The sequence below is a fragment of the Peromyscus leucopus genome, chromosome X, assembly GCF_004664715.2.
Source record: "Peromyscus leucopus breed LL Stock chromosome X, UCI_PerLeu_2.1, whole genome shotgun sequence".
Lineage (NCBI taxonomy): Eukaryota > Metazoa > Chordata > Mammalia > Rodentia > Cricetidae > Peromyscus > Peromyscus leucopus.
The window spans coordinates 114,201,534-114,271,533 of NC_051083.1; the positions used below are offsets into that span (position 1 = coordinate 114,201,534).

At 41.2% G+C, this 70,000-nt stretch overlaps 1 protein-coding gene across 1 annotated transcript; it reads right to left on the bottom strand.

Annotated features, from left to right (window-relative positions):
• Window positions 1-14,403: 14,403 nt before the first annotated feature.
• LOC114710163 (fibrous sheath-interacting protein 2-like) lies at window positions 14,404-19,929 on the bottom strand. The gene is made up of 8 exons (XM_037198804.1): window positions 19,663-19,929; window positions 19,141-19,266; window positions 18,335-18,496; window positions 17,802-17,891; window positions 17,332-17,474; window positions 16,302-16,443; window positions 15,570-15,680; window positions 14,404-15,103 (listed from the first exon to the last, which is right to left on the bottom strand). The coding sequence occupies exons 1-8, from the start codon at window positions 19,759-19,761 to the stop codon at window positions 14,858-14,860; spliced, it is 1,119 nt and encodes a 372-aa protein (XP_037054699.1). The 5' UTR covers window positions 19,762-19,929; the 3' UTR covers window positions 14,404-14,857.
• Window positions 19,930-70,000: the final 50,071 nt, after the last annotated feature.

The window sequence follows — 70,000 nt, forward strand, 5'->3', positions numbered from 1 at the left end:
ATCCCTCTTTAGCCACCAGAGCCTGGGGTCACAGATAGGAGACTACATGCCCATTTTAAAACTTATGTTCTTATCGGCACTTCCTTTTAAACTAGTTTTCTCTTTTATGAAATAATTTGTTTTAGGCATTCATCTTGAAACCTTTCAGACAGGTTCTCACTTTGTAACCCAGGTGACATCAAACTTGCTTTCTGTCTATTTACCTCTGAATAATTTTCCCATTTCCCTTTCTTTCCATTTGCTACTTTTTACTGTGTTTTTATGAAAAACTAATGATTTTCCTGATTCCTTTTCCCCACTTATTCTCACTTCCTTCTTGTCCTGTTGTCACTGATTAATCCTGCATTTTTTGTGATATCTGCATAATCCTCTTTCATTTTGGTTTCTGTATTTCCATGCTATCTAGAGTTTCACTTTATTATTACTCTGCCTTTCCAAGCTCATTTCTCATTCTCATTTTTAATTTTGCACTTCTTACACTTATCACTTTAAACGACTCATCCTCCCTTTCTCCTCCTTCCTTTCCTTTATTGCTTCTCTCTTGTCATTCATTTCCCCTTCATTTCATTCTTTTATCTTACCTGCTTCCCTCCTTTCTTCTTCCACCCCATCCTTCACATTTCTCTGATTTATTTCATTCATCAATTTTTGAAGCTCTTTTCAAATGTTTTCTTTCATTTACCTGTATCCTTTTTTGAATCCCTTCTCTATATGTGCCGCCTAAGACTTTGAATAGACCTGTGTTTTTAGTTCAGATTTCTCCCTTTGTTTCCCCACTTGCCTGTTTATCTTTGGCATACAGTTTTCCTTTTTCTTGACTCTTTCTTGTATCAGCACAATTATATGAAAGAGATGAAAGATTTAAAAAAAAAACTCCCACATTAAGCCTCTAATTTGGACAGATGTAGATCCTTACAAGTGACCAAAAAAGTATAAAATGGTACCAAGGCTACTGACCAAATGATAAGCACTTGTGAACTATGCCAGAAAATAATCCCCAGACACTTGGACTCACTTTCCCAGAACATCAATAGACAAGACCCTATCCTGGGAAAGACTGACAGATTCTGCTCATTTGCCCAAATGCTGGGGCATTGAATCCCTCTTAGTATGGGTGAAGACCTCTGAAAACAAGACAGAAAGGATGGTCAGGTGCTCAGAAGTTTAATTCATAAAATTACCCAAAGATTTGGGCTGCTACAAAGTATTCTAGGTAACAACGGACCTGCCTTCAAGGGCTCAAGGATTCAAGGAGTGTCAGCTGCCCTGAGAAATACATTTAATCTCTATTGTGTTTGGAGGCCAATCATCAAAAAAAAAAAATTAAAACAAAGGAATGAGCTTTTTAACAAAATTTAACGAAACTGACTCAGGAAGTTAGCCTCTCCTGGACCTTTCTCCTCCTCTTGCCTCTGGTCCAGATCACAAACTATCCTTATGGTCTGGTGTCAGTTCCTATAAAGCAGTGGTTCTCAACCTTCCTAATGCTGGGACCCTCTAATACAGTTCCTTATGCTGTGCTGACCCCAACCATACAATATTTTCCTTGCTACTTCATAGCTATAATTTTGCTACTATTTTGAATCATAATGAAAATATTTGATATGCAGGAGATCTGATATGCGACCCCAAAGGGGTCATGACCAACAGGTTGAGAACCACTGCCCTTCCTTGGAACCATCCACAAAGTCTTGATGTACCCTTAGAGTTTCTTCATGTCTACTAGTTTCCCTAGACTTGAACTCCAGTTAAATATTTACTATCTCCTCCAAGGTCTACAATCTACTTGGCCTCCACCATTCAGGCATTAAAGATCGAGTAAAGCATTAACTCAGTAGCTTATGTGGTCCTTTAAACTTAGAGGACCTTAGACTTTCTCACTTCTGAGTATACTCAGTGTTGTGAGATCCACCAGGCTTCAGATGGTTTTGTCCACATAACCTGAATTGGGTCTTCTGCCTTGTATCATAGGTCATTAGAAAGACCTGTAAATAGGGAGCCTGGCTGCTGTCAATCTTCCATATCCTTTCTCAGCCTGAAGTAACACTGTCTTTGCCATAATTCTCCTCCCCCCACACCAATGGCAGCTAGGGCCACCTGTTCTGAGGGGGATTGAAGCAGGACACAGACAGACTGTTATGAAATTAGCCCCAGGAAGACCCTGACTCCAACTACCTCAAGCGAATTTCCTGACCCAATCCCAGGTGTCCCATGAGAAGTCTTACAAGTGCTTGATGAATCAAAATTCCTCTGAATGATGACATTTAGATAATTATTTTAGCTCATGATGGAGCTCTGGTGCCAAGAAAGGAATTTATCATCTAGTGTATCAGTGGACAAGTTACCTTTTAACTCCTTACCCAAAAATTTCCAATTTTCCTTTTTGCTCCATGACCATTTAAAAGCACAAAGCCCTTGCTCTTAATGGTGTCCTCTCTTGGAACTCTTCATGCTTTAGGGTTTCTCTTTTAATAAATGACACTGGTTGAAGCACTCAATTTAAGTCCGAGGGCTTCATTATTCACTGTCCAGAGGAAAGGATCCTAGGGCCCCAGCAACTTGTAACTAGAAGCACCACAGATTGCTGCCTGCAGCCTCGGCTCTTACATCTTTCCTTCCTCTTCTATCTGGTTTTGCCTCTAAAATCATCTTCCCTTTGGCTCATTCTGTTTTATATACTATTTTACTAGACTCTTTTATGTTTTTCCTTTTCTTTCTTATCACCATTTACCTACCCACTTACCTTCCTGCTAATCTACCTACCTACCTACCTACCTATCATCTATCCATCTATCTATCTATCTATCTATCTATCTATCTATCTATCTATCTATCTCCATCCATCCATCCATCCATCATCTATCGTCAATGATCATTTTTCTGGGTTCTTTTTTTTCTTGACTCCTGCTTGTAAAATGTGTCCCCTACCATAAAATTGCACTTGTGTTACTCCCTACATCTCAGTCTTACATTCTCTCTCCAACTCTTCACTGATTCATCCTTTGTAAGCTTTCTTTTTCTTTTTTCATTGATTCTTTTCAATTCTCTTCATATTGCTTAGGTTTGAATACATACTTTTCTTTCTTTTCCTTTTTCTGCATCTTCTATCTTGTCTTTACTACTGACTTTAGAAAACCAGTACTATGGATCATGCAGGACAAAAAAGACAATTGACTAGAGACGGAAAGCATATCTTGAAGCCATAACCTTTCTATAAATATCAGTTATTTTACTGAACCAATCACTGCCCCATGCCTTCCTTTTCTCCCTGTCTCATGCCAGTATTTCCTTTTCCTGGCTTTTCCTCTTAAAGTTCTAGCAACTGTATGTCTATCAAAGCAATTACTCACCTTCACAAATGTCAAACATCTTTCTTTAAGGTGTTTTATAGGCTTTTAAAAAGTAGCTTTCTCCTCGTTATCAACACTGTATGAGCCCTTTGAAAACTCTTCTAACCTAATCTTCCGAAGCCCCTCCCTTCCTCTATTCTCCTTTCCTATGTCTCCTTAACTCTCATTTCCTTTTTTTATTGTATATATATATGTACATATATATATATATAAATTTTTCGCCTTCTTTGCAGGCTGCTTTCCCTTGCTGCCTCCTTCCCTGACTTTCCAGACCTCCTGTACATCTATCCTCTCTTTTTTCTGTTTTATCTTCCATTTTCTTTTCCTATTTTTCTGACTTGGTTTGTATTCATTTTCTAATTTCCTAATCTCTACATTCCCTCTCCCTTTTATAGTTCTGGGAATGGAAAGGAGGGCCTGAGCCCACATCCTTTGCCCTGAGGTTCGCCTTTACAGTCTGTCCTTTTATCTGCATCTACTGCGACAAGGCTTGCCACCCCTCTCTGTCTTACCTTGCCCTACTGATGTCTCTGCTTCCCTCATTCTCTCCCTACTGGCCAAATTCTTGCTGACCAGACTCGAGTTAGGCATGTAACTTCTCTGCTAGGCCAGCAGTGCACTTCCATAGAAAACCCAGCATGAAGGAAACCCTTGCAGCATCAATTCAGACACCACTTTCCCAGTGCTCAGCATGCTCCCTTGTTCTCTACCATACCCGGGAGATAGCCTACCACCCCGTCCGTCTCAGCAAAAGTTACTAGGTTCCTTTAACTCGATCCTCTCCACCTTTGCCCCTCTCCTCTGAAATTCCTCCTGAATTTTGCATCTCCGAAGCTCCACCTTACTCCTTGACTAAGTTTCCCTGGCCTGTGGTCTCTCGGGAGTCTGGCTCTCTTTCTGCAGTTGTCCTGAGAACACTGTTTTAACTGCTGACTTTCTCTTCCTTTCCTACTTCCCTGTCTTTCCTGGCTTCTGGTTTTCTTTTCTTTTACTACTTCTGTGCAAATGTCCTTTTAAACATACTAATTTCTCCTTTTACAGTCGTATCTATTTGAACCTGCCTGTTCTTGTTCTGTATTTTACGGCCTTCTCCAACAATCGATCTTGCCTTTCTGTACTGGCTCCTCTTTTTCACCACTCTTCTCTCATTTCCACATCACTTTTGGTTTCCTCTTTTGATGTTTGAGACAAAGTCTTACTTTGTAGCCCAGCTTGGCCTGGCACTCACTATGTAGCCCAGGCTAACCATGAATTCATACTCAGCTTGCCTCTACCTCCCAAGTCCTGGGATTACAGGTCTGTGCCATGTCTTGTTCCACTGACTACCTTTGAAGGTCCTTTTCTTATTCTTTGGCTTCCCCTCCCCTCTTTTTTCCTGTCTTTGTTATTTCTTCTTTTCACTTTTCTTCACCTTCTGTCCTTCCTCCTTCTTTTCCCTTGATCTTCATTCCTTTCCTTTCTTACTCCTTATTCTATTCACCTTTACCTGTCTTTTTTCCTGCCTTTCATTTTTCTCACTCTGTCTTTTTACTGGCTCCACATACTAATTTTTTTCTTCCATCTCTTTCTTTTAACTTTCTTTCTAAGTATTGATTTTAAAAATCATTTTCATTATTTTTTTATGTGTATGGGTATTTTTCCAAATGTGTATCTGTGTGCCACATGTATGTGGTGCCCTGGGGCCAGATAAATGCTTCCTATCCCTGATCTGTAATTACAGAGGTGAGTTACCCTGTGGGTCCTGGGAATTAAACCTGGGTCCTCTGCAAGAGCAAACAGTTCTCTTAACTACTGAGCTGTTTCCCCATTCCCTGGCTTCGTCCTTTTAAGATGTTTCCTGTTATCTTTTACTGTGTTTATATTTGGATTGGATTTTGAATCTCTTTTACTGTTGCAAATCTGTATCACCTACTTGCTCCTTTTCACTTTTCTTTCACGATCAGATTCCCAAATTGTAAACATGTTATGTTTTCCTTCTCATTTTTATACTTTCCCTTTCCCACCCTGCCTTTTCTTTTCGTGCTTCTCTGATGACTTTCTCACTCATCCTCATAATCCCCTCTTTTTCCCTTCTTCCAATGCCCTCATTGTTTCCTGTCACTCCCCCTCCATGTCTCCCTCTGTCTTCCTCTATTTACAAGCTCCTGTTATTTTATTCAATGCGTGTTGTGTGTGTGTGCATGTGAGTGTGTGTGTTGTGGTGTGTGTGTGGGTGTGTGAGATGAGTGGATGTGAGTAGATTTGTGTTTGAGAGAGAGAGAGAGAGAAGAGAGAGAGAGAGAGAGAAGAGAGCACGTGCTCGTGTGGTGCCTGCCTCAGTAGGTGTGCACCTCATGTGTGCAGGTTCCTGCATAGACCAGAAGAGGGTGCTGGATCCTGGAACTGGAGTAACAGGAGTCTGTGGGTCACCTGATGTTGGTGTCGGCACCAAGCTTGGTGCTAGGCAAGAACGGCAAATGTTCTTAACCACGAACACCTCTCTGGCTCCTCAGGCTCCTATTTGCTAAGCCTTTGCTCTCCTTCCTCAGGTTTATTGTCTTAATCTACTAGCTGCGTTTTAGAATCCAGTCTATGCTGACTCACTTTTCTAGTGAATCACCTGTGTATTTTAACCCTTTTTACATTTCGGATCCCCCTGTTGTGCCCGATTTCCTTGTTCTCTTGAGGTTTTCTTTCGAGCTTGCCTTTTCTTTTTGCCTACTTATCTACCTAGCATTATCTCTAGTTCAAGTCTTTTAGTGCCTTTTCAAAATGACTCCTACCCATATTGGACTTGATCTCACTAGTTCCACACCACGCTAACTGACTTTGTCTCCAGTAGTTCACCTTTTATCCCTACAAGTTTTCCATGCAGGTTTTGTTTTAGGGTTTTAATATGCCTTTACTTTTGTTCATATTTATTTTTAAATCTCCCTTTTTGCTCCTCTTTCTTCTGCCCGTCCCCTTTCTAGCCTCTTCTTCGTCTCCTCCTTTTTCCCTTTCTCCTTCCATCGCCTTTCATGAGCTCACATTTTATTGGCTCCCCTCTTCAATTTTTTCTTTTCTTGCCTCGTTTCTGATTCTCTTTTCCTGCCATGTTGTTTTATGTTTTCTTTCAGGTTTATTTTTCTAAATTTCAGACATATGAATCTGTCTACCTATCATGTTTTCAAAAAACTAATAACCCTCCCCCTACAAGGCCTGAATTACTCTTTGGGCCCCTCCTTTTCAAGCAGCTCTCCCATGATTCCCTCTTCTTTTTTAATCGTCCTCCCTTTCTTCCCCTGCTTGTCTTTGACTTTCACTCCGTTTTTTCCATTTTCTTTGCTGTCTTTCTTCCCTATGCTCGCTAGCTTCCCTTCCTTCTGTACTTTCTTCCTCATTCACTTCCCCGCCTTCTTCTCCATTTCTTCCTTTCTTCCTCCCTGTTTCTACTATGCTTTTTCTTCACCTTATTCTCTCTTCTCCCTCCTCCTACCTCTAAGCCCCCTCCTCATCTTTCCCTCCCTCCCTCCTCCACCTCCTCCTCCCAATCTTTTCCTCCCCTCCACTCCTCCCACCTCTCCTCCCAATCTTTTCCCTCCCTCCTCCCAACACTCCTCCCAACTCTTCCCTTCTTCCTCCCACCCTCCTCCCATCTCTTCCCTCCCTGCTATCACTGATACTCCCTCTGCCCATCTTTATTTTTTCCTGCTCCGATCCTTCCCCCTCCCTCCTTCCTCTTTCCTCTCTTCCTATTGTTCTTATCATTCCCGCTCCCTCATTTATCTTTCTTTTCTTCTTGTTGTTCTCATCTGTCCCCTCCTTTCTTCTCTTCCTCTTGATCTCATCTTTCTCCCTCCTTTGTCTTTCTTCTCTTCCTATTGTTCTCATCCTTTGCCCTCCTACCTTCCTCTTTCTACTTTTCCTCTTGTTCTCATCCTTCCTCTCCTTCCTCTTTCCTCTCTTCCTCTGGTTCTCATCTTTCTCCCCCATCCTCTTTCTTCTCTTCCTCTTGTTCTCATTTATCAACCTCCTTCCTATTTCTTTTCTTCCACTTCTCATCTTTCTTCCTCCTCTTTCCTTTCTTTTCTTCCTCTTGTTCTCAACCTTCCCTTCCTTCCTTTCTCCTTTTCCTCTTGTTCTCATTCTTCCCCTCCTTCCTTTATTCTCTTCCTCTTGTTCTCAAACCTTCCCCATCCTCCTTCCTCCTTTTTCTCTACCTGTTGTTCTCATCCTTTCCCTCTTCCTCTTTCTCCTCTTCTTCTTGTTGTCATCTTTCTCCTCCTTCCTTTCTTCTCTTCCTCTTGTTCTCATCCTTCACCCTTTTTTCCTTCCTCTTTCTTCTCTTCTTTTTCCCATCGTTCTCCTCCTCCCTTTTTCTTCTCTTCCCTCTGTTCTTGTCTTTCAATCTCCTCCCTCTTTCTTCTCTTCCTCTTGGTCTCATCTTTCCCCCTTCCTCCTTCCTCTGTCTTCTCTTCCTCTTGTTCTCATTTATCACCCTCCTTCCTATTTCTTTTCTTCCACTTCTCATCTTTCTTCCTCCCTCTTTCCTTTCTTTTCTTCCTCTTGTTCTCAACCTTCCCCTTCCTTCCTTTCTCCTTTTCCTCTTGTTCTCATCCTTCCCCCTCTTTCCTTTATTCTCTTCCTCTTGTTCTCATCCTTCACACTCCTTCCTCTTTCTCCTCTTCCTCTTGTTCTCAACCTAACCCATCCCTCCTTCCTCCTTTTTCTCTACCTGTTGTTCTCATCCTTCCCCCTCCTTCCTCTGTCTTCTCTTCTTCTTGTTGTCATCTTTCGCCTCATTCCTTTCTTCTCTTCCTCTTGTTCTCATCCTTCACCCCTTTTCCTTCCTCTTTCTTCTCTTCTTTTCCCATCGTTCTCCTCCTCCCTTTTTCTTCTCTTCCCTCTGTTCTCGTCTTTCAAACTCCTCCCTCTTTCTTCTCTTCCTCTTGGTCTCATCTTTCCCCCTCCCTCCTTCCTCTGTCTTCTCTTCATCTTGTTCTCATCTTTCCCCTCTTCCTTCTTTCTTCTCTTCCTCTTGTTCTCATCCCTCCAACTCCTTCCTTTTTCTTTCCCTTGTTCTCATCCTTCCTTCTTTTCCTCTTTCTTTTCTTTCACTTCTTCTCATGTTTCCCCATCCTTCCTCTTTCTTCTCTTCCTTTTGTTCTCATCCTTCACCTCTCCCCTTCCTCCTTTTTCTCTGCCTCTTGTTCTCATCTTTTCCCCTCCCTTCTTTCTTCCCTTCCTCATGTTCTCAACTTTTTTCATCCTTCCTTTCTTCTCCTCCTCTTGTTCTCATCTTTCCCCCTTCCTCTTTCTTCTCTTTCTCTTGTTCTTATCTTTGCCCTCCTTCCTCTTTCTTATCTTCTTCTGTTCTAATACTTCCCTCTCATCAAGTTTCATCTCTTCCGCTAGTTCTCATCTTTCCCTCTCCCTCCTTCCTCTTTCTTTACTTCCTCTTGTTCCCATCCTTCCCCCTCCTCTTTCTTCTCTTACTCTTGTTCTCATCTCTCTCCTTCCTCTTTCTCCTCTTCCTCTTGTTTTCATCTTTTGCCTGCTTCCTCTTTCTTCTCTTCCTCTTGTTCTCATCCTTCACACTCCTTCCTTTTTCTTCTCTACCTCTTGATCTCATATTTCCCCCTCCTTCCTTCCTTTCTTCTCTTCCTCTTGTTCTCATCCTTCACACTCCTTTCTTTTTCTTCTCTACCTCTTGATCTCATATTTCCCCCTTCCTCCTTCCTCTTTCTTCTCTTCCTATTGTTTGCATCATTCCCCCTCCTTCCCTTCTTCTCCTCCTCTAGTTCTCATGCTTCCCTCTCCCTCCTTCCTCTTTCTTATCTTCCTCTCTCTCATCCTTCACCCTCCTTTCTTCCTCTTTCTTCTCTTCCTCTTGTTTTCATCTTTCACCTATTTCCTCTTTCTTCTCTTCCTCATTATCTCTCCTCTCCCTCTTTCCACTCTTCCTCCTGTTCCCATCCTTCTCCCCTCCCACATTCCTCTTCTTTCTCTTCCTCTTGTTCTCATCTTCCCCCACCTTCCTCTTTCTTTTCTTCCTCTGTTCTCATTTTTCCCCTTCCTCCCTCTTTCTTCTCTTCCTCTTGTGCTCATCCCTTCTGTTTCTTCTTCTTTTCCTCTTCTTCTCATCCTTCCTTCTCCTTCCTCTTCTTCTCATGGTTCCCCCTCCTTTCTCATTCTCTTCTTCCTATTTTTCTCATTGTTCCCCGTCTCCATCCTCTTTCTCTTCCTCTTATTCTCATCTTTTGCCCTCCCTCCTGCTTTCTTCTCTTCCTCATGTTTTAAACCTTCTCCCTCCTTAATATTCCTTCCTTCCTTCCTCTTGTTCTCATCTTTCTCTTCTTCTTCTTTCCCCTCTTCCTCTTGATCTAATCCTTCCCAATCTTCTTTCCTCTTTTTTCTCATCCTCTTGTTCTCATCCTTCTCCCTCCTTCCTCTTTCTATTCCTCCTCTTGTTCTCTTCTCCTCCCTCCTTTCTCCTCTTCTTCTTGTTCTTATCTTTCCTCTGTCCTCCATCTTCTCTTCCCCCTGTTCTCATCTTTCCCCTGCTCTTCTCATTCTTCACTTCCTATTGTTCTCATACTTCCCATCCTTTCTCATTCTTCTGTTCCTGTGTTCTCATCATTCCCCCTCCTTCCTCTTCTCTTCCTCTTGGTCTCATCCTACCCCTCCTTCTTCTTTCTTCTCTTCCTCTTGTTATACTTCTCCCTCCTTCCTCTTAATTCTCCTCCACTTGTTCTCATCTTTCCCCCTTCCTCTTTCTTCTCTTCCTCTTGTTCTCATCCTACCCTCTTCCTTTCTCCTCTTCCTCTTATTCTTACTTTCCCCCTACTTCCTTTTTCTTCTCTTCCTCATGTTCTCCTCTCCCCCCCTCTTTGTCTCATCTTTCCCCTCCTTCCTCTTTCTTATCTGACTCTTGTTCTCATCCTCCTCCCTCCTTCCTCTTTCTTCTCTTCCCTTCTTCCTCCCACCCCTCCTCCCACCTCTTCCCTCCCTGCTATCACCTCTACTCCCTCTTCCCATATTTATTTTTTGCTGCTCCGATCCTTTTTGCTCCCACCATCCTCTTTCCTCTCTTCCTATTGTTCTTATCGTTCCCGCTCCCTCATTCATCTTTCTTCTCTTCTCTTGTTCTCATCTTTCTCCTCTTTTTCTTCCTCCTGTTCTCATCTGTCCCCCTCCTTCCTCTTTCTTCTCTTCCTCTTGATCTCATCTTTCTCTGTCTTTCTTCTCTTCCTATTGTTCTCATCCTTCCCCCTCCTACCTTCCTCTTCCTTCTTTTCCTCTTGTTCTCATCCTTCCCTCTCCTTCCTCTTTCCTCTCTTCCTATTGTTCTTATCATTCCCACTCCCGCATTCATCTTTCTTCTCTTCATCTTGTTCTTATTTATCACCCTCCTTCCTATTTCTTCTCTTCCACTTCTCATCTTTCTTACTCCCTCTTTCCTTTCTTCTCTTCTTCTTGCTCTCGACCTTCACCTTCCTTCTTCTTTCTTCTCTTCCTCTGGTTGTCATCTTTCCCCTCCCCTTCCTCTTTCTCCTTTTCCTCCTATTCTCATCAATACCCTCCTTCCTCTTTCTTCTTTTCCTCTTGTTCTCATTCTTCCCCTCCTTCTGCTTTCTCTTCTCCCTCTTGTTATCCTTCCCCTCCTTTCTCTTTTCTTCCTCTTTTCTCATCCTTTACACTCCTTCCTCTTTCTCTTCTTCCTTTTGTTCTCATCCTTCCCCATCCCTCCTTCCTTTTTTCTCTACGTCATTCTCATCCTTCCCCTCCTTCCTCTTCCTTTTCTTCATGTTCTCATCATTCCCCTTCTTCCTTTCTTTTCTTTCTGTTGTTCTCATTTCCCCCTCCTTCTACTTTCTCCTCTTCCTCTTATTCTCATCCTTCCCCTCCTTCTACTTTCTCCTCTTCCTCTTATTCTCATCCTTCCCCTCCGGCCTCTTTCTCCGCTTACTCTTGTTCTCATCTTTCCCTCTCCTTCCTTTCTTCTCTTCCTCATGTTCTCCTCTTTCCCCCTCCCTCCTTCATCTTTCTTCTCTTCCTCTTGTTCTCATCATTCCCTCTCCTTCCTCTTTCTCCTTTTCTTCTAGTTGTCATCTTTCTCCTCCTTCCTCTTTCCTCTCTTCCTCTTGTTCTCATCTTTCACCCTCTTTCTTCTCTTCTTCTTCTTCCCATCTCTCTCTTCCTCCCTCTTTCTTCTCTTACTCTTGGTCTCATCTTTCCCCCTCCCTCTTCCCTCTTTCTTCTCTTCCTCTTGTTCTCATCCCTCCAACTTCTTCCCCTTTTCTTTTTCTTGTTCTCATCCTTCATTCTCCTCCTTTCTTTTCTTTCTCTTCTTCTCATGTTTCCCCATCCTTCCTCTTTCTTCTCTTCCTTTTGTTCTCATCCTTCACCTCTCCCCTTCCTCCTTTTTCTCTACCTCGTTTTCATCTTTCCCCCTCCCACCTTCTTCTTTCTTCCCTTCCTCATTTTCTCAACTTTTTTTCATCCTTCCTTTCTTCTCCTCCTCTTGTTCCATCTTTTCCCCTTCCTCTTTCTTCTCTTTCTCTTGTTCTTATCTTTACCCTCCTTCCTCCTTCTTCCCTTCCTCTTGTTCTCATACTTCTCCCTCCTTCCTCTTATCTTCCTCTGTTCTAATCCTTGCCTGTCCATCCTCTTTCTTCTCTTCCTCTTGTTCTCATCCTTCACCTCTCTCCTTCCTCTTTTTTCTCTACCTCTTGTTCTCATCTTTCCCTTTCCCTACTCCTTCTTTCTTCCCTTCCTCATGTTCTCAACTTTTTTCATCCTTCTTTTCTTCTCTTCTTCTTGATCTTCTTGTTCTTATCTTTCCCCTCCTTGTACTTTCTTCTCTTCCTCTTGGTCTCATCCTTTCCTCTCCTTCCTCATTCATCTCTTCCTGTGTTCTCATCCTTCCAACTCCTTCCTCTTTCTTATGTTCCTCTTCTTCTCATCCTTGCCCCTCCTTCCTCATTCTACTCTTCCTCTTGTTCTCGTCCTTTCCCCTAATTTCTTTCTTTTCCTCCACTTGTTCTCATCATTACTTCTCCTTCCTCTTCCTCCTCTTCTTGTTCACATCCTTCACCCTCCTTCTTCATTCTTCCCTATATCTTGGTCTGATCCTTCCCCGTCCTTCCTCTTTCTTCTTTTCCACTTGTTCTCATCCTTCCCCTCCATCCTTCCTCTTTCCTCTTTTCCTCTTGTTCTCATCCTTCCCCCTCTATCCTTCCTCTTACTTCTTTTCCTTTTGTTATCATCTGTCCCTCTCTTTCCTTTTTCTTCTTTCGTCTTGTTCTAATTTTCTCCTCCTCCCTGTTTGTCCTTTTTGTCTTGTTCTCATCCTTCACCCTCCTTCCTCATTCTTCTCTTGCTTTTGGTCTTGCCTTTCCCCTCCCTAATTCCTGTTTCTCCTCCTCCTCTTGTTCTCATCTTTCCCTCTTGTCTTCTTTCTTCTCTTCCTCTTGTTCTCATCTTTCTGACTCCCTCCTTCCTCTTCCTTCTCTTCCTCCTGTTCTCATTCTTCCCCCTACTTCCCTCCTCTTTCTTCTCTTCCCCTTTTTGTCATCCTTCCCCCTCCTTCCTCTTTCTTCTCTTCCTCTTGATCTCATCTTTCCCCCTTCTTCCTCTTCTCTTCCTCTTATTCTCATCCTTCCCTCTCCTTCCTCTTTCTCCTCTTCTTCTTGTTCTTACATTTCCCCTACTTCCTTTTTCTTCTCTTCCTCATGTTCTCCTCTTTCCCCCTCCCTCCTTCCTCTTTCTCCTCTTCCTCTTGTTGTTATCCTTCCTCATCCCTCCTTCCCCTTTTTTTCTCATCCTCTTGTTCTCATCCTTCTCCCTCCTTTTTCTTTCTTTTCTTCCTCTTGTTCTCATATTTCCCCTTCTTCTTCTTTCTCCACTTCCTCTTGTTTTTATATTTCCTCTCTGTCCTCCTTCTTCTCTTCCTCTTGTTTTCATCTTTCCCCTGCTTTTCATATTCTTCACTTCCTGTTGTTCTCATCCTTCCCCATCCTCCTCATTCTTCTGTTCCTGTGTTCTCATCATTCCCCCTCCTTCCTCTTCTCTTCCTCTTGTTCTCATCCTTCCCTCTCCTTCCTCTTTCTCCTCTTCTTCTTGTTCTTACATTTCCCCTACTTCCTTTTTCTTCTCTTCTTCATGTTCTCTTTCCCCCTCCCTCCTTCCTCTTTCCACTCTTCCTCTTATTCCCATCCTTACCCCTCCCGCATTTCTTTTTTCTCTTCTTCTTGTTCTCATCTTCCCCCTCCTTGTTCTTTCTTTTCTTCCTCTTGGCCTCATCTTTCCTCACCTTCATCTATCTTCTCTTCCTCTTGTTCTCAACCTTCCCCTTCATTCCTCTCTTGTCTCTTCCTCTTGTTCTCATCTTTCCCACCCTCTTCCACATTTTCCTTTCTTTTAATTCTCCCCCTTCTTTTCTTTCTTCCTCTCTCCTTCCTTCTTTTTTTCCACTCTCGTCCCTGTTATGTACCTCCATTGTTCCTTCTTTTTCTTGTTTTATCTTCATTCCTTCTTTTCTCCTTCCCTTCCTCCTCCTTTTTTTCCCTCTCTTTCCTTTTCTGTTTCCTTCCCTCCAACCTCCTTCCCATCTTTCTTCCTCCTCCTTCCAGTCTCATTTTCTCTTTCTTCCTCTTTCAAACAACATCTTCATAATTTATTTACTTTAAGTCTCTCTACAGGAAGGATCACAAGTATGGTGTCTCCTCTCCTTACTTCATTTTAAAGAATACTGTCTCCTTTCATCCAAGCCTCTTTCCTCTTTGTACCTTACAATCCCCTCTTTCCCTCCTTACCTTTTACTTACTTTTAGAAAAGCTCTCCACTTCTTTAACTTTGTAGGGCTGAAGTCTCTTAGATATCTCTGCACACCTTTGCAAGTTCATTGGACTTCCTTCTTTAGTAATCCCTTTCAAATCCCTCTCTCATCATCACAATCTTCCTTTTTATTCCTTTCCTACTGACTCTCCCTTCCTTGTTTACCTTTCCCCCTTGTCCACCCTCCCATCTCTTCTCTATTTTGTCTTCATCTCTCTCTCCTCCCACAAACGCATTCATGCTGGAGTCTACTGGTTGCTCCTGGTCTTTCTTTACTCTCTCCTTGTCTTCATTGGTTCTCGTTATATCTTTGCCTACTAGGTGCTTTATCTTGTCCAAGTTTTTTTGCTCTTTTTTCCCCTATTACTTGCTTTGTACATTTTAATATTCTCTTGATATTTGTATATTATCCTTTTCTTGATGTAATTTCTGTAATTTATTTCTGCTCTTACTGGCTTGTTAAACTTTTCTTTTTAATGTTTTCTTACTGCCTGCTCAACTTACTTCTCTCATTTGCTTCTGGGTTTCTTACCTGAGTGTACATGCTATCTTCTCTTCCTGGCTGTTTGTTAAACTATGTATTTACTTGTTAGCTATATGTATTGTGAATATATGTTTGTTAACTGGATCTGTAACTGGAAAGTGCATCACAGAGTACCTGACACAGGTACTGAGGGCTCCTAGTACTTACTTTTGCAGGGGACATTTTAAAAAACTGTGTGAGCATAAGGTGGTTTGATGTGGACACTAATAGTCAATACATTGTTGCTCAGCTTCCACTCATCTACTATGTCTTTTATTTTCTCTCTCCTATCTCTCTCACCTGTTTCAGGTTGTCTTTTGCTTTCAGGGACGGTGGCTTCCCGCTTTTTCTTTACACTTTCTTCTTTACTATCTTTTTCTTGCAGTTTTTGTAAATGGTAGGCCATTCTTTTTTGAAGCATTACTTGTTTCTGCAAAATATTAAAAATACATTACATAGGTTTCAAATTCAAATAGAAACCTGACAGTAAAAATACAACATAGATTATTTCAAATGTGATGATGTTCCTGAGGTAGACCTTTGTTCCTGTCTGGAGATACCCAAATTTACAATGAATTTGAAGAGAGGTACTAAGAGGCAAGTTTCCTTTTATGTGCATGTGTGCATGTGTGCGTGCTCTCTTACAATCTGGAGATTTAAGCTAGGGTCTTGTACATGCTAGGCAATTCCTTTACTGTTAAGGAAAACATATTTTAGTAACAACTCAATCTAATTTAACTTTCTGGAGACTCTTCCTTAAAATATAGATTGGGGCTAGAATCAATACCGATTGGGGCTCCATCAATAACTATCTCCTGAAAAATTCATACTTTAAAATATAAAATTGCGGCAAAAGCCTTTCTTAAGACAGCCCAAGTCCAGCAAAAGCTGACTACCTTTTGGTTAATTTCCTCTCTGATTTTTCGCCGATGTTCGTCAGCTTTTGCTTCTCGCTTAACTTCTTCTCCAATCTTTGATAGAAGTGTCATCTCCTTGGATTGCCATTCCTATGGGACATGCCATTACAGTTCTCAGCATATGTCTACTTCATTTTAAAACTATTTTCTTTTTCCCCAACCAATATGCAAATTAGGTCAAATCAATGGCCTAACACATTTTGGGTCAATAATAAAGCAAATCTTGCACTGACTTGTGAACGTGCTTATCTATCTGCCATTCCCTGGGACTGTCCTGCTGGATATGATGAAGTGGAACAGGAAAGAAATTATTTTGTTATTACAACCATGAAGCCAGCACAAATGTGACTCTGAAGATGAATCTCAAAAGATACTGGCAAAAGGGTGTTGACTTCTAACTCAGGGAAGACATCACATGTACTTGGCTGCTCTTAAAGGTATTCTGACAGAGAAACTAAACAAATAGCCATGCCAGAAATCATGTGGAGGTCAAAGGACAACTCTACGGACTGAGCTCTCTACTTACAACTTCATATATGTTCTGGGACTTGAACTTAGGTCACCAGGCTTGCAGCGGAAGTGCCTTTCCCAGTGAATCCTTCTAGCCTGGTTTCTTTTCTAAACTCAACTTCAAAGGATAGAGTGAATCTGTTCAAGTAGTTTACAGAAAAAAAGAACCATGCAAGTTTCCCATTTAAAATTACTCCTCACCTCTTCAATCTCTTTGTGTTGATTCAGTTTTGTTTGAACATTATGCCAATGTAGTCTGTCTTCTTCTTCTAACTGCAGTGTGTTTCGTCTTCCCAAGGTGTCTTCAATTTTGTCTAGTTCTTTATTAATCATACGCAGATGTCTAAGTAGAAGTGAAACAAAGGAATGTAAGTCTTTCAGCATACCTGCCACTCTGGAACTCTGCAATATCAACATGCATTCTGGTATACTCTGAGATGAATGGATGGATTATAGGAACCACATCATGAGTAGTAACTAGCTTTCAATTAAGATAAATTTTTTGAAAAAGAAAAAGTGTACAATTTTTTTCCCTTTAGCTTCTAAGGCTGCAGCTTGATTTCTGCATGGTATGTGTGATTAGTAGCTGAAGGAAAATACCCAGTTGTTAGAGGAATGGCATGTTTACTTTAGCATCAGATAAAGTTGCAGCAATTTGATCATTGTGACTTTAAAATAATTTACTTAAACTCATGTTTGATATGTGTTAAAGATACTCTCTCTCCCTCTGGCACCACAGACCTGGCTTTCACTAGATCAGTGATTTATATTTTGCATTTCTTCAATAACAGTTTGACTTGCCTCTTGGGCTCCTGGCAGCTCCAGTTTCTCAGGTAGAAACTGAACTTCCTAGCCTTAGGAACAAGGTTCCCATTCCCTGCACCTCTTGATGTCATTTTTATAGTTTAATTTTTTAAATTGTGTGTTGGTGTTTTGTCCATAAGTAAGTCTGTGCACCACGTGCATGCAGGGCCTGTGGAGGGCATCAGATCCCTTAAAACTGGAGTTATCGACAGTTGTGAGCCACCATGAGGGTACTGGGATTCAGACTCTAGTCCACTGGAGGAGCAGGCCCCCTTGATTACCTCTTTAGTTCCCCATGTTGAAAATGCTGAGGGCCTTCAATGTGTCTAGTACCTTTCTGACTCCATCTTCAATTCTTTCTATTTTTTTGCAGTTTTGGGGGTCTCTAGTGTGCCCATTTTGAAATATGCTCGAACCCTGACTCTACCTTCTTTTTATTATATGGTCTTGATGCGGGGAAGTCTTCTTCCCTTCTCGTAACAACCACTGCTGAAATGAGGCAGCAGCGGCAGCTTCGTCACAAGCTCGTCTCTCTTCGTTCAGCTTATTCACCTGGCTTTCTATAATTTTCTGTAAGAAAACAATTATTGGACGTCAGATGCTTGACAGAAATAACCCTTTCCTTTGATATATTTTCTTTAAATTTAATCTTAAGTAAATGTTCTGAGTATTACAAACTGTTAATTCTGCTAACCAGCTTTTAGGCTTTGCATGGCCTCATCCCACAAATAAACTTTTTATATGTAGAAATCAAATGGGATCTCTATCTTTTACAGATTCTTTATAGGGGCATTATTCCTGGAATATTTTAAGGAAATATTGTGCAAAGAGTGTAGCTTTTCACAAATCTTTTCATGGGTCCCATGAAAATAAAACAAACTCAAATATTTAACTTACTTGTTCCCTGACATAATTTCTCTCAAAGTCAATTTTTAAAGTGGTAAGATATTGTCTGTATTTGTTCAACTCTTTTAAGGAACATATGACCTAAAATTCAAAATGAAAAACATTATAAAGTTTGAAAATTACAACATGTTTATAGAAGTGAAGAAGAACATTCATTTTAGTGACAGTTGTGGGATACAGTGTAAGAATGCAGTTTTGGTGACATTTGGGTAGTCAGGATCTTTAGACAGTTGATGACCCACCAGAGATTTTTCTAAATAGTTCACTAACATAGCTCCAACTTAAAGTTCCTTCTCGAGACATGAAAATAAATGTGTCAGTGCATTCACATACCAAAAACTGCAATTATCTTTTCCCATCACTGAAAAATTGTCAACTAGAAAGCAGCTTTTACAAGAAAAAACTAGGCATTTTACTGGCTTCTTTCTGCGATATCTGCTAGTGTTCTACTAGAAGTTGGCAATGGTATTAAAGCATCTAGCAAGTGCCTAGAGTTTGCTGGACAGAAGCAGGCCTCCACGCACTTTGTTATTGCTGGTGATGTATCCTCCCTGTCTTAGTTTCTTGAGCATGTCTTTTCGTCTGAAGTATGCTTTAAGATGTGGATCGTGAAGACTTTGGTAGGTGGTTTCCATGAGTCTACAGTAAGGATCACTAAGATTAAAACCAAAAGATGGCCGATAAAGCTGCAAAAAGAAACATATTTGAAATTATTGCAAATGCAAAATTCATGAAAATACACTTTTAAACATCAGTTTATTGAAATAATTAGAATGTTCACTGGAAATAAAATACACAAGCAGAAACAGAAGTGAAAGAATGTAATGGGTTGATCTGGGTAAATATAATGCCCTTCAATGAACTTCCCTCTCTTCTCCCCTCTAATTTTTACTTTAGAAGTGGCACGTGGAATACTATTTATGAACTCTGTGCTTGATATACCTATAGCCTCTACCTTAGTCCAGTTCCTGTATACATAGGTCAGGATAGACTGTCAACAAAGAGACGAGAGTACATGCAAAGTTTCAGGAGCCAGATGAACCAAGGCACAGAAGTAGAAATCAGCATGTTGTATATGTGTATGCCAGAAAGATCACAACCTGTCAAGCTGAGGCTGTGGTTGAAGAAAAGTCTGGATGGAGTGATTGCAGCTCTTTCTGGGGCTTTCCATCATTAAAGTGAGTTTAAAGACTTTAAAACATTGCAGCTCACTTAATTGCATTTGTGTGAAACTGAAGGTGATATACAAAGTGCAATCATAAAATGTTTCAAATTTAACAGCTAAAAAGGGCAAAGAAAACCACTTAAACACCATTAAAACATAGTTTACCTTTTCACTTATATTTGTGGTATAGAATATGTTAGTACTTCCTGGGATAATAGGTAGTTTCGCCCCCAGGGGTAAGTCCAACAGGCTAGATGGTCCAATCTTCGGAACAACAGGTTTCTGTCTCTTCTGTGGGAAAGAAATGCAAATGTTTGTCTTTTCTACTAGGAAGTGTTCATTTAGTTTACATCAGTTGTCACACCTGAACCAGATAGCACAACCCAGGTTGTTAGGCACCTGGGTGGAAGGATCCGCCTGGCTGCAAAGCAAGAAGACCTTACCTCCCCACTTCCTAAGCCAGCACCCTACTTCTGGGTCCTGCCCAGGTTAGTATAAGTCAGTGGCACCTTGAGTCACCCGTTGCCCTGGTCAGAAGGTGGGAGGTTCCATTGTGAAAAATTCTGTCCTGTACCTGCCCCTCAGCCAGAGTCTTTCCCCATGATTCTACCTGCTGGCCTGAAACCTGCCCTGACCAAGAAAGAAGGGCAATGAATAAATGGACACTATGGAGGGCCCACCACTCACGGTACTACAAGTGTCTTTGTCAGTTTTGAGGTTGCCAGAAGCCGCTTTGGAGGCGGCAGCCTCAGCAGCCTTCAAACAGTTGTTCAGGTACAAGTCCATGGCTACCCGTCAGCCCCCAAGGGCTGGGGGCTGAGGGAGTGGACTGTCTTCTGGTCTCCCTTCCTGCGACTGTCTTCTCCGGTGTCTGGATCAAGACTGAGCCAAGGCCCTAGACAGCCTGGTAACAGGACCTCAAGAACGCACACATCACAATGCTGCCTTGCTGACATCCTTAGTGGGCGCCCTCAAGGCCACGCCCAATGGGCGTCGCCCTTAAGACACGTCATACCAGCAGAGATCACCCAGTAGAAGTTTCCAAAATAGATGTGGCTCCAACAGAAGTAGCTCTAACAGATGCCACTTCAACCGCTGTCGGTTTCTAAAGAAGATGCCAACAAAGACATTGCCTCAACACACACCGCCCAACCGACAATCCCTCCATGGCTGCCCCGATAGACATTTGTTCCAGCTGATGTCGAGCCACTGAGTGTCATCCCAGTGGATGTCGCATTAATAGACGTCATCCTTAGGCCACTGAGTGTCATCCCAGTAGATGTCGCATTAATAGACGTCATCCTTGGGCACGGGTAAAGACCTGGGTGCCTCTCTAGGAGCGCATGCGCATCACGCAAACCTGGCAGCTTGAATGATTTGAGTTGGGAAAGTACCCTGAAAGGCCCTTAAAGAGTACCCTAGTGGTGATGCTGCCACGTGGTTTAGCTGAAGGGTAGTCTGGCTACAGAGTGAAACCCTGTCCATAAATAACAAAAGAAAATTAAACAAAACCCCAAAGCTGTCAGATATTAATCCCAACAGACTTTGTGGGGTTTTGTAAATTCTACAGCAATCATTAAAAACTATGTAAGGCGGTAATTTAAAACATCATCAAAAATTAAGATGGTTTTCTAAGAGTGTTCAAGAAACTTGCAGGAACACAAGAGAAACCAAGGAGCAATTAAGCAAGTAGAGAGAAATGGATACTAAAATAAATGACTTAATCCTTCACATATCAGCAATTACTTTACATTTGATAGTCTAAACCTGACAATGAAGGGGCAGAGACAGGCAGAATAAATGAACAAACATGATAGCACTATATGCTGTCAATAAAAGATGTTCAGAAGATACAGTGACATAAGCAAGTTGAAAAATTAAAGGATGTGAAAGCATATTCAAAACAGATTCCAATAAAAGTGGGTGTGGTCATATATTAAACTACATATTGTTAAAGACAAAAAGAAACATTATGTAATAACAAAAAGATCATCCCACCAGGAAAATATTCTAATTCTAAGTGTCCATATGCTAGATTGTAGAGCTTCAGAATACACAAAGCAGAAAACAGTAGAGATAAAAGGAGAAATAGACATTCAACACTTGCCAATAGAAGATTATATAAACATAAGTCAGGCCATCCTGATGCCTATTCAATAGGTTAAATATTTGTACCTACATAATGTATTCCTCAGGAAAAATAGCATTGAGTGAAACCCAACAAGCTCCAAGATGATATACCTGACATTTAAAGTATGTTTATGATACTCATTTATGAAATAATTAGATCTGAATGTCTCCAAAGGATATGTGCCAAGGTCTTGGCTTCCAGCCTGTGGTGCTATTGGAGGTGGTGGAACGTCAGGAGACTGGGTCTAGTAGGAGGAACTAGGTCACTGAGGACCTACCTTTGAAGGCTATAGTGATATCCAACTCCCACCTCAAACAATGTGCTTCCTGGCCACAATGCCAGGGTGAGCAATATTCCTCTTCTACATGCCCTGACATAACATACTATCTATCTGGATCCCAAAAAAGCAACAATGGCAACTGCAGATGAACTGAAGTCTTTAAAACTCTAATCCAAAATAAAATTCGTCTTTTGAAAGTTGATATATTTCAGATATTTTTTTACTCACACAAATAGTAATAATAATATAAAAAATATAATATAATAATATAATAAATATAATAAATATAATATAACCTTAGGAAGAAAGAGAAATGAATGAATCATTAAGAGGATATGGGAACTTTGACTTCATTTGTTTTATCTTATTCCTTTTTTAAAAGAAAATAGGTATGCGTCTCTCCCTCCCTCCCTCCCTCCCTCCCTCCCTCCCTCCCTCCTTCCCTCCCTCCCCCCCCCCTCTGTATCACATGTGTGTGGATGCCCAAGTACGCCAGAAGAGGATGTTGGATCCCCTGGAGTTGAAGTTGCAGACAGTTGTGAGCCAGCAAATATGGGTACTGGGAACCGAACTTGACTCCTCTGGAAGATCAGCAAGTGTTCTTAACTGCTGAGCCAACCCTCCAGTCCCTTCATTTTATTCTTTAAAATAAAATCTTGCCATGAAAGCAGAATCAGTACTATTTACATGGAAAAGGGGGACAATCTGGAGGGGGAATAAAGGACCTTGGAGAGTACAGGTATGGAATATGAGCAAAATAGAGCTATAAACACATATAAATATGCACATTTATATATGAACATGTAATAATGAAAATTTTGTACATTAAATAAGCAATTTTTTTTAATTTTATTTTACAATACCATTCAGTTCTACATAACAGCCTCAGATTCCCTTGTTCTCCCCCTTCCTGCCCCCCTCCCCTTCCCCCAGCCCACCCCCTAAATAAGCAAAAATTTTAAAGTTGAGTTTCTTAGTTCCCTTATCTTATCTCTTCCTGTATTTTTAGAACATTTCAGTACTAATGTCTGTAATGTTATGATATTTAATATACACTGATGTAATCAATGTATAGAATATCTTGGAGTGTCAGAGCCTGTAGTAGCTTCTAGGGCTGCCTCTCAAAAGTGCCACAAACTAGATGCTTTACAAAACAACAGAATTTATCATTTCAGTGTTGGAGGGTAGATATCTTAATGTGGTGGCAGCGCCCCCACCCCCATCTTCTGGAATGGGTTATGGGTCTATTTAACTGCATGGCTTCCTTTCGGAGCTTTGAGGACATTCTCTTCTGTAATGACCTTCCTTTTCAGAGAATTTACACTTCCTGAAATGCAACTACTGTGCTCTCCACAGCCTCTCTGATCAAGGGGGCAGGTGATTTATCAGAAGTATAAGGCCCCTTTTGAGGTGTGATCACTTGTTTCTGTAGGACCTGGATAAACCAGGAGAGACGCAAGCCAATGTCAAAGTGGTAGCTGTCCTCTTAGCTACTCTATCTTCATTGGCTTTGGCCTCTAAGTGTGGCTGTTGCATGCCAAGATCAGTTAAATCAGTCTTGAAGAATGAAAACTAGTTTAAAATTTACTTGTTACAGTGGGACATGGTGGTACATGCCTTTAATCGGAGCACTAGAGGCAGAGGCAGACAGATCTCTGTGAGTTTGATGCCATTCAATGTTACTTAGTGAGACTCATTGTTAAAAGCAAAACAATCTCCCCCCAAACAAACAAAAACACCATCCAACCTACCAAACAAAAAAGCTTATCTTTTTAGGTACCTATAGCCCGTTATATCTCGTTTTCACACTTGCTGGTTACTTTTTGTCTTCCTCCCCTCCTCAAAATTGTTGATGTAATTTGGGTTTTTTTTTTTTTAAACCATTAAAGACTGGACACATCTCATTACTTTAATTTTTTTGATAGTTTCATACATGTATATATGAAATTTTGGTCATTTTTATGCCCTGCTGTCTCCTATTGAAATCCTTTCCCAACAAGCCCTCCTCCTACTTTCAGGCCTCCTCATGTTTGACCCACTGAGTTAAGTTAGAATCGTTTATTCAGGCATGGGTGGGATGATGTTTACTGGACTGTGGGCAACTGATCAGTGACTATACCACTGGGAAAAATGACACCCCCCCCCAGCAACCGTCAACTGTCAATAGACCCTCAGGGAGGGGTGAGACCTCATGGGACCTTCTTGCATCTGTCATTCAGTGTCAATAGGTAGAGTTTGGAGCAGATAAACATAGCCGCAGTGAATTCATGTGTACAAGAGCTATGTCATGTCTCCCCCTTTTATGCTCTCTTTCATGATGATCCCTGAGCCATGGATGGTATGATATAGATGTCTCATTTAGGGCAAAGCACTCCACCATCACTTATTCTCAGCATTGTGATAGTTATGGGTGTCTACATTAACTGCCACCTGCTGCAGTAACAAGCCTCTCCAATGAAGTTGGGGGAAAACACCAACCTCAAATGGCAACCAGAAGCTGGACATCTCAGTTTTAAGTCTTTTACAAAACAGATCTACCTGGAAGGCTACAAGAGCTTAAGCTATCAATTATTAGCAATATCTCTTCAATAGCTAACAAATTGTTTTGTGACATTGTACAAAGCCAAATTAATACTATCTTTCTTCACTTTTATAATAAAACATTCATTAGATTTGTTTAAGTCTTATGAATTAAAAGTAATTTAAATTTATATTTACTCTTGTTTACTTATAGACTGATTTGAAGTAAGCATACCATTATAGCATTTATCTACAGTTGGCTCACAAAAATGTCAAATCATATAACTACATGGTAAGACCCTAGTGCTGAAGCTACCCTATGGTTTAGCTGAAGAACATACAGAGAAATCAGTACTAAACTGACTGGGAAATTTCTTATCTTCAGGAAAGCTTCCATAGTGGTGGAAGTTGCTATCCAGGCTGGTGGGGAAAAAAAGACATCAATAGTCTTACTCAGCACTGCACACTACAATATTGACCTGCCAAGCAAGATATGCCACTGGTACAATAGAGACAGGACTGTTTATGGAGTAACTAACTACTTTCTGATTTTGAGGTTTGATCTACAGGATGGAATGTCATGTCTGATCCTATAATACTGGTCAAAAGTCCATGGTTTGGATGGTCATAGACCATAAAATCATTATTGTTATTTTGCTAAATGGTTGCATCATCAAATTGCCATTGAAACATTTATGGTCATCTCCATAGACATGAGGTTTTCTCAAACTTGGATAGAGAAGCTTCTCTTTGCAATGTAGAGACTCCTAACTTGTCAACGTGCTGAGAAAAAGAGACAGTGAGTGATTTTCCCTAAATGGAACATCTTTAACAAGCTCAAAAAGTCTCAGGGATTGTTGTGGAAGAAGAGATAGAAAGAATGTAAGAAGAGCCAAAGAATGAAGAAGAGGGAACACATGAACACACAGTAGCTGGGTTTACCTGCATAGGGCCTGCACAAAATCAAACCAATCAAAATTCTGGTGTAGACAAGGGAGGTGCTCTCCAGGGCCCACCCATTCTTAAAAACTATTGGCAGTTGATAACTGCTGGGGAAGGGAGGGTCATTTTTTCTTGAGGATATGGCCACTAGTAGGTTTCCCATGCTCCAGGAGAGGGCCCCACATCCATGTACATGTGATAAGAACTAATTGGAGTTAGTGGGTTATAGAAGGAAGAGGAAAAAATGAAGAGGAGGAAGAAGAAGACATGAAGTTGGGGGTATGTGGGGAATTGGAAGGGGGAAGTGGGATAGACATGATAATATTTGTATACATGTATGAAATTCTCAAAGAATAATATAATATCAAATAATATATATATAGAATAGCTAGACAAGCAGACAAAATGGTATTTAAACAATTACAGTGACACTTGAGTAAATGACTCAAACAACACACAGCATGATTAGATTTCATCACAGCCTACTCAGTAGAAAGAAGGCAGACAATTTTATCTCAAATACATAAAGTTTAAACATTGAGAGAGACCCTGTGATGGCAAATAGTTGAAAAGTAAACTTATGTGGACATAAATGAAAGAAATATTTGTAGAAAATAATCAGCCATTGAACTAAAATTTTGTGTCTTATTTGATGGTGAGAGATGTGATGTCATTTTGAGGTCAGGGTCTTGGCTTCAAGCTTAGACCAGTTTTTCCATGCTGTGGGACAGTCTGTATGACAAATATGTTGCTCTGATTGGTCAATAAATAAAACACTGATTGGCCAGTAGCCAGGCAGGAAGTATAGGTGGGACTAACAGAGAGGAGAATCGAGAGAACAGGAAGGCGGAGGGAGACACTGCCAGCTGCCACCATGATAAGCAGCATGTGAAGATGCTGGTAATCCATGAGCCACGTGGCAAGGTATAGATTTATAGAAATGGGTTAATTTAAGATGTAAGAACTAGATAACTAGAAGCCTGAGCCATTAGGCCAAACAGTTTAAATAATATAAGCGTCTGTGTGTTTATTTTATAAGTGGGCTGTCGGACTGCCGGGGCTTGGCAGGACCCAGAGAGAAAACTCTCCAGCTACATTTCCAGATATGTCTCAGGAGTGAGAAAGAAGGGAGGGCCTCTTACATACCACATGGGTCCTAGTGAAAGTATATAACTGTGGGCAGTTTTGTGATTAAAGATTGACATGCAAGGGGAGCTCACTGTGGGTGGGGCCACCCCTGGCCTGGTGGTCCTGGGAGCTTTAATAAAGCTACCAAACAAGCCATAATGTGCAAACCAGTAGGCAGCACTCCTCCATGGCTTCTTCTTCAGCTTCCACCCTCAGGTTTCTGCCTCAAGTTCCTTCTCTAACTCCACTTGCATGCTATAAGCTGAAACAAACACTTTCCTCCAGATGCTATGTTTGGGTATGGTGTTGTATACAATAGATACCTAAACTAAGACAGGAGGCAAATGCTCTTAACTGCTGAACCATCTCTCAAGGCCCCACACCTCAAATATTTAAATATCAATAGAAGCAAGAAATTTAATTAGTTGGCCTCAGTTAATATTCCTTTCTGTTAGTAGGGAAAAATTGAAATGTATTTTTGAATTTGGATTTAAAATAACATTATCCCCAAAATGGAGTTCCTTTTGGAAGATCTCGAGAAGTTCTTTGCCAATTGAAAAACTAGATCTTTAAGCCGGGCGGTGGTGGCGCACGCCTTTAATCCCAGCACTCGGGAGGCAGAGCCAGGCGGATCTCTGTGAGTTCGAGGCCAGCCTGGCTACCAAGTGAGCTCCAGGAAAGGCACAAAGCTACGCAGAGAAACCCTGTCTCGAAAAACCAAAAAAAAAAAAAAAAAAAAAAAAAAAAAGAAAAACTAGATCTTTAAAAAGTCAGATTATACTAAATAATGAGAAAATTCTTTTATAAAGATAGTGAAAAGTCTTGAATCTTTTTAGACATGTAAAATTGATTTAAGTAAGGTGGGAGGCCTGGGTAAGCAGCCATGACAAAAACATGATTAATGAAAGGACATAATGGCATCTTCATTTGCAAGTTCACGAAGAATTATCATAAATTTTAGCCTCAGAAATACCATGCAAAATATAAAACATCACAAACAGTTCATAAATATCTAATTATAATAGGATTGGAGGAGAGAAACGTTAAGTTATTTGGTATTACGGTTGGCTTTAATGTCAATTTGCCACAAATGAGACTCACCCAAGTAGGGAGGCCCTCAACTGTGAAGTAGTAGAGGATGAGTATCACCCAGCATTTCTGAAGTCCTCTTGGATATGTGCTGAGAAATCTGAGGAGAAATAGAAACCTGTGAGTTCATTTTCTGAAGTTCTGTAGCATAGCAGTATCTGATAAGGATTTTTTCCTCTAGGTAGAATGGATTTGAGATGATTTTTTTTTTTCATTTGATGAAATAATCTGGTTTTCTTTATCTCATGTGGGAGAAAAAAATCTGTAACCAATTCTGAATGTTTAGTTACCATATTTAAAATTCACTTATAACCAGGTGTGGTGGTGCACACCTTTAATCCTGGGAGGCAGAGGCAGGCAGATATCTGTGAGTCTGAGGCCAGCTTGCTCTACATAGTAAGTTTCAGGACAGGTAGGGCAATGTAAAGAAACCCTGTCTCAAACAAAACAACAAAAACATCACTTGTAATAGTGTATGTATCCCATTAATAGAGAGGGCTCATATAGTTTTTACTTAATTTTTATAGGGTGCCATGTCCTCACTTTATAAGGTGATAATGGAGGCTTTCCAAAAAGAGTTGAATTTTGGAAGTAAGCTGAAACTTTAGTTCATTATGACAAGTTGTCAGTGTCATTTGTTATTTCACAGGTCAAAATTTTAAAACCACATTTAACCACTTATCCATTAGAATGAGTTTCATGATGACACTGTAATTCAGCAGCAATGCTCCAAATAGAGATAATTCTAACCGAGTTGTCCTACTTCTCCATCGGTGGCTATGCAGCAAGTGAAAGCTTCGTCTGAAGGGAAAACATATAAACAGCATTTATATAAAATCTAATCACAGGTGTTAAATGTCTTACTTAGTAAAACATACAGCAAACTCCCTTTCCAACCTAGTTTTTAAAAAACATTACTAAGAATAAAAACAGATCAACTTTGAGAAAAACATTGTGTACAGAGAATCTGCCATTACTTTTATCTCAGTGTATTGAATTTTGACTTGAAAAAATTCAATAACTTTTCATTATAACTAACTTAGTTATACTTGTGTTACTTTTCCTTGTTTGTTTCTTTAGAAACCAGGCAGAAAACCTCTATCTCAAAAACAGAGTATAACCTGATCATCAATAGCTTACACATAAAAATGTGAAACTGGTCATACAGACCTAAAGCAATATTCCTTCCCTTCCAGGGCTAAATAGCAGAGGAAGAGACACCGTAAAGGTGAGATCTCTTTTGCAATATCGCGTGGGGCCAACACTTCTTACTATTTTAATTCATAGTGAGGTCAAACCATGTTTCCCATATTTGCTTGTGTATCTGAAAGAAAGGGGAAAGGAAAATGATAAAATAAATACTGATTCCTGTGTCATCTACCTGCCCAGTGCTAATCTGGAATATAGTTCCCTTCCTGGGTCAGACAGTGTGGCCCATCTTGTGTTAGCCAAGTAATCCTGTGGCTGGCCATCACCAAAGCTTGGGTCGCTATTTTCTCTCTGAGAATCCCTTGGAGGTCCTTGGCTCAGAAGTATTCCATCTAGTGAAAAGTTGAGGTAATCCATTGCTGAATCCCCTCCCCATTGGAAATACTTCTGACTAGAGAAAGTTTAAAGATGTAGCTATACACACAGCAACTGGAATTGTGACATTTTCATGAAGTGTGTTATGGAAGCCCTTTCCTCAAAACATTATCTTTTGAGGATCTAGAATTAAAGTCAGAAGACAGACTCACAAGGAAAAAAACTTGGGAAGGAATGCAGTTTGATAGAACTTACACAGGGGAAGAAAACCTGTTGCCTAAAGCAATTGGCTTCATGTGTCTTGAGTACATAAGAGTGCTTTTAAGATCTTAGGTTGAGAAAGAATATAGAAGTTGAAGTGGCCATTTCTAATGCATTGGGTCCCAAATTGTGTCACTTTGTGGAGTGTGTGTGTGTGTGTGTGTGTGTGTGTGTGTGTGTGTGTATGTGTGTGTGTGTGTGTAGGGGTAGTTCTGTCACTGTGTCTCAAAATGCTCTCTTAAAGGGAAGAGAGAAGATTAGGATGTTGGAAGGACTAGAAAAGCCATTTATTGCTCCCTTGACCCAGGAATGGGGTATAGATAGTGTATGGGGATTTCTACATTAAAAATGTTTTTGAAGTTAGAGGGATGGTTCAGTGGTTAAGAGCACCTCATCGCTCTTCTAGAGGACCTGGGTTTTATTCCCAGCACTCATATGGAGGCTCACAACTGCCTACGACTCCAGCCCCAGGGGGTTCTTGATGGCCTTTTCTGGCTTCAGTGGGCACTATATGCATGTGATGCACAGACATACATGCAGGTAAAACACCCATACATATAAAAATAATAAATTAATAAAATGTTCCAGACTGTTTTTAAAAATGATTTCTTTTTACTTGTGTATGTGTTTCTCTGTATGTGTACCATGTGCATTGGGTGCCCATGGAGGCCAGAAGAGGGTGTTTGATCCCCGGGAACTGTAGTTACAGGCAGTTATGAGCCACCCAGTCTAGTTGCTGAGATGTGAATGCCAGTTCTCTACAAAAGTAGCAAGTGCCCTTAATAGCTGAGCCATCTCTGTAGTTCTAGTCCAAGGGAATTCTATTTTTGGTGCCAATAGCATTTCTCACAGAGTAAGTGAGTTTTGTGCCAGAAAGACAGCAGAGAGACCAAAGGAAGATGCAGTAATATGCAAGCCATGTTTACCAGGGCAGATCAGACAAGCCACATTCAGGGAAACTTGCCAACAATGTTTCAAGATGGATCCTGAAATGGGTCTCCAGAAAATTTCAGCATTCAGTACTTCTGACAGAAGTACAAATTCATGGTGTCACTCTCAGCAGCACGAGGAATTCCTTTAATTCTTTGGGACCTTGACTTGGGCCATACTGGGATCCATGGGGATAAATTAGGCTTAACCAGTTGAAACAGGTGGATATTTAATACAAGTATTAGGAGAAAGACAAGGGTCAAGAAGAGAGTGAGACACAGACAAATAGGTGCGTCCTGAGGGAGAATAGTAGCCATTTCAAATGAGAGTTTTTTAATATAATATGGGATTTTTTTCCTGTAGCTTTTATCCTAAAATAAGTCATGACACCCTTTACCTTCAATATAGATTTTTGTTCTGCTAAGAGAGTAAAAAGTTGGGGTTGAGAATAGATTTTTTCAGAGTTTAACTTTAGTTCTCACATAACTTCTAAAATTTTTAAGAATTCATTTATTTATTTAACATTTCTATTTATTCTTTGCATATAATGCATTGTCATCATATCCCCTACCCTCTCCCTCCAGGATCTCCTCAAAATGTCCCCCTCCCAACTTCATGCCCTATTCATTTATCCCATCGCATCCAATTAGTACAGCCTGTATGTGCATGGGTGTGAGACCATGCATTGCAGCATGGGTAATCTAGCAATGGTCACAGTCCCAAAGAAAACTTCTTATCCCTCCCTCAACTGTCATCAACTGCCAATAGCTTCTTGACTGGGGGTGGGGCCCCATAAACCCCTTACCCACCATGCTAAACTTTTAACTGGCTTGATATCATGGAGGCATTTTTCATTAAAGCAGGCTTCCCATTTATGGTTTTTGTCATGATTCTATTTCCTATGACTTCTTAGTTAGGCACAAAAGTAAACCAGTTTAAACAAAATAAATTTTCTCCATTGAGGGAAGTGTAAAATCAGTTATTTTTAGTTATATTTCTCTTTTTTTAAAAATACAAGTTGAATTAACACACTTACTAGGTTCTGAGCCCTAGAAACAACTCACAGGAAACAATGCATGACAGCTTGGAAAGGAAATAGCACTTCAGTGAATGTGGGAGGTTAGAACATTGTAGGTGCAGACCCTTATTACAAATTGTTTTGTGGTATACTTAGCATCTCAATAGCCATTGCTTGCCCACTTCTTTGTATGACTTAACTCCCTTGTGACCATCAGGTGAGGGAGCATAATAACTCAATGGACCACTAGCTTCCACCAATCCAAAAGCTAAGAATGTCACCAGATAGCATCTGAGTCCTATAGCAAAGGTTTCCCTGTTTTATGATAACTTGCCTACCTGATGTTTCTGGTAAATATGTCTTCATTTATGACTTTCTTTGTTCTGTTATTATAAAACTTCATGAAACTACTGCCAGAATGAAATACATAGTTTGGGAATATACTAAGCCTGTGTTTCTGGGCCATGGCCTCTCATATTTGGTTCTAGACCAGTGGTTCTCAACCTTCCTAGTGCTGCTGTCCTTTAATCCAGCTCCTCATGTTGTGCTGACCCCAACCACAAAATCATTTTATTGCTACTTCATAACTGTAATTTTGCTACTGTTATGAATCATAATGTAAATATATGCTATGTGACCCCCAAAGGGGTTGTGAACCACAAGTTGAGAACCACTGATCTAGAATAAGTAATCTTATAACCCCTCTGTGGTAAGAGCTGTGTTTCTTGCATAAGCACTCATGCCACCCAAACTTAAGGCCCCAAGAAAAATCCACTTTCACTGGAAGAGTTACCTCAGTTGGAGCCAGGTACAAGTACGTGCTTTCCTTTTCAAACTGTCGTGCATTGCTTCCCAATCACTTCCTAGAGGTCCTTTCATTCTAATAAACATCCTACCTGAAGAAAATTATGAGTTGTGTGCCAGCTCCATTTCCAGATTGATGGTTGATCTTACCTTCTTTTCTATATTTAACAGAGAATACTTCAGGAATTAGGGAGACCCACCTGACATAGGCTCCAGGGTATGAAATATAAATTTACTTGAAAGATTTTTTTTTAGAATTTTATTTTATTTTATGTGTATGAGTGTTTTGCCTGTATATATGTATGTGTGTCTTGTGAGTGACTGGTGCTCATGGAGATCAGAAGAGGGTATTGAACCATGAAACTGGAGTTACGGATGGTTGTGAGCCACTGTGTGGGCGCTGGGAACAAAATCCAGGTCCAAACCCAGGTTGCAAGAGCAACAAGTGCTCTTAACTGCTAAGCCATCTCTTCAGTCCCCCATTTGAAAGACATTTTAGAAAATGTTCCTGGGGTCATAGAGAATCCTATGGAAGTGTTTTTGGGATCAGATAGCAAGATGGCCAGAGGCCACTGCAGCTGTGGACTGACCCTCCCTCTGGAATGCTGATAGTGATCCCACCCCCTCTGGCCTGGGAAGTAGAATATCACTTTGGAACTCTGGTTGGTGGACTCATCCCCTCAGCCTTGGGCAATGGATCCTCACTCTGGAATTCTGGGAGTTGTTCTACCTCTCCAACTCCGAGCAGTGGGACTCTCCCTCTGGAATCTTGATAGAGCCTCATCAGTTCTAGACAGTGGACCCTTCCTCTGGAACCCTGGTAATAGTCTCACCCCCTCAGTCCTGGACAGTGGACCCTCCCTCTGGAACCCTGGTAATAGTCTCACCCCCTCAGTCCTGGACAGTGGACCCTCCTCTGGAACCCTGGTATAGTCTCACCCCTCAGTCCTGGACAGTGGACCCTTCTGGAACCTGGTATAGTCTCACCCCCTCAGCCTCCTGGAACAGTCCCTCCCTACAGTGGACCCTCGCTGTAGTCTCACCCCTCAGTCCTGGACAGTGACCTCCTCCGAACCCTGTAATAGTCTCACCCCCTCATCCTGGACAGTGGACCCTCCCTCTGGAACCCTGGTAATAGTCTCACCCCCTCAGTCCTGGACAGTGGACCCTCCCTCTGGAACCCTGGTAATAGTCTCACCCCCTCAGTCCTGGACAGTGACCTCCCTCTGAACCCTGGTAATAGTCTCACCCCCTCAGTCCTGGACAGTGGACCCTCCCTCTGGAACCCTGTAATAGTCTCACCCCCTCAGTCCTGACAGTGACCCTCCTCTGAACCTGGTAATAGTCTCACCCCTCAGTCCTGGACAGTGACCCTCCTCTGGAACCCTGGTAATAGTCTCACCCCCTCAGTCCTGGACAGTGGACCCTCCCTCTGGAACCCTGGTAATAGTCTCACCCCCTCAGTCCTGGACAGTGGACCCTTCCTCTGGAACCCTGGTAATAGTCTCACCCCCTCAGTCTTGGACAGTGGACCTTTCCTCCGGAACCCTGGTAATAGTCTCACCCCCTCAGTCCTGGACAGTGGACCTTTCCTCCGGAACCCTGGTAATAGTCTCACCCCCTCAGTCCTGGACAGTGGACCTTTCCTCCGGAACCCTGGTAATAGTCTCAAACCCTCAGTCTTGGACAGTGGACCTTTCCTCCGGAACCCTGGTAATAGTCTCAACCCCTCAGACCTAGACAGTGGATCCTCCTCTGGAACCCTGGTAATAGTCTCACCCACTCAGTCCTGGGCAGTGGATCCTCCCTCTGGAACCCTTATGGTAGTCCCTCCACCCAGCCCTGGGAAGTAGACTCGCCTCTGAAACTCTGGTAGTGGTCCCATACCCTCAACCATGGGTAGTCTCCCAGTGGTGTCAAACGTTGCTCTTAGTTGTATCTCTGTCTTGACCAAAGGCTCCCTTCTGTTGTTGGATCCATTTTTTAAACTCTTTTTACTCTTTACTCTTTTAGGGGACCACCACCTAGCTCCTAAATAAATACACAGAGCCTTATTCTTTCTTATGAATGTCTGGCCTCAGCTTGGCTTATTTCTAGACAACTTTTCTTAAATTATTCTATTCTGTCTGCCTTTTGCCTCTGGAGTTTTATCTTTCTCTATTTTATATACCTTTCTTTACTTACTCTGTGACTTGCTGGGTAGCTGGGTAGCTGGCTATTGATGTCCTGCTCTCCTCCTTTTCACACTCCTCGAACTTCTCTTCCCAAATTTCTTTTCTTATTCATTCTCTCTGCCCGCCAGCCCCTCCTATCCTTTCTCCTGCCTACCTATTGGCCATTCAGCTCTTTATTAGACCAATCAGATGTTTTAGACAGGTAAAGTTAACACAGCTTCACAGAGTTAAACAAATGCAACATAAAAGAATGCAACACATCTTTGCATCATTAAACAAATGTTCCACAGCATAAACAAATGTAACACATCTTAAAGTAATATTCCACAACACCTTTCTTTGGAACTTAGACATTGGTTCCCATTCTTTCATCCCTGTGTAGTGACTTTTAACTCTGAACCTGTCTTACATCCTTCAGACATAGGCAGTGACCTCATTTGTTGAAACCCTGCTCGTGGCTCCACTCCCCAAACCTTAGGCTTTTGCTCTGCCCTCTGAAACTAAGGCACTAGCTTCATCCCTCATTCCTGGGACATGGACCTGGCCTTTGGCTCTCTGACAGTATCCCTACACCCCAAACCCTCAGAATGACACTTTACTTTAAATCTTGGAAGTGTTACAACACCCTCAAAGCTAATAATTGAGTATTCCTTCTGGACTCAGGCACGGTCTCCATCCATCCTGGGAGGTTGACCCTAAGAAGTGATCTCAGCCTGTTCATCTTGGGCAACGTCTCCTGTGTCTGGAACCCTGGCAATGACTTCCCATGCTTAGCTCTGGCCAGTGGATCTTCCCGCTCTAACTTTGTTCTCAAAACCTCTTTGTTCTGTGCTGTGGGCCTGCCTTCTGGAACTCATACAGTAATCCCTGCCCCTAAGCCTTGGGTATCAGACCATGTCTCTATGGCCATGGCCTCTGGAACTCTGTCGGTGTGCTTACCCACTCATCCCTGGGCTGTGGCGCCTTACTTTCAACTAAGGCATTGTTCGCATTCCATTATCTGAAATTTGGGGTCCTGTCCTTTGTAATCCAGTTAGTAGTCACAACGCCCTGGGCCTTGACAGTAGCCCTGACCTCTGAAAACCAGACATGGATTCCACTCCCTCAGGCCTGGACAGTGGCATTTGACTTTAAACATTGTAGTGTTTCCTTTACATGAGCCCAGGGCAGTGACCCTGCTCTCTGGAACTCAAACAATGGCCTTATTCCCATGGTGTTAGATGTGGCCCTGAACTCTACTGACCCAGGCAGTGGTTATATCCTTCAGTCACATGCAGTGCATCCTTCTCTGAAACCCCAGCAGCAGTCAAAGAAAATAACATTGTACTTTGTTACAAAGACAATGTTTTTTCCTATGCCCAATAACTTGGTTCTCATTTCTGACAGGACCTCAGGAAAAGCACCATTACCATTCACATTTTAAATAACCCCTTTTTGGCAATTGTATTAGTTACTTTGCACCACTGTGGCAAAATATCTGAGATAAACAATGCAGTAAAAGAAGGATTATTTTGGCTCATGGTTTTAAAAGTCTTGACTCATAGCTGTTTTGCCCCATCACTGTGGGCCTGTGATGAGTATTGTGATCAAAGAGGATATAATAGATCAGAGATGCTCATCTCATAGTGTTTGGAAAGCTGACTGAGCGAGAAAAGAAGAATCTGGGAACAAGACATAGCCTTTAAAGTCTCACTCCCAGTGACTTACTCATTTAACTAGGTTCCATTTCCCAATCAGTCATATTCCCACCAGTAATCAACCATATTGATGAAGTTACATCTTCGAGTCCATTCTCAATAGCGCCACCAACAGAGGACCAACATGAACTTTCTGTTCAGACTCTTCATACCCAAATCACAATGGCAGTGTAGGCTTTTATTGTGAACTTTTTACAACCTCCAAACTCTACCTAATCTCAAAGCTCTTTCCACATTCAAAATTATTTGTTACTGTAGTATCCTTACTCCAATTGCCAAAATCTATATTAGTGTCCTAAAGCTGCCATAAGAAGCATAGTGGTACACAGTGGGTGATAAAATAATAGAAATTTCTTGTCTCAGAGTTCTGGAGTATACAAGTCATGAATCAAGTTGTCAAGTAGACCACAGTCTTTCTGAAACCTGTAAGGGGGAAACATGGCCTTTCTCTAGCATCTGATGGCTTGACAGAAATCTTTGTGGTTCATTTTTTTTTAACTGCTGTATAACTCCAATCGTGTTGCCTTCAAAAATTCTTACTACATGAAATTCTGCCTTTATATGTCTGTATTCATGGAGCCACCTTCTTTTCAAGATACCACTGATAGTGGTTTAGGGACTCACCCTTCTCCAATATGACCATATAGTAATCAGTTATACCTGTAATATTCTGATGTACCAAGGTTCTGAGGCTCTGCATATTTTTCAACACATAAAAGCGCCTAATCATGTGAGGTGGATTGCCAAGCATGGGGAAATCAAACATCATAGGAGTGGGATGAGGAGGGCATCTTATATACGAAGTCAGATCCGGGACAATGGAGGCTGGCGTTTTTAATTGATTAACTAATTAATTTATTTCTTCTCTCGTATATGACATCCTGACCACAGTTTCCCCTCCCTCCTTTCTTCCCTGTCCCTCCCCTCTCCCTTTCCACCAGATCTACTCCTCCTCCTTTGCCTTCAGTAAAGAGCAGGTCTCCCAGAAATATCAACCAAACATGGCATAACAAATCACTGTAAAACTAGGCATGTCCCCTCATATTAAGACTGGACAAGACAACCCAGTAGGAGGAAAAGGGTCCCAAAAGTAGTCAAAAGAGTCAGGGACAGCCCCTGCTCCCATTGTTAGTAGTCCCACAGGAACACCAAGCTACACAACCATAACATATGCAGAGGACCTAGCTTAGACCCATACAGGATCCCTGATTATTGGTTCAGTCTCTGTGAGCTCCTATGAGCCTGGCTTAGTTGATTCTGTGGGCTGTTATCTTGTGGTATCTGGGCCCCTCTGGCTTCTATAATCCTTCCTCCCTTTCTTCAGCAGGATTCTCAGAGCTTAGCCTAATATTTGGCTTTTGGCCTCTGCATCTGTTTTCACCAGTTGCTATATGAAGCCTCTCTGATGACTATTGGACTAGGCACCAACCTATGAGTATAGCAGAATATCATCAGGAATCATTTCATTGACGTCTTCTTTTTTGCCAGTTGTCTTAATATAGGCAGAGTTTTCCTGTTCCAACAGCTGCTCTCAAATACACACACTGAGGCTTATATTACTTATAAATGCTTGGCCAATAGCTCAGACTTATTACTAACTACTTATTACTAACTAGCTCTTACAACTTAACCCATTTCTATTAATGTATGCGCTGCCCTGAGACTCATGACTTTTACCTCTATCCCATTTTGTGTGTCCAACTCGTTCTCCATCTGGCTGGCAACTCTCTGACTCTACTCTCCTTATTCCCATCATTCTCAGTTTAGCTTTCCCACCTAACTTCCTGGCTGGTTACCGGCCTGTCAGCTTTTTCTTAACCAAAGAGATTAATATATATTCACAGTCTACAGAAGGATTATTTCACAGCATCTTAGTTAGGGTTTCTATTGCTGTGAAGAGACACTATGACCATGGAAACTCTTATAAAGGAGAACATTTAATTGTGGTGGGTCACTTACAGTTCAGAGGTTTAGTCCATCATCATCATGGTGGGACATGGCAATGTGCAGGCAGACATGATGCTGGAGAAGGAGCTGAGAGTCGTACATCTTGCAGGCAATAGGAAGTGGTCTGAGAAACTGGGCAGTGTCTTGATCATATATGAGACCTCAAAGCCCACCTCCACAGTGACACACTTCCTCCAGAAAAACCACAGCTACTCCACAAGATCACACCTTCTAATAGAGTCACTCCCTTCGGGGGCCATTTTCTTTCAAATCACCACACTGGTCGTGTTTGGTTCTAGCCTGAGTTTCTGGGATATCCAGTCTCTGGTTTCTGGCCCTCCATGGAGTTTGACGGATGGCTCCCTTTCATGGCATGGGTCTCAAGTTGGACCAGTCATTGGTTGCCTACTCCCTCAAGTTCTGTGCCACCTTTATTCCAGCATATTCTGCATTGTAGGTCGAAGGTTTTGTGGTTAGATTGGTGTCCAATCCCTCCACTGGAAGCCTTGCCAGGTTACAGAAGATGGTCGGTTCAGGTTCTGTATCCCCCACTAGGAGCTTTAGTAAGTTCACCCTCATAGATTCCTAGGAGTTTCCATTAGACTAGGTTTCTACCTCATCCCTGAAATGCTCCCCAATTCCAGTCGCCTCTCCTAGTACTCTCTCCCTCAACTCCTCCTCTTCCTATCCCCACCTGCCCCCAGTCTACCCATGAAATAACCTTGGGGAGGGAGTCTGAGCATTGTGAGAGTGGGGTCGGGTCTCTGAGACTGAACAGAGGGAGCAAGTCTTTGTTGTACATAGGAGAAGGCTAGGGATCTGCTGTGAGTTTTCAGAGCAGAAGCAAAGGGGGAAAGGCATCTATGCAGAACAGGGGGGCTTTCTTGGGGTGCTGAGGTCCAAGAAAGGTGAGGAATGTGTTTTCAAGACAGGGTTTCTCTGTGTAGCTTTTGGAGCCTGTCGTGGAACTCACTTTGTAGACCAGGCTGGCCTCGAACTCACAGAGATTCACCTACCTCTGCCTTCCAAATGCTGGGATTAAAGGTGTGCGCCACCACCACCTGGCCATGGTGAGGAAATTTTTTGCACCTGCAGCTGTCCTGGCATCAGTGAGAACATTACTGAGACAATGGGTCGAACTTTGATGAGGTCTGAAAATTGTGTTTATATAGGAAAGAATCTTTGCTCACCTTAAATATTGAAGGATTTGGGTGATACTGACATCAAACTGAAAACCAGACAGGATGATCTGAACTATACTTACAACTAGTTTTGCACATTTCAAAATAGAAGGCAACTAAAACTCAAAGGAAATATGGCAAAAATACAATTCTAGAGACTTTGGTGGTATGTTTGCAATTTTTTATTATGATGATACTAATAATTTTATATGTAATTAAAGAAAAACCAAAATAAAAACATTACAAACTAGCAGGAGTACACGCTTGTTGTAGAAAAAATAAGACAGTAAATAACTCATGAGTTCTTGTCCAAAGATAGTAATATTGGGTATATTTCCTTAATAATAAAAAGTGAATGATGAAAATCAACTACGATTTATGGTGTAAGCCTCTGAAAGGAGGGTGATTTTTCTTAAGCTACAGAAAGGGAAGTCGTTTTCCTTTATCTTTTAGAGGAAACACAATCACTCAGATTGGAGCGCTTGAGTGCCTGGTCATTTGTCAGTCACTGTTTGAGTCACTAGAGGGCGCACTCTTATCAAAGGCCATGAAAGTTCTGAAAATACAACCCTGTCAGTTTTGAAACCTAAATAAAAATAATAAAAAAAAAAAAAAAACTTTCAAACAGATTCCCATCCATCTTCTAACACACCAGCATGGTGTTCTGGAATCTTTTAAATGTATTTTACACCTGCTTCTTTCTTTGTGAGCTCTATTATCACTCACATAATGGCTGTCAGATACTGCATTTTTTCATTTAAATATAATTCTTCCAGTAGCATGAATCTTAAAAGTTCTTATTAATAAAAACAAGCCCGGATCCAGGTATTGGAGTGAAATCTGGTATTGGAGTGAAGATCAGAGAGACAGAACAAGCCACAGCTAACCTCACCTTGCCAACTTCTCAGCTGATCTTGTTTCCTCAGACTAAAAGCCTCTCTGAGTCCTCATCCGAATGGATCTCAGCTGTACTGCTGCTCAAAGCTTAAAAAGGCCTCTAGTTCTTGGTCCTCATGCCTTATATACCTTTCTGCTTTCTGCCATCACTTCCTGGGATTAAAGGCATGTGTCTTTCCCAAGCAAGACATGAGATCTCAAGTCCTGGGATTAAAGGTGTGTGCCACCATACCTGGTTTCTATGTCTATCTAGTGGCTGTTCTGTTCTCTGACCCCAGATAAGTTTATTGGGGTGCACAATATATCAACCACATCTTCCTTTGTTCCAAGTAGTGACATAAGCTGTCTTGAGGTTTTCTAGGTTCTCCTCACAATTTTCATTTATTTGATTATTTAAGTTAGAGGATAAGAACAGTGGGTCAGTGCTGCTGATGGGGATGGAGAAGAATAGTTAGGGTGAATAAAGGGGATCAGATAGTGTAAGTCTTGCGATGGCTATTCTTAGTTGTCAGCTTGACTATATCTGGAATGAACTACAATCCAGAAATGGAGGGCATACTGTGATCCGGCTCTTGAGGCAAGAAGACATACGCCTCTGGTCTGGATCTTGAGGCAGGAAGGCAAGGCACACCTTTAATCCAGGCCGCACCTTCTGCTGGAAGCCTACATAACGACAATGGAAGAAGGAAGGTTCGTTCTTCACCTGCTTGCCTTCTTCACCTTGTCAGCACATGCATTCCTTCACTGGAATTGGAGCCTACCTCTCTGAGATTCCAGCATCTACAGAAGACCAGCTGAGACATCCAATCTCATCGTGGGACTGAGCAACTACTAGATTCTTGGACTTCCTGTTCACAGCTAGATATTGTTGGACTGTAAATCATTCCAATAAATTCCATATATGTGTGTGTGTGTGTGTGTGTGTGTGTGTGTGTGTGTGTGTGTGTATCCATTCCATAAGTTCTGTGACCCTAGAGAAACCTGACTAATACAAGTCTCTTATTCCAAAGGGCAAGTGGAGACAGCACAGGGTTCTGAACAGAGACACCAAAGCTGACTTAAAGGGTTGACAAGATCGTTTTAGCTGCCTGTGTTGAGACCAGGAAGGCAGTTAAAAGAAGATATCAGGAAAATTAGGTAAAAGCTATATTTGTCTATAGGGCCACCATCACAAAGTACTGGATAGCTTAAAATGACAGAGATATATTCATTTTACAGATCTGGAAGCTGCATATCTGAAATTAAAGTGATCCAAGGCATGCTCCCACCTAGGACTGTGGTAGAATCCTCTCTTGCCTCTTTTTGGCTTGGGGAGGTGGCTGTTGATCCATGGCATTCCATGGCTTTCCACTGCAGCATTACAACCTTGGCTTCTGTTTTCATAGAACTTCATTCCTGTGTGTATTTATTCACAAGGCCACAGCCTCTCTGTGTCTCTCTCATAATGACAACACTCATATTGGATTAAGGGATGACTCTGCTCAGATATGACTCTGACATAACTCATTTTAACTTACCTAATTACCATTCATTCTAAAGAAGCTTGCATTCTGATGTACTGGGAGTTGTGGCTGTTAGGTAAGAACCCAAAATATTCCCCACAGGTTCGTATTTTGTGTACTCAGTCCCAAGCACGTGGCGCTATTTTGAAGCTGTAGAGCCCCTAAAAGTAGGGCCTGGTCAGCCAAAATGGCTCATGACAAGCAGATCTTTGAAAGTCATACCTAGCCCTAGTTTGGGTTCCTCACTCTCTGCTTCTTTGTCTGTCATCATGTGAATTCCTGTTGCCATCAGCTCCTGTCACCACAGACAGAGCCACTATCCTGTGCCTTCCTCATTATTAGGAACTAAAACTGTGAGCCAGAATAAATCCTCCCCCTCAGAAATTGCTTTTGTCAGGCATTTGGGTCAGTGATGCTAACAGTAACCAGCATAAATATCAACATACAATGGGGAGCCCAATTTAAATCACAATAGAAGATTGTTGTAGCAATTTGAGTAAGACATAAGTTTAGTTATGGTGACTGCAAGGGTGGTAGAGAGAAACAATCTAGTTTGAACATGTATAAAGTTAGAACCCGATGTTTTGGATGATGAGTCAGGAGCGTGCCTACAAGAAAGAGAATAATCAAAAATGAATCTAAGGTGTTTGGCAGGAGGAACTAGAAGGGAAAAATTAGCAACAATCACTAGGAGGGAAAAGTTATCAACACGCGGTAAACAAAGGAGAAGATTTAGGTAAAATCACAGTTCAATTTTGAACAAATAACATTTGAAATGTTCACTAAGCAGTTACTTATATGAGGCTGGGCTCCAGGAAAGAATGGGTTTAGAGGGATTCTAGAACTGAGGCATAAAGCTCTGGTCACAGTTGATTGCTGAGTGTACATATAGTGAGGATGAGGAGTTGAATTGATCTCAGTTCAGATTCTTTCAGGTAAAAATGATGATAGGAGAGGAATGTAGAGAGCTAAGGATGGATGCCAAGAGTGACTATAATGATGGCCATGGGATTCAACTAACATAAACATGGAAGTAAGGATATGAGGATGCTGTAGGGACCATAAGATTGTTATAGGTAGACGACTGTAGATGGAATTAGGGAGAAAAAGAGGAGAGCAGCATGCTTCAGTTGAGATTCTTGTTGGGTGGTGGTGGTGGTGCACACCATTAATCTCAGCACTGGGGAGGCAGAGGCAGGCAGATCTCTGTGAGTTCAAGGCCAGCCTGGTCTACAAAGCAAGTTCCAGGACAGGCTCTAAGGCTATACAAAGAAACCCTGTCTCAAAAAAACAGAGAGAGAGAGAGAGAGAGAGAGAGAGAGAGAGAGAGAGAGAGAGAGAGAGAGAGAGAGAGATTGTTAAGGTGGTGTGGCAATTTATACTGAAAATGTCTAGGAAATGAGCAGGGGCATGAACAGCTAACAATAGCCAGAGGATAAACTCTTCGTAGTACGGGAGTCCAAACAACTGAGGGGGAAGATGTTACATGGATTTTGTTTTTTGAATAAATAGTACATATGAGTGTAGCCTCCATCCTGTAGACAAATTTCTAAATGGTCTTATTAAATAAAAAACACAAAGCCAAATATAGGGGCAAAAGTCTTAAAGATCAGGGAAATAGGAATAGCCACTAGCTAATCTTACCTCATCAACTCTGCAGCTTCCAAATGCGAGTAATTTCCCATCTACCACGCACATAAGCCTTGCTGTTCTGCCATCAGATTGGCTCTCTTAGCCCAGCTACATCACTTCCTCTTCCTACATAGCTCTGTCACTTTCTGTCTGTCTGTACAGAGCTCCAGACCCCTATGGTTGGTACTGGGATTAAAGGCATGCATCACCATGCTTGGCTCTGTTCCCTAGTATGGCCTTGAACACACACAGAGATTCTGCCTGCTAAGTGATTGGATTAAGGGTGTGGGCTACCACTGCCTGACTTCTATTTTTACTTAAAATGGCTTGCTACTTCATCTGATCTCCAGGCAAACTTTATTAAAGCACAAATAAAATATCACCACATTTCCCCTTTTTTGTCTAATAAAAATAAAAAAATTTAAAAATTCATAACTAATATAAGAAAAACTATATACAATAAGTACAATAACTATATACAATATACAATATATACAAGCAATAAATACATCAACAATGTCTAGTCCATTTGCATTCACAAATTCAGAGAAAATATTCCATTATCTATTCTATTTTGGTGGGTACAAAATAGAATGTACCTAATTCACTTTCTATCCTCTCTTGTATTACCAACAGAAAACTATCTTATGATGTTTTTCAAACTTATACATTTAACACCTCTTATTGAGTTTCTTTTCTGAATTTCTTAACAAGGAAAATTATAACTACAACTATCTAATCTTCAACTCCCTCAGAGACCCAAGAAGGAAATAATATTACCCAGTAAGACAGGAAGTGCAAACAAGCAGCTTCCCAAAAATGTGAGTTGACAGAAACAGCCAGCTGCCTGAAAAGTCACCCAAGGTTCCTCTGCATGTTGGGGCATCATCTTCAGCCTACAGGCTTAGTGTATCTGACAGACTCATTTGTGAAGTAGGATGTACATAAGGCCTACAGCTCAACCTTACATTTGGTTGGAGTGTTCCATGTACCAGATAAACCTGAATTCCACAATGTCCTGTCATAATTCAGGATTTTAAATTCTGGAAATTGCTGGTGTTTTTGGAATTCGACTGCCTATTCTTCTCAGCTTGTGTATGGCTTCATCTCCTTTTTTAAATGCCAGTTACCATTGAGAGGTTAGACTTCATCAGCCTAGTTACTCTTTCAAGAATAACCGTTTCAGCTTCTGTTTCACTGCACACCAGAAAGTTAACTCCATATGCATTTTCTTCAATGCCCATATCTTCTCTGAAGTAGATTGGTGCTGCTAGGAGCTGACATCTCTCATAGTCATAAAAAAGGAAAAAATCTGTTGTTAAAACATTTTAAATGCCATATTCTGTAGATCTCTGAAGGGCTTGAAGACCTGTCTATCTAAAATATATCTCTGCTTGACATTGAAAACATACCTATTATGATTATAAGTTTGATTGTAATGTCTAACTATTAACTTTCATTTCTTTATATCCTAATAGTTGGTAATAACATTCAAGGATCAACAAATTTCATTACATTGTTAAATGAACTGTATAGGTACAATATCCTGAACAAGATTAGAAATATATATATACAGCATTTTCTAACAATATCAATCTCAATATATATAATTTGTATACAATATATAAAAATCCAATCCAATGTAAAGTATTTAAAACCAGTAGTTGTCTTTTAAAAGTAGTTGTTAATAATCTACCTTTTCATCTGTATCATATCTATATCCTCTCTTTTTTCTCTTCAGAGTAGATTCAATAATCTACCCTTTATTCTATCATTGTTATGTCTTTTTTTTTCAGAGTAGATTCAATAATTTACCTGTTATCTATATCCTCTTTTTTTCTTCAAACAAGAACCTTAAATCTAATCTCCTTTGTTTAGCCTTTTTTCCTGACCATTAACACCATCTAGATATTGAAACCACTAAGAATGATGGCTGGACTTGAAAAAAAAACTGAACCATAAACTAAAACCATCAATAATAAGGGTCTCCTGTACAGGAGGAAGGTAGACAACAGCAGTGAGATGCAGTAGAGGATATAGCATGGAAAGAAAGTGATCTAATGAGCTAAGGCAAGGAGTTATAGACAGGAATTAAAGAGAAAGGCATGTGTGACATGTGTTCTGCCTCTGAGCCTAGTGAAAACACAGATAGCCTTTATGTTGGAGTTGAAGGGATTTTTCAGAGAAAGGGACAGAAAGGTAAGTTTTTAGGAGGTTGAATAAGATTAGAGTAATTCATTTCTACATGAGTAATAATGGGTGGTTTAAGTTGTGTGAACTTTTTTCAATGAGTGAAGTTAATGCATTTAGAGCATGTCAAATCCTGACAACATCTACTGGAGGTAAACAGTCAATTCTAACAGGTAGCATCATCTTGAGGTTGATGTCTTCTGTAGTGTTTGATAATGGAGGAAGTAGACGGATGCTATCCCCCAAGAACATGTGACCTTCTTATGCCATGTGTCAAGAGAAGTCTTGATAGGTCATATGTGTGGTGGTATTCTATTTGTACTGAAATGTGATTTTAATTGTATGTTAATAAATAAAGTTGCTTGGGGGTCAGAGCTATTAGAGCCATAGCAAGAGTGTGGCGGTGGTGGCGCACGCCTTTAATCCCAGCACTTGTTAGGAGAGCTAGGTAGATCTCTGTGTGTTCAGCAATACAGCCAGCATTGGAGACATATGCCTTTAAGACCTGGGGGGCTGTACATACAGACAGTGACGAGGCAGTCACGTGTTTGGGTTTACAACCAATGAGAAGGCAGAACAAAAGACTATGAAAAGACATACACACAGGAAATAGGTCTCTTTCGGAGAGCTAGGACCACCCCGGGAGGAAGGGTGAGATTTTAGCTCTGAGCTCTGACCTCTTGGCTTTCTCTTTTACATTGGTTCTGTGTTTCTTATTCAATAAGACGGTTGGTTACAGCTACACATATGGGTATGTCGGGCCTCCCTGTCAACTCTATTGAGCAGTTGGAATCTTTCCCCAGCCTGTCATTCCCTGTCCCTTCCCATCACATCCTGTCCAGTTCTTTCCTTCCTGTGTGTGGGAGGAACAGGGTTCCAAATGTTGCCTAAGCTGATGAACTCCCATGCTCCAGAGCACCTCCAGCTTTAGTCTCTCAAGTAGCTGGGACTGCAGGCCTGAATCATCATGCCAGGCTAGTCTCTTTTGTTTGCTTAGTCTACTCATTACCCTAAAATTATATATTTGTATTTGTTTTGTAGAAATGATACATGAACATTATAAAATATTTAAGGAATGGAGTAAAGCATAATGAAAAATTCTGAGAAACTCAAATAACTCATTAACACAGGGTGAGCACTGTCTCAGACATACCCATGAATTTTACAATTTCTAACTACTTTGTAGGACCTCAAACTTCTCTAAAGGTATTATTCTATTACTGCAAACAGTTTAAATGCTATGGATTTATTCCAATTCTCTTTGCAAACAAGGAAATTAAGTTCTAGAGAAAGAATAAGATTTGTTTAAGGTCACTCATTCCGGCAATTAAGCCCAAATCTATTGACTTCTCAGTTCCTGGGCTCCACCCTGACACACACAAGGGATGGCACCAGGGACCCTCCTTACACATGCTAAGCAGGTGCTGTGTTGTTGCGCTGCTTCAGTCTTCTGGTCTCTGAGATCTACATGGTACATCACCAGTTCTTTTACCACATAGACCTCTGGGTAGTCACCTTTGTCTTTGCCTGTGAAAATTCACTCATCTACTCATTCATTTGCCAGGCCAAAATGTTAGGCCATGGGTCTATAGAGGAGAACAAATGAGACAGGATCTCTGACCTTGGGTGGCCTTGAAAAGCTTCTACTCTATACAGTACAAAGAAAGTATGTACTAGACTCCTTAACTTTCTCCAATGAGAAAAAGGTCCACGTAACAGCACATTTGTTTGTAATTCCAAATTCTTTAGTAATGATAGGGAAGCAAAGCATTAATTGTCCAATTTAAAAATCATACCACCAGTACATTGAAATAGCAAATGAGTACTTGAAAAAAATAAGTATTAAAAAATTTCATGAGGTACAGGATACTTTTTTATTATTTTAGATCCTTTCAATTAATTTTTGTAGCATCTGTTTAAAAAATTGTGTGTGTGGTTCTTTTGCCTGCATGTATACGTGTGTGCCACATGCATGCAATGCCCACGGAGGCCAGAAGAGGGCATTAAATCTCCTGAAACTGGAGTTACAGATGGCTGTGAACCACCCTGTAGGTGTTGGGAATAGAGCCTGGTCCTCTTGTCTCTGCCTCACTTGAGGCTGTGGCCATAGGCATTTATGGGAAACATTAGCCCCTTATTGTGTGTGCCAAACTCTGGTCCTAATAACTGGAGCAAGTGCAGCTAATGACTGAGTCATCATTCTAGTCCTGAAATTTGGTTTTTAGTAATAGAGTAATTGTGTAATGAATGCAAGAATTCAAACAATACATATTCTTCTATGCATTGTAAAGAGTAAAAGTTCCCTATACCCTACTTTCAAATTCCAGATCATAGGAGGAACTACTCGCATATTGATGTAAATATTTTCAAGTTCTTTTCTATGTGTTTACCAACTCTCTCTCTCTCTCTCTCTCTCTCTCTCTCTCTCTCTCTCTCTCTCTCACACACACACACACACACACACACACACACACACACACTAAAGGAGCTCTACTTGTTTATTATTTTAAGCCCAGAGCAGTTGGAAGTTTAAAGTTTAAAAATGAAACAACGCAGCCATAAGCCAGGTCCTCTCTGGATTTAGTATCCAATGCTTGAAATGTGAGCAGATGCTGAGGGCTATTAATGAAGTTCTTGAAGGGAGGCCCATTTGCGTATATTGTAGATACAAGGCCAAAGTTGAATGTAGTGGCCAACTGAACAGCTGGCATGAAGAACATGTTTGCAAGTTGATGGGCCGTGGGAAGCATATCCTCTAGGGCAATGTACAGCATTTGGCAATGTACTGTTATTAGGAAAATGGAAGCAACACGTAGAATTTTATAACCATTTAAACTCAATTGCAAATGGAATAGATAAATATAAAGAAACATTTGAAAAATATACTGATAGGGTCTAAATAAGACTTTTCTATTTTATTAAAAAGTGTGTGTGTGTGTGTGTGTGTGTGTGTGTGTGTGTGTGTGTACATAGGCATGTGTGAATGCAGGCACACCCATGCTGAGACATGCATGTAGAGGCCAGAGGTAACTCTGAGGTGTTGGTTCTCTCCACTTTGTGGGATCTGGGATCAAACTCAGGTCATCAGGCTTGTGCAGAAGTCCCTCTACCTGCTGAGCCATTTCACTAATCCTTATATTTTACTTTAATGTCTTATTAGCATGCACTAGTTATACATAATAATGAGTTTCATTTATGTCATTTTCATACATGCACATAATGCACGATCATATTCGATATCATTTATCCTTTATTGCCCCCACTAATCCCTATTCCATTTCCAAGCATCCTCTTTTCAACTTTCATATTCTTTGTGTGTGTGTGTGTGTGTGTGTGTGTGTGTGTGTGTGTGTGTGTGCACATGTCCCAGTGAATTTTGTTAGGGCTATTTATAAAAATATAGGCACCTTCCTTGGGTCCACACCACTGTAGAAAATATCTTCTCCTCTCCGTCAGCCACTCCCTGGATATAAATCCCAAGGGAGGGATGGGCCCTATTGAGCCTCTCACCTTTCCATGACACATTGCTAACAAGCCTGATGTTGTGCAGCTAATCACACCTGCCATGGACTCTAGAGTGTAACAGCCTTGTCATACCCAGGAGACCGCTTCCTCCACTTCCTCTGGCTTTTGCTTCCTTCTGTTCTTTCTTCAGCAATGTACCCTAATCCTTACGGGAGTGTGAATACAGACATCCAATTTAGGACTGGACATTCAACAAAAACTTGTGTTATTTTTAAATTTTTTATCATATCTGAGATTAAAATACTCCAAGATTTTCTCCCTTTTTTCAGTCCTCAGATACAAAGCATAAGCCACAGTAATGTATGTTTGATTAATGCCAAGCTTTTGAGCTATTTAATGCCAACCAGCTACTCTTCATTACGAAGCACCACATGTGGTCTTCTGGCAGTTGAGTCACACCAACCCAGCTGAAGAAGACACAGTCATGATCTCTGTCACACCAACAATCAGATATTTGTTGTAATACCCTCCTAATCAGCTAGCACATGAAGCCTCAATGAAGCTGTTATAACCAGACTTGAAATAATTAACCTTTTCTCATTGAAAAGGCCTAACAGAGAATGGTCTCAGTGACAGGTGTAAAATTCCATTTCTTCTAGAAAATTACCAAGCTAGCAGATGCTCCTTCTGACTAAATGAGACATTCCAATGGAAAAAAAAAGTTCACCCTTTATTGTGACCATTGCACAGGAACTGAGGCAATGGATTTCTCTGCAACAATTCATGACTTTCATCTTCTGATTGGTAATATTTGTTGTCCGTATATGTATTATAAATATCCAGCTGCTTCTGTTCTCCATCAGTGAACTGCAAGAGCACTTCAATTCTGATGCTCCGGGTCCCAGATGCCCGGGAATGCATCATGGTATTGAGAAAGTGAAGCAGGTTATGTGCCAAAGCCTTGAATTGAAAATAGAGATTGAGAAAAATAATTCTATTGCCACTGCCATAGAAGAACTGAGATCAAGAAGGAGAGGCTATTTTTATACTCTAGTGCAAAGACAAGAAATCTTTGATCTATTATTTGGATGTGACTCTAGGCTTAACATGGTAAAACTTGAAGCAATTTTCTGAGGTACTTACCTCTTTCTCACTATACACAGCTATACACATAAACAGACAATTTGTGGATTTGAGTCCAGTGTGAATGTTATGAGAGTTCAGCAGAGATATCTGAGTATAAAATGGTTGGCAGAGAAAAAGCGAGGAAGGGAGATGAGAGAGAGGGAAAGGAGGGAGGGAAGAATGAATGGAGGGATGGGAGGAGGGAGGGAGGGAGAGGAAGAGAGAGAAAGATCAATCTAGGTTTCCTGGGGAGGAGGTAGGAGACAACTGCACTATCTTGGTGAGTTTGGGGGAAAGTTAATGATGGTATGGGTTTGACAATTTGGAGTGCACCAAGCTTGCTGAATATCAGTTGGGGGCCGACATGAAGGCAGCAAAGCTAGAAGAAAGTAGAGATCAAGACTCCTGAGAACTGTGGCTGAGGAGATGGTCGGGCAGGGAATGCTGGCTATTGTTATTACACTCTCCCGCCCCATTTCTTCTCCCTTTCTCTTCTTTCATCCTGTTTGGTTTTGCTCTGTACCATCCTCTTTCTGGGGTATAAGTGCTAGAGATGGGATTTAGAGAGGCTGTGAACTCCTTGAAAGCTCAGTTCAGGGAAAGGCCCCGTTTATCATTTATAGAAATTTCTTTCCACTGTCAAGATCAGAACCCTGGAGCCTGAGAGTTGCTTCTCCTCTCTGCTCCGCCTCCTTTTGAACCTCAGTGGACACCTGCAGAGCCCTCTCTTTTGAAGGTTCTCTCCTTCTTTAAGCCCTCCCTTTCCCTTAGTTCCTTTCCTCATTATTTAGATATAAAATCAAAGTTTCCTTTGTGCACTTTTATTTACTAGATGGAGTTTTGCTTTTCATTATGAAAGCAACTGAGTGGAATTTCTTTTAATTTTTGACTATAAAAGTTAGCTTCGCTATTCTTTTGTTTATTTTTACCTGCTGTTGGCCAGTTGTTTTTAACATGATACTGCCCATCTGTTTGCTTTTTGCTGGGATTTTTCCTTTTGTAGCTTGATTAAAAAATAATACCACTATGAAAATGGCCAATCATTATACTCACTGAGTCAGGTCTCACTATACATTAGCTTATTTAATAACAATACCCATCCCAGAAAGCTGTTGTGGGTGAGTAAGTGAGTTTGCTCTTGAGTAAATGGTATGGGTACAACCACTACCTTTGAAAAAGCAACGTGCAGGGTATACTGGTGAAGCATCCTGCTAAATACAGGAACACAGCTGAGAACAGGGCATTGCAGTTCTTGTGATGTTGCAGAATAATAATGCTCTAGAAGCAACAGATGAAGGGAGGAATAAGCAATAAGCTGTCCTCACTCCAGCTCCAAGGATAAGATAAGGTAATGCTTTTTTGAGACAAGGTCTTATTATGTAGCCTAGGCTGGGTATAAGTTACTGTATAGCCCAGGCTGGCCTCAGACACATGACCTTCATGCCTCAGCCTCTCAAGTGCAGGGCAGGGATTATAGATGTGTGCCTTCTATAGGATGCAGCTGATTTTGAGGATGGGAAGATGGGAGGTCTAGGAAGGCTGACTATGGTAGCAAGGCCATACACATTTGGACTTCAATCCTTGCTAGCTGTGGCACTCACAAGCCAAATGACCTTGGGTAAATTCTTTACTCTGACATCTCATTTTTTCATTTGTGAAGTGGCAGAGCTAATAGAACTTAGGTTAGATGGTCATGTAATAACACATGGAGATTATATGTGAAAATTATGCTCACTATGCCTGCCATCCAATCCATGTTGCTCCTGTTATCATCAGCCTTTCAATTACCCTCCAAAGCAAGTCTGTCTGCTCTTAGTTTTCAGTTGAGCAAGGTGAGGCTTAGATGGGCTTAGATGGTTTGCCTTGGAACAGAGACAGCTGCAAGGAGAGAATTTGAGTTGAGATCTGTCCCAGAGCCTGTGATCTTTCTAACCTTCCATGATGTTGCTCAGAAGTGAGAAGCACAAAGTCAGTGAAAAAAATAATAGCAGGAACAAGCCTGAGAAATGTTCCTTAGCCCTTGCAGTACCCTCCCTGCTCATCCCACTGGCTTTCAACTACAGGGGAAAAGGGGCTGTTTGTTGTTGCTGGTTTCAAGGACCTCCATTTTTGTTTCTTCTCCAATACAGCTTCCTCTTTTCACTAAATTAGTATTATTTTGATGAAACAAAGGTGTTTCTGATGTTTCAGCCTTTTCATCTTCCACTAAACATCTACTGCTTGCAGCTTTTTCTTTTTCAGGTAAATTACGGCTGTCTCAAATACAAGGGCCTTGAATGTTTTACTTTCTGGAGGCTCAGTGTCTTTGAGAGGACAGCCTGCATGCCACGTTTGACCATGGACAGGCTTCTGGACAGCACTCTTTCAGATCTGCACCCTCTCTTCCTCAGTGCTCTGCACTCAAACCCTGGGCTTGAACTTTTCGGCATCTGGCATTGCTGACTCTGGCCCCAGACACTCTTCACGGCTTTGGTGTTGCTGCGGGGTGTTTTGTGTTTGTTCGTTTTCTTGTTTGGTTTGGTTTTTAATAGCATGATCTTTTAGTTGCTGCTTCAACACATCCTGCTTAGTACTAGTGGAATATGGTGTTCCTATAGTTTGACTTTTCTTACCCAGCAGAAGGGTGAAAGGGGCACATTTTATCTCATTCCTCTTAGAGCAAAGTTTTGGTAAGATTAATACCTCTGGAATGTTATTGAAATTGTGAGTAAGAATCGTCATAAACAGCACAGTTTGAATTTATTTGACAAAAAGTTATTGAATGTGAATTAAGAAGAAAGTGTTGTGCTGAATACCACAGGAATACAGAGATCTGCTTTCTGTCCTTATAGAGCAAATGGGTTAGTACAGAGCTAAAAGCCAACCAACCAACCAACCAGCCAACCAACCAACCAACTAACCAACCATCCAAACAAACAAATAATCCTTTAACTTCTTTTAGAGTTTCAAATTCCATGAAGACATCCCCCATTATAAAAATCTTGGTAAATGTCTGTAGGACCAAGGAAAGACTCACAGGAGAAGTGATATAAATTGTGCTCTGATACAAACCAGGTACTCAATAAATGTTTATTAAATTGGAATCAGACAGATAAAATACGACAGGGACATATAAATTGAGAGAATAATGTGAAGGATGTTGCAGAGGCAAGAATGGCAGCAGGCCAGAATATATGATGTATGTCCAGGAGATATGAAGATGAGTACAGAAAGGAAGTTCCTGGCCCAGGAGGCCAAGCTGAAGATTCTTCCCTTTGGTAGGCAGATGGTAAGGAGTTATTGAAGATTATAGCACATAGCAAGGGAGACATGACACCCCTAGCTAAGGAGCAGTTTTCTTCAAGGTTGTTGCCTCTGCTAGGTTGCCCATACTCCTGTGGATGGTCATACACCCTTCATATACAGCCAGCAATAACTGGACTCAGTGAGTTAAAAAAAAAAAAAGGATATAAAGTTGGGAGGTCGATATGATGGGAGAGTCTGGGAGGAGTTTGAAGGAGAAGAATGGGGTGGATCTGACCAAAGTACATTTTAAATATGTATGAAATTCTCAAAGAATAAATACAAAGTATATTAAAACAGTGAAAGATGACATGGATTTATTTATTTTCTAAAATGCCTCCAATGATATAACTGGTGGACAGTAGTTGTTTAAAAAATAGTTGGGAAAGAGTCCAGGAAGTGAATTTGAAGACCAAGGCTATTCTACTTAGTGATTAGATACACTCGAATCTTTGATACAAAATCCTTTTGGTAGACTCGTTGGTTGGAATCTGGATTTCAAAGATTTAAAGGAATGGTCATAGGAGTGGTGGGAGAGGAACAAAGCACAGTAAATCCTAGGGCCCCAGAAGGGGTCTCTAAGAAAAGCTTATCCATGGCTGTGTCTAATGGCTCATCCTGGAAGACTAGCACTTGAGGAGAGCCTAAAGCAGGGGGTCAAGAGTTCAAGACCAATTGGTCTACATGAGGCCTTTTCTCAAACAATGGCCTATGGAGCCTTGAGCATCTTTGAAGCAAGATAAGAAAGGGCCCGAGGAGAGGGAGACATTGAACATGACTTGCCAATTCATAGAGAGAATGGAGGCCAAGATGGGAGTCAGTAGAGAAGTTTCCTTGGAAAGCAGATTCTTTTCTTTGCCAGAGTTTGGACTAAAGGAAGAGAGATGAATGGAGATGAGTGAAGGAAGTTAATAAGTCACAGGAAGGGGACATGTAGGGAAAGCTTAATTAGCCCTACATATAGAGCTTTGCCATCTCAGTAAAGCTCTGAGCATCCTTCTCAATGCTTTCCTATTATCCATGTTAATCCCTCAAGATTTATAGCCTGATTTTTTCAGCTTTAGTTAGAAACAATCTGACAGATTTGGTCAGCTCAGACCTTTAAAAAAAAGTTGGTTTTTTTTTTTTAAATGTGTATGGGTAGTTTGCCGGCATGTACTTCTGTGTACTCATTTTGTGCCTTGGTAGCCAGAAGAGTGCATCAGAGCCTACAGAACTAGAGTTATAGGTGGTTGCGAGTCACCAGCTATAATGTTGGTGCTGGGACTCAGACCTGTGTCCTTTGGAAGAGCAGATAGTGCTCCTAACCATTGAGCTATATCTATAGTCCCTAGCTCAGACCTTCTTGTGGTGAATTGGCACCCTTTTTGGGTAGGCTTCAAACACAGTATAAGTGGTTTTTCCCTGAGAACAAGCTACAGTGTTGACCTAGGCAGCCTCATTCACCAATCAACAGTCATCTCTTGAAAGGAATCAATGGCCATTCCAGGACAGGTTGAGTCAATTTTGCACTTCCACATTCTCACGTATTACGATCTTACAGTCAAGGGTTTTCCACTACTGTGAGGGGAGACTATAAACATGCCCTTCAGTGCACTAGGCTCCTTCATTTTCTCACATCAAGGTGTGTGTGTATCCCTAAATACCTTCCTCAGTGGTTAATGGGCAAGAATCTTTTTGTCTTTCTCAGAACAGAAAGGAGTTGAAGCACTTTTTCAACAGCAGGAATCTCAGGCTTTTTTCTGTTTTGCATCCATCTAGATTCTAGACAAAAGCATGTCAGTTTCTCAGCATTTGTTCTTCCTCTAGACTCCTAAGGAAGGTAGGTCCCTGGTTCTGAGTGCAGTTAGCCAGAGTCTGGGTTTTGCCCCATACAAAGGCAATAGCCCCCATGTAACTATATGGTTGGGAAACTAATTTTGGTTGTTCCACTTAAATGAATTGAGCATGACCCAGTAAAAGGGCTGAAGTGGGTTTGAAAGGGCTGAGGGCCAGTCATACCACCGCATCAGGGTGGCCACACTGGGCCATTTTCTTTCTGCAGAAGAATGTGGACATTTTGAGTACTGTACACTTTCTCATCTACTTAACTGTTATTTAAATAAATTGCTTTGCTCCTGAGAGACCTTAGATTCTTTGGTGCAGGGAGAAGCTGGTAGATTGGAGTAAGAAGGAGCTGGCAATGTGGAATCTAATTGAGTTTCAGTGTGGGAATATTAGGGTTCAGGAGCAACCTCACATTAGTTATATCATCTTGCTATTGCGTGGCACGGCTATTACTCTAAATCAGAAATCTATGGGGAGCACAAAGATAAAGCTATAAATTGGCTACAAGAAGTAGAGGATTTCAGTGAGGGTTTCCACTCAAGACGGGAACATCAAACCACTCTGCGGACTGCTCAGACTAACTTCATTGCATTTTTTTTTTTACCCTTTGAGACACTGTCAAGTTGGTATTACTCATTGGTTCTTCTGAAACATGTTCAAGTCTTCCTCTTCCATGGCCTCAGCTGAGAAGGGTTTGATGCCAGCAGACTAATTTCCAAAACAAACTCAATTACGGAAGCTGTCCTGCTGCCAAAAATCACCTAGTGCATTCCAAAGCCAAACGTGAAGAGCTTAGGGAGTTTTGTTTTCATTTCACCATTGGTTTTTTAAGACAGGTTCTCACTATGCAGCCCTGCATGTCCCTGAACTCGAGATTCCCTTGCCTCAGCATCCTGAGTGCCGGGATTAGAGTTGTGGCACGGCCCTGGCCAGTGAGTCAGTGGCCTCTGTATTGTTTGCTGCGGTCTGCATTGCCTCCTTCCTTCCTTCATGCAACATAAGGCAGACAGGAACTCAGTATTCTGCTTCTCACAGCTCTTTGACCTTGGCTGCCGTCCCTGACCCCTCCAAACATTAGTTCTTTCTAAAACAATAACGGTCCTCACCTGAGGATTGTCATGGATGGTTGGTGAAGCAATACATTTGGAGGGGTTAACACAATAGACACTAACACAGACTAAAAGAAGTATCATTGTTTAACGATACAATAGCAGCCATTTAAAGCAAATACGAAGTGAATTGGATGCTTGTGCACTTGAGAGTTGATTCATTTTATTTGCCCACAAAAAAGAGGTTTTGAAGAACAAATATCTAAGTATGGAAATATATAATGCCAACTTTTATGTTCTTTACATTTGAGAATTTCATAATTCAAGATCTTAAATCAAGAACAAGTCCTGACTTAAAAAGTATCTTTTATTGAATCTGTTCTTTGAAACTTCATATATATATGAGAATGTATGTGTGTGTGTGAATATATATATATGTATATATATTCTGATAACTGTCAATCCATTTCTTCCCTACAAGCCTTTTTTTCTACATTGATGCTTTTTTGTTTTGTCTCATGACCCCCTGAGTTTAGCCAAGGCTGTCTGTGTGACCATGGGTTTGGAACAACCATTGACAATGGCTGAGTCTCCCTCAGTAGCCCACATCCTGTGTGCTCGCCCAGGGCCTAGTCTGAGTACCCTTACCTGCACTTCAGACCAATTATAGGTTGACTCAGTACCTGCATCCACGCACAGGTCCCTTTGTGCTGCCGCCACCAGCCCACTCCATAGCCAGACTTCCTGTGTCCCCTTCTAGGGTCTAGCCTGATAAGTATAGTCTTTATTCCTTCATCAAGTAAACTTCTCTTTGCAACGGCTGGCGACCACAGTTCTTGTGGATACATTTATAAAATATTTCCGTACCTAAGGGTCAGGGAATATTGCAGAAGAGGGACCAGAAAGACTGCATGAGCCAGAGGATTGGGAAATTTGCTATGAGACTGTGTCTTCTAGTGATGTCAGAGCTGCACCAAGAAAGTCTCACCAATGTAACTGTCCAAACAAGAGCTGAATAAGGTTAATGCCAAAGGACTTGCCAAAGTGGATGGGGAAAGCCCATCATAAGGTGTCAACTCTCCACTAAGAACTACAGGCAACTGAGGAAAGCTGAGAGTGGGAGAAACAGTCTTCCTCAGGGAAAAGCAGACCATTGGTTGTCCAGTACCAAATGGTCACCCCATTTAACATTATACAGACTGTGGCTGCATTCCCGCTGGGCTACACCTGACCTGCTTCCAGAGAGCAGCACCTAGCCCTAATCCATCTTTTGTTTAGCAGACACCTTTTGTTTCTCTTGTTGCCCTCTATGTGAATCTTGTCTGAGAATCTCCCAAGGATACAAAGGCCTATGCAAAACTTGGTTTAGGAAACCTGGAAAACTGTGGTACCTGATGAATCGAGTAATTTGCACTTGGCATTGTATTTTGGGGAGCTTCTTTCAGGTTGTTTTGAACATGTGGAAATCAACTGGCTAAATGGTAAATATAGAGAAAAATAAAAATGCCCTGGGTAAGTGAAAGTATTTCTGTCCTCAGAGACTGGATCTCCCTGCAGCGAAGGGCTAGACTCATTCTTCAGGTGCGTCGGGGACTTCATTCAATGGTCCGGTCCCACATGAACCCACACACCTGCACTGTAACAACAGACATAGTGAGTTATATTTAGGAATTTATATGTATATGTACACATATGCATTTAAGAACAATTAATGAAAACAGAGCCCATGAATTTAAAAGAAACCAAGGAGGGAAATATGGAAGACCAAGGAAGGAAGTAAAGGGGAAGGAAGAAATGTTGTAATTGTATTATAATCTCAAAAATAAAACAAACAGGAGAGAAAAAAATCAACCTGAAGAAATAGAATTTTCCCCAAGAATCTCACACCAGGAGAAAAACACTGAAGCCAGGTAGCAGACAGAGAAGGAACTTGTCTTCCAGAAAACAGATTTCACAGTCCAAACAACTTGTCAGATCACCTTGAAGGATGAGACCGAAGCCCAGACAATGGAGATCAATGGTGTTACACATCCCTGGCCCTCTATTTAGACTAGCATCTCACTTCGGGATCCTGATGATGGAACCTTTTCGTCCCTCTTCCTGATGTGACCATATTGAAAAAAAAAAAAAAAACCTTCCTCTTCTGCCTTTGACAAAAAGGAGGAAGAGGAGGAGGAGAAGAAGGAGGAGAAGGAGGAGGAGAACAGCAGCAGCAGCAGCAACAACAGCAACAAGCACTGTCGGTGGGTCCAGGAGCCATGGTTGTTGGCAGGCCAAATCTTGTTCATGCTCAATGCAGACAGCCCAGCTCCTGAGTCATCACCATTTCATTGTCATGGCCAGGAAAAAACATTTTACCACGCCTGTTCCTATCCTTCAGCTATTATTCTTCCTACCCACTCTTCCACAATGCTTCCTGACCCTTAGAGGGGGTAGTAAAAATGTCCTGTTCAGGGCTGAGCACACTTATTCTCAGCACTTGTAGCAGCCATGCATCTTCCTATTCACTGCTGTGCATCGCAAAGAGAAGCTTCTCTGATTAAGGCTGAGAGTAGCATTTTCCCCCTACGGGTATAGACATAAATATTTAGAAGGCAGCTTGGAGTCTTGTCAATTTACCTAGACAGCAATATTAAGCATCTCCCTTGGGATTAATATCTCCTTAAGCCCTCTGCTTTTTGAGACAGGGTCTTACTATGTTGTCCTGCCTGGCCTAGAACCCAGTGTGTAGACCATGCTGGCTTTGACCTTATAGATTCACCTGCTTCTGCTTCCTGAGTGCTAGGATCAAAGGTGTGAATCACCACACTCAACCTCAGTCATGAGTTTTTAGGTGGGTTTATAATACCCATCGTGAATTCTTTCTTACTGAGCAAGTCTCAGAACCAATATGAGAGCAGATGTTTATGCCAGTAACAAGACTATTATGAACTGTATTTTGTCACTCATAACAAATAACATGACTGTTTGTATTGGTGACCTTATATGATTTTGTAATGTATCAAGTGCTGGTACCCGGCTAAGATGTACACATCTTGTTTCTTTTTGACTCAGCACTTTTTGATGGGTACATCTGAAAATTTAGCAGCTGCATGGACTTTAAAATTGCAGTCACTTTGGTTTGCATCTTCAGAAATTCAAGTTTAGACGGCTAGGAATGGGGCCTGGAAGCCATAAACACTACTGGTAACAGACACCAAGAATTCAAGAGTCAGAAATTAAAAAAAAAATCATGTATTGGTAGAACTCAGCATCCCCTGACCCCAGCATACTCCTGGACATCCCAGATATTCAACTAACTCAAATAAGCCTGTATACTGAGATCCATTCGGCTCTTTGTATGCTCAAGTTGACATAGCTAGATTGCTTGCTTGATTTCTTTTGTCCCTCTTACCTTCGTTTATTTATTTATTTACATTTTATAGGATCTCATGTAGGCCAGGTTGACCTTGAGCTCACTATGTATCTGAGGCTGGGTTTGAACTCTTGAGCCTGTTGCCTCCATCAGCACCGACACACTTGGATAGCATGGCTTTGGAACAGCTACATTTTCTCTCTATTTCTATTTCTCTCCTGCAGGGTAAGGATTAGTCTTTAGGTCAGGGTTGCTCTCTTTTTCTGACATGGACTCTCCTCCCCTGCACCCTGTTTTATTACCATAATTGTCTCCCAACTTCTGATTAGACATCAATATGACAGGAACAATCATGTTTCATCTTCGACTTGTAATTGGATGCAATATGGTGATTATGCATCCTGATCAAAGGGCACTTCCACAGGATAATAAGAGCACTCTATATCAATCTCCTTGGGATGTTTTTGCTTTTGCCTTATAGTGGCATGGTCTGGTCCAACATTCCTTTCCCCAAAGGGAGGGCATGACTTCAGTATCTGCTGCTGATTTTGTGCTGACTTTTTCCATCAAAAGGATATGTGCACACATTCAATGTCATTTGGTATATCTGTAGTTACCTGCCTTTCATGGTTTTTCTTTCTTGGGGTATCTCCTTCTCTAACAATACATCTAAGCCTCAGGTCATTTAAAATGGAATTGGGAAAAATGACCAGTGAAGAATTTCTGTAGAAGACTGTTATTCTCCATCAGTTTGTACCACTTCTTTTTAGACCAGGCTGGCCTCAAACTCACAGAGATTCACCTGCCTCTACCTCTTGAGCTCTCGGATTAAAAGAGTGTGCCACCCACCACATACAGCTTCTCACTGGCTCTAAATAGGAATAGGTTTACAAATCAAGTCTCTGCTTTCTCCCTTTTCTCCTGCCCTCCCTTTCCTCTTATGCCCCACCTCTCATTTGTAATTGGTGAGTTAGCTTGATAGGGGATAAAGAGTCTAGGTTCCAGACCATCCAATTTTACTATTTCCTAGCAGTGTGCAGCCAGGGAAATCACCCTTCTGAACCTAAGGGTCTTTGTCCGGAAAATAATATTTATTGTGTGATATTGGTTGGAGGACTAAATTATACATATAAAAATGCCAGGCTCAGAGGAAACACTTGACAAATGCTAGTTATTGTTTTGTAATATATGTTGTGGTTTGGCTAGGAAGAGACCCCTAGAATGGCTCATGTATTGAAGACTTTGTTACTAGAGGTGGAGCTATAGTGAGGTGATTGGATCATGACTGACCTCATCATTAGATAAATCTGTTGATTACGTCCTAGGTGCATGTGATATTAGGAGGAGGGGCTTCGTCGCAGGAAATAGGGTCTTGAGGCATGCCTTTGGAGGATATACCTTGTCCACGACTGGTGCTTCTTACTGTACGTCCTGACTAGCATGAAGTAAATAGCATTTTTACCCACCGCTGCTCAAATCCCAACCCTCATTGCCCCACTCTTACTTCCTTAATACCTTGTTTCCCTATGAATCCAAAACAATGGAACCAACTGACTGTGAAATTAAACCTCTGAAACTGTGAGACAAAATAGTCTTTTAAAAATTTCCGCTCAGACATTTTGTTACAACAAGGGAAAGAAAAGTAACTAACCCAACACATAACACATAAGGGGTTTGTTTGGGTTTTGTTTTAATGAAATAATATGCACAAGTAACTTAGAATGGAAGCTAGGCAGTTGTACAATTCACCCTTCCCATTTGCTTTTTTAAGGAAAATAATACCTAGAGTATGGAGGATAAAGAAAAGGCTTTGTATTCAAAAGCAAGGATTTAAGAATTTCTCAAATTATATTTTTGGATTGTGAGGGCTCGCTGCATGAGATAGCTGCTTGAAACGTGGGACTTATGCAGGGACGCTTGGCTCAATCTGGGAGGAGGGGACTGGACCTGCCTGGACTGAGTCTATCAGGTCGATCTCAATCCTCGGGGGTGGCCTTGATCTGGAGGTGGTGGGAATGGGGAGTGGGCTGGGGTGAAGGGAGAGGGGGCAGGAAGGGAGAGAACAAGGGAATCTGTGGCTGTTATGTAGAACTGAATAGTATTGTAAAATAAAATAAAAATTTAAAAAAAATTAAAAAATAAAAAAAAAGAATTTCTCAAATTAGTCTCTCTTGTGCTAATCCAATCAAATTGTCAATTGTTTCCAGTGTGGCCATTTTGCACTATATGACCTAGTAAGAACAACTGAAAACATGTCCTACTGATCCTTACAAGGATCCTCATTGCCACTTTATGGCCTGGAGTCATTTCTGTAAATTCTTATTATGCCATGCTCATAGTAATGTTTTATGATTCAGTGCTGGGCATGGGGCTCAGAGCATGTTAGGCAAGTGCTCTGTCACTGAGATCCACCCCCAGCTCACGTCATGTCCTATCAGATCACTGCATGTATGGCTCCAGATCTGGGCAATCATTGAGCTTTAATTCTTTTCTCATTCTTTCTCTTCTAACCCTACATAACATTCAAGGTTAGAAAAGATACAAAACATGTGCCATATTTCTATGGTGATTACCATATACATTAACCATTTTTTTAATTTGACTTGACTTTTCTGTAGTTGAAAAATCATATCAGCATTTGAAAAGACATTTAGAGATTATAAGTCAACACCACTCATTTTCAAGTTAAGAAATTAAAGCTTCAAGATGTTAGTTTATTTGTTGAAGGCCAGGAATACAATTTAGACAGAGCTGGGGTTAGGGGTCTAGTCCCTGATACGACTTAAGTGCTTGTCCATCTGTAGCACATTGTGGATTCATTTAGAGCCTTTATTTTTTTAGATGTAAGTTACAAGCTATTTTGTCCCTTTTATTTATTGTAAAGTATTCCATTTTATTATTTTTGTTTGTTTAGCTGTCTCACTATTAATGGGTTGAATTATGTCCCTCAAACATGACATTCTGGAGCTGTGATGCAGATGTGTTTGTTGGGGCTGGGCTCTGCATGATCCATTAATCTCTGCATTGTGTCCAGTTGTGGTGTTCTATGATGGTCTCCTTTTGCTGTAAAGAAAGGAGGGATGGTAGCTACATTTATCTGTGGGTATAAGGATAAGATTTAGAATGTAGTACGGAGTTACGCTGGTCTAGGAATATGGTGGTAGTAGATTCTATCCTAAGGTCCATGGCTTCACTACCTCTGGGAAGCTGGCTAGGTTCTCCAGTACCAGACATGAATTCCCTTCTATTAAGTAGGCCTTAAGACCAATTTGATAGTTGTTGGTTGCAGCTGACACATGAGTGCCACTTCTTGCACCTTTATACGTATCTTGCCAGATTCACAGATGTTACATCTGGGCAGGACTGTTTAATTGCTTCCCTCTCCTGGCATCTTGCAAAGTATTTTCTGGAACCATAAGAGGTTTTCAGTCAGATCTAGCTCAAGTCATCCAAGTTGCATGTCCTAAGGGTGTGGTACCTTCATCAATATGGGTCCACCCCTCAATCCCTGAGGGGTAACCAAGGGCTGCATCAGTATGTATGGAAACGGGCCGGAGAGATGGCTCAGAGGTTAAGAGCACTGACTGCTCTTCCAGAGGTCCTGAGTTCAATTCCCAGCAACCACATGGTGGCTCACAACCATCCGTAATGAGATCTGGTGCCCTCTTCTGGCCTGCAGTCATATATGTTGTATACAAAATAAATAAATAAATCTTAAAAAAAAAAAGAATCATGATGAAAACTAAAAAAAATAAAAAAAAATATGTATGGAAACATCACAAAAGGGGGCAGAAAGATTGTGAGAGCCAGAATACTAGGAAGTCGGCTATGCAACAGTCTCTCGTAGAAATGGCTGCATAAACAAGAGCAGAGAAATACCAATATTAGTGGACATGTTAATGTAGAAGGAGGAAAATTTCACAGGGTCTTGCCCATAGACAAAGAACTACAGGCAACTCATTGACTGTCGGGAGAAAGAGAATTAGCCTCTCCCAGGAATAAGCCCCCTATTGGTCCAGTGCAGAGTGGTCAGCCTTGAAACCATATGGACAAAAACAACAAGATCAGAATTAGCAGGCTCTAATTTTATATATTTTATATATTCATTTTATATACCAACCCCAGTTCCAAATCCCTCCTCTTCTCCTGATACCCCCCCATCTACTCCTCAGAGGGGTTAAGGCTTCCCTTGGGGAGTTAACAAGTTCTAGCATACCAAGTTGAGGCAGGGTCTTACCCCTCCCCACTGCATCAAGGTTGAGCTGGGTATTCCACCATAGTTGGGGGAGGGACAGAGGGAGAGCAATGAAAGACATACATATTTTTAAAAATATATAATCAACGGGAAGAGGCTATCAGCTTGAGAGTGAGGGATATAGGAAGGGTTCAAGAGAGAATAACTGGGTGGGGCTGGTGGGAGGCAAGAGAGGGAGAGGTGATGTAATTCTTTTTCAGTCAAAAATATTTTTAAAAATAAATGCAAAAGACATCATTATAAACTCCCATTCCCTTTTATGTTATACTATGATATTCTTTGGGAAATAAGGTCCTTGCAGGGGTGATTAAGTTTAAATGGGGGCTATTTGATAGGCCTTTGTCTAATATGACCAATATCTGTACCCAAAAGGGAAATTTGGACTCAATGATGGACACCTAAGATGATACAAGGACACATCACACATATGATGGCAGCAAATATTAGGAGCTGAAAGAAGTAAGGATGAAGCCTTCCTTAAAGCTCTCAGAAAACACATTCTTGTTGATGCCTTGATTCCGGACAGATTGCAAAACCGTGAGAAAATAAACTTCTGTTGTTTGAAGAGACCCAGTTTGTGGCATTTTGCTATGGTATCTAGGAAACTAATATAGCTATCGTAATCAGTACTTTCATAACTTCAAAGGAAGATCAAGATGGATGTATAGAAGTTTGTCAAAAGAGCCAAATGTCTAGAAAACAAGGCTCATCTGCTTTAGAGACAAATTGATTGGAGGGATTGGTGGGTAAGATTATGGAGGCTAAGAAGTCATCTGCTGCTGTCTGTGAGTTTGTGGCCCAGGAAGTCAGTGATGTGATTCAGTCAAGGTCTCTCATGGCTCAGGGTAACTGATGGCCAAGGTAGGGAGAAAATGGGTGCCCTATCTCAAAGGGAGAGCAATTTCTCCCTTCCTCTGACTTTTGTTCTGTTTAGGGCATCAGGAAACTGGATGGCTATGTGCACTTCATTGAACGTGACCTTTTTCACTCATTCTTCTGCAACTATCCATACAGACATTCCCAGAAAAGATGTTTTACCAGTTAGCTGGGCATCCTTTAGCTTATTCAAATTGACACATAAAAATTAACTTTTATCTTTCCCACTGAGTCTGTAAGATGATTTTGTTGCTGATACTACTTCTGGGAGTTGAGGATTTAAAAAAATGCTTTTGTTGGGGGCTACATTGGATGTATGTGCTGGCCAACAGTCTTCCTCCAGGTATCGTTACAGTTTTTGAGGACTGTGTTAAGTCTTTACTTGTATGGAACTCTGCAGATATACCTTTACTCCCTCATCTGCTTCCAGACCAAGGAGTCTGGGCCATGCTAGCCTGAGGCTCTTTACATTATTGTCATGGTGATACAGCTGCCATGGCAGTCTCATAGGACAGTGACAAGATCCAGAACTGACTTTCGCTAATCACCAAAGGCAAGAAACTCCTATTAGTAACTCACCTCTCTTCCCTTCTGACATTGATGACAGTAATTGTCAATAAACACACAGTGCTAACTTATACTGGGAAATACCCAGACCAGACTTCATGACAGATGTTTGGAAATTTTCATAAATAGGGATCTTTGCCTTTAATCCTCTTAATGATGTTTTCCCATGTCTGTGTTTGTAGTGCTGCTGAAAGTTAGATGGCTGACAGTGAATTGCAAAGACTGTGTTGAGGTCAAGGAGAAGAAATGAGATATTGAGCTATGATTAAAGCAACTGGGAATCAGTATAACTTCACAGAATGGCATTACTAATGGGTACCAAGGGGCAAAAGGAAAACATGATAGGCTTTGGTGCTGCTCAGAATTAAGTCTGAATTCTGTGTGATTTCACAAATATGACATGAATTCCCCTACTCTTAGAGTTGTTTTTTAAAAAAGATACAATATTACAAATGCACTAAGATAGAAAGAATATGACAAACAAATTCACTAACAAGTTGTCAAATATATTATTACATATTACAAATATAATTATAGCCTTCTTGGCTAGCCTTCTTCAAGCACATTGTCCTCCATGACCTAGCCACGGGTCCACTATATATTCATTCAACACAATTAGTAATGAGATCTCAAAAAGGCTAGATGTAGGGAAAGTAAGAATTGCTTCTGAAATGGCAAGGGTTGACAGAGACTCAGATTACAGGGGTTAATTAATATATCTGACAAAAGGATACCAAAATGGCCTTTTTAGGGAAGTCATGGATGATATTTCTATTTATTAAATATAAATTAGGATCTGCTAGAAATTTGCTAGGCTTCTCATAGACTTCATGGTTTTTAAAACAAGACCTAGTTAGTCCCTGAAACAAGTGCTCAGTGCACATTAACTGTGAGTGTAATGGTTGATTTTATGTATCTGCTTGGTTAAACCATGGTGCCCAGATATTTGGCTAACCATCATTCTGAATATGTCTATGAAGGTATTTGTGAATGAGATTAACATTTACATTGGTAGAAGAATTTATGTGAAGTACAATGTCCTCCACAGTGTGCGCATGCCTCACCATTCCTTTAGAGACTTTCAGAGAAAAGAAACTCATTTCCCCAGAGGAAGAAAGAATTTTGTCTTCAGTTATCTGTAATTTGAGGGAACACCCTATCAAATCTTCCTGGGATGCCCTAGTAGGTAGTCAATGAAGGTGCAATGAAGGAAAATATAGAGATTTTGAGAGATGTGAAGCTAGTTATCATATATAAACTAAATTAATAATTTAAAACATAGGTTAAGAGCTATTATTCCAAACATGGACCATATATGGGTCTGAGCTAGGTCCTCGGCATATACTTTATGCTTTTATAGCTTGGTGTTCTTGTGAAACTTTCAACAATGGGAGTAGGGGGTGACTCTGACCCTTTTGCCTGCACTTGGGACCCCATTCCTCCCATTGAGTTGCCTTGTTCCCTACTTGATATGAGGGTTTGTGCCTAGTCTTATTGCATCTTGTTAGGCTGTGTTCAGTGGATATCCCTGGGAGGCCTGCTCTTTTATTTTTGGAAGGAAAACAGAGGGAGTTTGATCTGGAGGAGAGGGGAGGTGTGGGGAGGGACTGGGAGGAGTGGGCTGAAGGGAAACTGCAGTCAGGATGTAATGTATGAGAGAAGAATAAAAGTTCTTTTTTTAAAGAATTATTGTTCCTTATTCAGATTTGGCCAAATAGCAACCTACTTTGGATGGTGTTAGTCATGTATATCATTATTGCTGGCCTTTTTCCTACTAGGCACAAAGCAGAACTCCATTTTCTTTTTATTATTAAGAATTTTCTGTTCATTTTACATATCAACCACAGGAGCCCCTCTCCTCCCTCCTCCAGCCCCCCGGCCTTCCCCTCCCAACCCACCTCCCATCCCCATCTCCTCCAAGGCAAGGACTCCCATGGGGAGTCAGCAGAAGCTGATACATTCAGTTGAGGCAGGTCCAAGCCCCTCCCCATGCACCAAGGCTGTGTAAGGTGTCCCACCATAGGCACTGGGCTCCAAAAAGCCTGCTCACATGCACCAGCAAAGGATCCCAATCCCACTGCCAGGGGGCCTCTTAAGCAGGTGAAGCTAAACAACTGTTTTGCTTATGCAGAGGGCCTAAGGACTCCATTTTTATTCTGTCTTGAAGGTAAATATCACCACAGGACTGTCAGCATCAGATGAAATGTGAAAAACGCTTTGAGGTGGAACATTTGTTAGTTCTCAGCTCCCTAGTGCATATTTCCTCTACCTTGCCAAGTAGGGGTATACTGTCTGCCATAAATGGACTACAGCTTCCCAAACAGGCACCCAGATCTGCAGTTGCTGGTATGGGAAAGAAGTTCAGGTAGTGATAATGTACTTCAATCTTGAAATCATGTGGTACTGCAGTCTAACCTGCCCTATCTTGATTTATATGTCCTTAAATGTGCAGGCAAAGTGTCTCTTAATTTAATGCTTAGTGGTGTCTTTGAGGACACAGTACAAAAGTGAGGATAAAGTTAATATGACTGATTTTTAACAACTTGCCAGAATTTACAATCCCTAAATTAATGTTCTTGTCTTCAAAGTAGTCACTGTGGGATTATGTAATCATTTAAATGATGTTAAAAACAGTTATGGAATTCCTTTTACAACCTAACCTCGAAATTGATTAATTTAGTCATTTGCTATGTGCCAGGCACTTGGGATACAGAGATGAAAAGGCCTATTCTTCCCACTTCAGGAGCTCATAGTGAGGGAGTAGGAAATATGTAAGTGATGCAATATTTCTTAATGTCTAGCAGGGTTATAGGTGAATAAGGGGTCAGCTCTACCACAGAGATGCAGGAAAAGCTTCACAGAGATGGGAGTAGGTGCTGTCTAGACAGGCAGATGGGGTAAAGTGAAGGCTATTTCTGGCAGCAGCCAAAGCCTGGAAGTTTAAAGTGATAAGGCCAATTTGGATAACTGCAAATGCTTCTGGAAATGAAGCTACAGAAGCAGGGAGGGGTATACCTTTGAAGGTATATCTCCATGGCCCTTTGAGGGACTTGCCCTTTTATTTCTGAAAGAGAGGGGCTACAAATGAAGGGTTGTAAGCAGAGGAGCCACCCGATTTTATTTTGGGGGATATCAATAGGAAATACAGTTCGTATCATAACAGGAAAGCATTCTCTCTCTCTCTCTCTCTCTCTCTCTCTCTCTCTCTCTCTCTCTCTCTCTCTCTCGTTGCATTCTAAGAATTGTGGACTCCAATCCCTTATTGATGAAAAGAGTTACGCCATGCACGTTTGAAGATGCATAGGTTAGACTTTTACTAAATGAGAAGATTGTGACCCTCCTACTCAGTTACCTTAGCTGAAAACAAGTCAACTTCTAGGTCTATGAAGTGAACTTGAGCTGAGACTAGAACTCTCTAGCTGGACCAAAACAAGACCAGAAGCACAAGGCTGGCCTGCACACTCAGGGTAAAGAATGGCTGGGCTGTGGTCTCTAGCTCTAGTAAGTGATTCCAGTGCCAGCTTAGCTCCCCAGACCATATACTATGTGCCCCAGACACTCTACGAGGTCACTGTGGTTATGGCCCCTACCTGGTAAGAGCTCCTATTCCTATCCTAACCTTTCAACCCATCCAGCTCTGGACCTGTGCACCAAGCTGCTCCACATGGTCACTGTGGTCCCAGATGCAGTAACACATTCAATCTTAAAACAAATATGGAAACACAAATGACCAAGGATTGCCAAAGCAATCACAGAGGAGGTATCATCATGCTTAATGTCAGGTATCTATACATGGTAATAAAATAGCATGGTATTGACACAAACCAGACACACAGATCAGCTACCTGATTTTTGACAAAGGTGCAAAAAATATACGTTGAGTAAAGAGCATCATTATCAACAAATATAGCCAGGAAACTTGGATGTTGTTATGTAAAATAATGAAACCAGGCCCTTATTCCTCACCTTGCACAAAACTAAACTCGAAATGAATTAAGGACCTTATATAAGAACAAAATACCAGAAACAGTTCACCCCAGCCAGAATGGCTTCCATCAATAATTAGCCAATAACAAGAAATGCTGGCATGAATGTGGGGAAAGGGAAACTCTTATATCATAACCCAATTTAAAATGGGGTACAGATAGAAACAGAAAATTCTCAATAAAAGAAACTCAAATAACTGAGAAACACTTTAAAAAATGTTCAACATCCTTAGCCATCAGGGAAATGCAAATCAAAACTACTTTGAGATCTTTCTTTCATCTTTCTTTCATCTTCCACCTGTCAGAATGGCTAAAATCAATAAAGCAAGTGACAACTCATGCTGGAGAGGATGTGGAGTAAGAAGAACACTCAGCCATTGCTGGTGCAAGTACAAACTCTTACAGCCACTCTGGAAATCAGTATGATGGCTCCTCGGGAAGATGGGAATTGACCCAGCTATACCACTCTTGAGCATATACCTAAATGACACTTCATCCTACCACAGAGACACTTGCCAGCCATGTTCATTGCTGCTCCATTCATAATAGCCAGAAATTGGAAACAAAATAGATTTATCTCAACAGAAAATGTGGTATATTTACACAATAGGGTTGTACTCAGCTGTTAAAAAATTGACATCATGAAATTTGTAGGCAAATGGATGTAACTAGAAAAAATCATTCTGAGTGAGGTATCTCAGACCTAGAAAGACAAATATGGTATGTATACACTCTTAAGTGGATATTAGGAGTAAAGTACAGGATTACCAACCTACAATCCATAGAACCACAGAGGTAGGTATAGAGTAAGGGACTAGCGGGAACAGATAGATCTCATTAGGAAAAGGAAATGCAATACATAGTTATGGATGGATGAGGAGAATCTGGAATTGGAGGATCAACTGGTGAGGTGGAAGGGAGAGGGGATATTGGAAGGAAATATGGGAAGAGACAGAAAAAATTAAGGGGCATTTGAGGGGGAATACGGAAATCTAATACAGTAAAAACTTCCTAAAATATATACATATATGAAGGTGATCTAAGTGAAATTGCCAAATAATAGGGGACACAGAGTCCTAGCTGGCCATTTCTTGTCACCAGATGGCGCATCCAGTATTGAGATTAGGTTATATCTAATTGAGTTGTTGGCTGAAGGGGCCCCATGAGAATCTCCAAACAACCTAGGCTATTGTCAAGAGTATAAACTGCTCTCCACAAACTGACAGCGAGGCCCCATTGCTGAAGACAATACCCACACAACTCATTGAACATGGAGATGTCTAGCTGGTGCCTACATAGAGCCTTTATGTAGCAGGTAGCTGTTCCAGCTTTGACCACGAAGCACTGCCCCTAGTGTGGCAGCAAGTAACTGCCACACCTGCCTATGACCT

Bases quoted from the DNA above. Each gene is read 5' to 3' on its own strand.
- LOC114710163 (XM_037198804.1), bottom strand. From the start codon at position 19,761: ATGGACTTGTACCTGAACAACTGTTTGAAGGCTGCTGAGGCTGCCGCC. The intron at 17,892-18,334 runs GTGCGTGGAGGC...TTTGAATTTTAG, and splicing joins ACATCACCAGCAATAACAAA to GTCATATGTTCCTTAAAAGA. The intron at 17,475-17,801 runs GTAAGTTAAATA...GTTTTCTTACAG, and splicing joins GAAATTATGTCAGGGAACAA to AAAATTATAGAAAGCCAGGT.